The sequence below is a fragment of the Mus musculus genome, chromosome 14 (genome assembly GCF_000001635.26).
Source record: "Mus musculus strain C57BL/6J chromosome 14, GRCm38.p6 C57BL/6J".
Taxonomy (NCBI): domain Eukaryota; kingdom Metazoa; phylum Chordata; class Mammalia; order Rodentia; family Muridae; genus Mus; species Mus musculus.
Window position 1 is genome coordinate 49,873,477 of NC_000080.6, and position 72,089 is coordinate 49,945,565.

General features: G+C 37.8%; 2 protein-coding genes across 2 annotated transcripts; both read right to left on the reverse strand.

Moving 5' to 3' along the window:
• Positions 1–20,781: 20,781 nt before the first annotated feature.
• Olfr722 (olfactory receptor 722) lies at positions 20,782–28,465 on the reverse strand. The gene is made up of 2 exons (NM_146494.2): positions 28,433–28,465; positions 20,782–22,330 (listed from the first exon to the last, which is right to left on the reverse strand). The coding sequence occupies exon 2, from the start codon at positions 22,322–22,324 to the stop codon at positions 21,398–21,400; it is 927 nt and encodes a 308-aa protein (NP_666705.1). The 5' UTR covers positions 22,325–22,330; positions 28,433–28,465; the 3' UTR covers positions 20,782–21,397.
• Positions 28,466–55,086: 26,621 nt separating this feature from the next.
• On the reverse strand, positions 55,087–56,092 carry Olfr723 (olfactory receptor 723). The gene has a single exon (NM_001011530.2). The coding sequence runs from the start codon at positions 56,064–56,066 to the stop codon at positions 55,137–55,139; it is 930 nt and encodes a 309-aa protein (NP_001011530.2). The 5' UTR covers positions 56,067–56,092; the 3' UTR covers positions 55,087–55,136.
• Between the last annotated feature and the right edge of the window lie 15,997 nt (positions 56,093–72,089).

Sequence of the window (72,089 nt, forward strand, 5' to 3'; positions counted from 1 at the left end):
CACCATCAGATCCTTCTACAAAAGGCTATACTCAAAAAAACTGGAAAACCTGGATGAAATGAACAAATTTCTAGAGAGATAACAGGTACCAAAGTTAAATCAGGATGAAGTTAACTATCTAAACAGTCCCATATCCCCTAAAGAAATAGAAGCAGTCATTTATGGTCTCCCAAGCAAAAAAAGCCCAGGACCAGATGGGTTTAGTGCAGACTTCTATCAGACCTTCAAAGAAGATCTAATTCCAGTTCTGCACAAACTATTACACAAAATAGAAGTAGAAGGTACTCTACCCAACTCATTCTATGAAGCCACAATTCCTCTGATACCTAAACCACAGAAAGATCCAACAAAGATAGAGAACTTCAGACCAATTTCCCTTATGAATATCAATGCAAAAATATTCAATACAATTCTTGCTATCCGAATCCAAGAACACATTAAAACAATCATCCATCCTGACCAAGTAGGTTTTATTCCAGGGATGCAGGGATGGTTTAATATATGGAAATCCCTCAACTTAATTCATTATATAAACAAACTCAAAGCCAAATACCACATGGTCATCTCCTTAGATGTGGAGGAAAGCATTTGACAAAATCCAACACCCATTCATGATAAAGGTTTTGGAAAGATCAGGAATTCAAGGCCCATATCTAAACATGATAAAAGCAATCTACAGCAAGCCAGTAGCCAACATCAAAGTAAATGGTGAGAAGCTGGAAGCAATCCCACTAAAATCAGGGACTAGACAAGGCTGCCCACTTTCTCCCTACCTATTCAACATTGTACTTGAATTCCTAGCCAGAGCAATTTGACAACAAAAGGAGATCAAGGGGATACAAATTGGAAAAGAAGAAATCAAAATATCACTTTTTGCAGATGATATGATAGTATATATAAGTGACCCTAAAAATTCCACCAGAGAACTCCTAAATCTGATAAACAGTTTCGGTGAAGTAGCTGGATATAAAATTAACTCAAACAAGTCAATGGCCTTTCTCTACACAAAGAATAAACAGGCTGAGAAAGAAATTAGGGAAACAACACCCTTCTCAATAGTCACAAATAATATAAAATACCATTCCGTGACTCTAACTAAGGAATTGAAAGATCTGTATGATAAGAACCTCAAGTCTCTGATGATAGAAATTAAAGAAAATCTCAGAAAATGGAAAGACCTCCCATGCTCAAGGATTGACAGGATTAACATTGTAAAAATGTCTATATTGCCAAAAGCAATCTACAGATTCAATGCAATCCCCATCAAAATTCCAACTCAATTCTTCAAGGAATTAGAAAGGACAATCTGCAAATTCATCTGGAATAACAAAAAACCTAGGATAGCAAAAACTCTTCTCAAGGATAAAAGAACCTCTGGTGGAATCACCATGCCTTACATAAAGCTTTACTACAGAGCAATTGTGATAAAAACGGCATGGTACTCGTATAACGACAGAAAAGTAGACCAATGGAATAGAATTGAAGACCCAGAAATGATCCCACACACCTATGGTCACTTGATCTTTGACAAGAGTGTTAAATCCATCCAGTGGAAAAAAGACAGCATTTTCAACAAATGGTGCTTGCACAACTGGTGGTTATCATGTAGAAGAATGTGAATTGATCCATTTCTATCAACTTGTACTAAGGTCAAATCTAAGTGGATTGAGGATCTCCACATAAAACCAGAGACACTGGAACTTATAGAGGAGAAAGTGGGGAGAAGCCTCGAAGATATGGGTACAGGGGAAAAATTCCTGAATAGAACAGCAATGGCTTGTGCTGTAAGATCGAGAATTGACAAATGGGACCTCATGAAACTCCAAAGCTTCTGTAAGGCAAAAGACACAGTCAATAAGACAAAAAGGCCACCAAAGATTTGGAAAGGATCTTTACCTATCCTAAATCAGATAGGGGACTAATATCCAATATATATAAAGAACTCAAGAAGGTTGACTCCAGAAAATCAAATAACCCCATTAAAAATGAGGCTGAGAGCTAAACAAAGAATTCTCACCTGACGAATACCGAATGGCTGAGAAACACCTGTAAAATTGTTCAGCACCTTAGTCATCAGGGAAATGCAAATCAAAACAACCCTGAGATTCCATCTCACACCAGTCAGAATGGCTAAGATCAAAAATTCAGGTGACAGTAGATGTTGGTGAGGATGTGGAGAAAGAGGAACACTCCTCCACTGTTGGTGGGATTGCAAGCTTGTACAACCACTCTCGAAATCAATCTGGTGGTTTCTCAGAAAATTGGACATGGTACTACCTGAGGATCCTGCAATACCTCTCCTGGACATATATCCAGAAGATGTTCCAACTAGTAAGAAAGAAACATGCTCCACTATGTTCATAGCAGCCTCATTTATAATAGCCAGAAGCTGGAAAGAACCCAGGTGCCCCTCAACAGAGGAATGGATACAAAAAATGTGGTACATTTACACATTGGACTATTACTCAGCTATTAAAAAAGAATGAATTTATGAGATTCCTAGGCAAATGGTTGGACCTAGAGGACATTATCCTGAGTGAGGTAACCCAATCACAAAAGAACTCAAAGGATATGTACTCAATGATAAGTGGATATTAGCCCAGAAACTTAGAATACCCAAGATATTTTATAATTTGCAAAACACATTAATCTCAAGAAGAACGAAGACCAAAGTGTGGACACTTTGCCCCTTCTTAGAATTGGGAACAAAACACCCATGGAAGGAGTTACAGAGACAAAGTTTGGAGCTGAGACAAAGGATGGACCATGTAGAGACTGCCATATCCAGGGATCCATCCCATAATCAGCCTCCAAATGCTGACATCATTACATACACTAGGAAGATTGTGCTGATAGGACCCTGATATAGCTTTCTCTAGTGAGACTATGCCAGGGCCTAGCAAACACATAAGTGGATGCTCACAGTCAGCTATTGGATGGATCACAGGGCCCCCAATGGAGGAGCTAGAGAAAGTACCCAAGGAGCTAAAGGGATCTGCAACCCTATAGGTGGAACAATATTATAAACTAACCAATACCCCGGAGCTCTTGACTCTAGCTGCATATGTATCAAAAGATGGCCTAGTCAGCCATCTCTGGAAAGAGAGGCCCATTGGACATACAAACTTTATATGTCCCAGTATAGGGGAATGCCAGGGCCAAAAAGTGGGAGCAGGTGGGTAGGGGAGTGTGTGTGTGGGAGAGTATGGGGGCCTTTTGGGATAGCATTGGAAATGTAAATGAGGAAAATACCTAATAAAAAAAGTCATCTTATAGCCGGGCATGGTGGCACACACCTTTAATTCCAGCACTTGGGAGGCAGAAGCAGGCCGATTTCTGAGTTCGAGGCCAGCCTGGCCTACAAAGTGAGTTCCTGGATAGCTAGAGCTACACAGAGAAACCCTGTTCGAAAAACCAAAAAAAAAAAAAGTCATCTTATTTGTTTGTTTTTTAACAATAATTTTTATGCAAAGCTCTAACAATTTAATCGATTGATAATGTCCACTTTTCTGACGACCTAAATATATTCCATAATCCGTGAAACATATCTACAAAATGGATCTAGTATGTGAATTGACAGCACAAGAATATTCTAGATAGTCTATGTAGAAACTAACTCCAATGACAGTGATTTTTGGAAGAGACTCCTGGAAGAGAAATCAGGGATAAGAATATTTTAGTCTCAAGTCCAGAAATGCTGATACTTACAGGAAGATGAAAGGATTCCCACCACATTCTCCAAAAAGAACTCAGCCCTGATAGAAATATATTTTACTGACTTTTGACTTCCACAAAATTGGAAGAATAAATTACTATTGTTTTAAGCCATTAAATTATAGCAGAAATTATTCTTTTAGTATTGTAAAAATACATAATATTAAACATAATCAATATGTTTATGTCATATTAATTCTAAGAATCTCCAAGTCCGTCAATTTTCAATTTTTATAAAAAGAAACTTGGACCAAGAGTGATTTAATACATTACATAGACTGAGGGGTAAAGTAAGATCCATCCATTACTTTGCACAGAATTTAATCTTACACTTTGTAGCACTATCACTTCTCATGCCCCGTACAACTCTCTTTCTCTGTGTTATGTCAAAACTTCCACAGAATTCTAACTTGGAAATCATTTTGAGGCAGGACCTATGCTCCATTGTGTTTATTTCACTGTTGCTCTGAAGATAATGGAAATTCTAGTAATAACTAGAGAGAATAATAATACATTATTTTTCTAGTGAAAGTGTCAGAAGCTGAACATGCCATTATCATCTTTAGTCAGAGTAAGCACATCTGCAATGGAGTAAGAAGAGCTTGCCGAACTGTCTTAAAGAGGAGAGTCAGGGAGGTGAGTTGGCTTACCAATGTTTTCTTTCATAGACATGATTCTTTTCTATTCTTTCTCGGTGTGCATTGGATGCATATACTCCATTGAAGTCCTTTTCCTTAGCCTGACACAGATTTCTGACCTGTAAGAGTCTCATGGGTTCAATTTTCCTGCCCTGTGTTAGAGCAGAACAGAGCATAGAATTAATTTTCCTTGGGAATCTCATGGGAACATGTTGAGAATATTCCAATTGTTTCACATTCCACAATTCAGACTAGAGAAGAAAACAAAACCTCATTTAAATCAAGCTGACCTTAAAAATTACTGGTTTTGAAAAAGTAGTTTTTATCTGAAAATAAATACTTAGGATACAGATTCTTCAATTTTGATTTTTACTTGACCACAATGTACAAATCAATTGACTTAGTTGGTATTTTAATTGTGAGTACAAAACAGATTATATCATATTTTTTATGAAATGTAATTATCACAATATAATCTTGATATGGGCAGGATGCTTTTATGCATGTATGCTTGGTCTGCTTCCTTCCTATATTAAACAGGATTAATAGATTTCTTGAAGGAAAGTTTTTTTTTTTTTTGATTTTTTTTCCATTTTTTATTAGGTATTTAGCTCATTTACAGTTCCAATGCTATACCAAAAGTCCCCCATACCCACCCACCCCCACTCCCCTACCCGCCCACTCCCCCTTTTTGGCCCTGGCGTTCCCCTGTTCTGGGGCATATAAAGTTTGTGTGTCCAATGGGCCTCTCTTTCCAGTGATGGCCGACTAGGCCATCTTTTGATACATATGCAGCTAGAGTCAAGAGCTCCGGGGTACTGGTTAGTTCATAATGTTGATCCACCTATAGGGTTGCAGATCCCTTTAGCTCCTTGGGTACTTTCTCTAGCTCCTCCATTGGGAGCCCTGTGATCCATCCATTAGCTGACTGTGGGCATCCACTTCTGTGTTTGCTAGGCCCCGGCATAGTCTCACAAGAGACAGCTACATCTGGGTCCTTTCGATAAAATCTTGCTAGTGTATGCAATGGTGTCAGCGTTTGGATGCTGATTATGGGGTGGATCCCTGGATAAGGCAGTCTCTACATGGTCCACCTTTTAATCTCAGCTCCAAACTTTGTCTCTGTAACTCCTTCCAAGGGTGTTTTGTTCCCACTTCTAAGGAGGGGCATAGTGTCCACACTTCAGTCTTCATTTTTCTTGAGTTTCATGTGTTTAGGAAATTGTATCTTATATCTTGGGTATCCTAGGTTTTGGGCTAATATCCACTTATCAGTGAGTACATATTGTGTGAGTTCCTTTGTGAATGTGTTACCTCACTCAGGATGATGCCCTCCAGGTCCATCCATTTGGCTAGGAATTTCATAAATTCATTCTTTTTAATAGCTGAGTAGTACTCCATTGTGTAGATGTACCACATTTTCTGTATCCATTCCTCTGTTGAGGGGCATCTGGGTTCTTTCCAGCTTCTGGCTATTATAAATAATGCTGCTATGAACATAGTGGAGCATGTGTCCTTCTTACCAGTTGGGGCATCTTCTGGATATATGCCCAGGAGAGGTATTGCTGGATCCTCTGGTAGTACTATGTCCAATTTTCTGAGGAACCGCCAGACGGATTTCCAGAGTGGTTGTACAAGCCTGCAATCCCACCAACAATGGAGGAGTGTTCCTCTTTCTCCACATCCTCGCCAGCATCTGCTGTCACCTGAATTTTTGATCTTAGACATTCTGACTGGTGTGAGGTGGAATCTTAGGGTTGTTTTGATTTGCATTTCCCTGATGATTAAGGATGTTGAACATTTTTTCAGGTGCTTCTCTGCCATTCGGTATTCCTCAGGTGAGAATTCTTTGTTCAGTTCTGAGCCCCATTTTTTAATGGGGTTGTTTGATTTTCTGAAGTCCACCTTCTTGAGTTCTTTATATATGTTGGATATTAGTCCCCTATCTGATTTAGGATAGGTAAAGATCCTTTCCCAATCTGTTGGTGGTCTCTTTGTCTTATTGACGGTGTCTTTTGCCTTGCAGAAACTTTGGAGTTTCATTAGGTCCCATTTGTCAATTCTCGATCTTACAGCACAAGCCATTGCTGTTCTGTTTAGGAATTTTTCCCCTGTGCCCATATCTTCAAGGCTTTTCCCCACTTTCTCCTCTATAAGTTTCAGTGTCTCTGGTTTTATGTGAAGTTCTTTGATCCATTTAGATTTGACCTTAGTACAAGGAGATAAGTATGGATTGATTCGCATTCTTCTACATGATAACAACCAGTTGTGCCAGCACCATTTGTTGAAAATGCTGTCTTTCTTCCACTGGATGGTTTTAGCTCCCTTGTCGAAGATCAAGTGACCATAGGTGTGTGGGTTCATTTCTGGGTCTTCAATTCTATTCCATTGGTCTACTTGTCTGTCTCTATACCAGTACCATGCAGTTTTTACCACAATTGCTCTGTAGTAAAGCTTTAGGTCCGGCATGGTGATTCCACCAGAGGTTCTTTTATCCTTGAGAAGAGTTTTTGCTATCCTAGGTTTTTTGTTATTCCAGATGAATTTGCAAATTGCTCCTTCTAATTCATTGAAGAATTGAGTTGGAATTTTGATGGGGATTGCATTGAATCTGTAGATTGCTTTTGGCAAGATAGCCATTTTTACAATATTGATCCTGCCAATCCATGAGCATGGGAGATCTTTCCATCTTCTGAGATCTTCTTTAATTTCTTTCTTCAGAGACTTGAAGTTTTTATCATACAGATCTTTCACTTCCTTAGTTAGAGTCACGCCGAGATATTTTATATTATTTGTGACTATTGAGAAGGGTGTTGTTTCCCTAATTTCTTTCTCAGCCTGTTTATTCTTTGTGTAGAGAAAGGCCATTGACTTGTTTGAGTTAATTTTATATCCAGCTACTTCACCGAAGCTGTTTATCAGGTTTAGGAGTTCTCTGGTGGAATTTTTAGGGTCACTTATATATACTATCATATCATCTGCAAAAAGTGATAGTTTGACTTCCTCCTTTCCAATTTGTATCCCCTTGATCTCCTTTTGTTGTCGAATTGCTCTGGCTAATACTTCAAGTACTATGTTGAAAAGGTAGGGAGAAAGTGGGCAGCCTTGTCTAGTCCCTGATTTTAGTGGGATTGCTTCCAGTTTCTCTCCATTTACTTTGATGTTGGCTACTGGTTTGCTGTAGATTGCTTTTATCATGTTTAGGTATGGGCCTTGAATTCCTGATCTTTCCAGAACTTTTATCATGAATGGGTGTTGGATCTTGTCAAATGCTTTTTCTGCATCCAACGAGATGATCATGTGGTTTTTGTCTTTGAGTTTGTTTATATAGTGGATTACATTGATGGATTTTCGTATATTAAACCATCCCTGCATTCCTGGAATAAAACCTACTTGGTCAGGATGGATGATTGCTTTAATGTGATCTTGGATTCGGTTAGCGAGAATTTTATTGAGGATTTTTGCATCGATATTCATAAGAGAAATTGGTCTGAAGTTCTCTATCTTTGTTGGATCTTTCTGTGGTTTAGGTATCAGAGTAATAGTGGCTTCATAAAATGAGTTGGGTAGAGTACTTTCTACTTCTATCTTGTGAAAAAGTTTGTGCAGAACTGGAATTAGATCTTCTTTGAAGGTCTGATAGAACTCTGCACTAAACCCGTCTGGTCCTGGGCTTTTTTTGGCTGGGAGACTATTTATAACTGCTTCTATTTCTTTAGGGGATATGGGACTGTTTAGAAGGTCAACTTGATCCTGATTCAACTTTGGTACCTGGTATCTGTCCAGAAATTTGTCCATTTCGTCCAGGTTTTCCAGTTTTGTTGAGTATAGCCTTTTGTAGAAGGATCTGATGGTGTTTTGGATTTCTTCAGGATCTGTTGTTATGTCTCCCTTTTCAGTTCTGATTTTGTTAATTAGGATTTTGTCTCTGTGCCCTCTAGTGAGTCTAGCTAAGGGTTTATCTATCTTGTTGATTTTCTCAAAGAACCAACTCCTCGTTTGGTTAATTCTTTGAATAGTTCTTCTTGTTTCCACTTGGTTGATTTCACCCCTGAGTTTGATTATTTCCTGCCGTCTACTCCTCTTGGGTGAATTTGCTTCCTTTTTTTCTAGAGCTTTTAGATGTGTTGTCAAGCTGCTAGTATGTGCTCTCTCCCGTTTCTTCATGGAGGCACTCAGAGCTATGAGTTTCCCTCTTAGAAATGCTTTCATTGTGTCCCAAAGGTTTGGGTACGTTGTGGCTTCATTTTCATTAAACTCTAAAAAGTCTTTAATTTCTTTCTTTATTCCTTCCTTGACCAAGGTATCATTGAGAAGAGTGTTGTTCAGTTTCCACGTGAGTGTTGGCTTTCTGTTATTTTTTTTGTTATTGAAGATCAGCCTTAGTGCATGGTGATCTGATAGGATACATGGGACAATTTCAATATTTTTGTATCTATTGAGGCCTGTTTTGTGACCTATTATGTGGTCAATTTTGGAGAAGGTACCATGAGGTGCTGAGAAGAAGGTATATCCTTTTGTTTTAGGATAAAATGTTCTGTAGATATCTGTCAGATCCATTTGTTTCATCACTTCTGTTAGTTTCAGTGTGTCCCTGTTTAGTTTCTGTTTCCATGATCTGTCCATTGGTGAAAGTGGTGTGTTGAAGTCTCCCACTATTATTGTGTGAGGTGCAATGTGTGCTTTGAGCTTTACTAAAGTTTCTTTAATGAATGTGGCTGCCCTTGTATTTGGCGCATAGATATTCAGAATTGAGAGTTCCTCCTGGAGGATTTTACCTTTGATGAGAACAAAGTGCCCCTCCTTGTCTTTTTTGATGACTTTGGGTTGGAAGTCAATCTTATCAGATATTAGGATGGCTACTCCAGCTTGTTTCTTCATACCATTTGCTTGGAAAATTGTTTTCCAGCCTTTTATTCTGAGGTAGTGTCTATCTTTTTCTCTGAGATGTGTCTCCTGTATACAGCAAAATGTTGGGTCTTGTTTGTGTAGCCAGTTTGTTAGTCTATGTCTTTTTATTGGGGAGTTGAGACCATTGATGTTAAGAGATATTAAGGAAAAGTAATTGTTGCTTCCTGTTATTTTTGTTGTTAAAGTTGGCATTCTGTTCTTGTGGCTGTCTTCTTTTAGGTTTGTTGGGGGATTACCTTCTTGTTTTTTCTAGGGCATTGTTCCCGTTCTTGTATTGGTTTTTTTCTGTTATTACCCTTTGAAGGGCTGGATTCGTGGAGAGATAATGTGAGAATTTGGTTTTGTCGTGGAATACTTTGGTTTCTCCATCTATGGTAATTGAGAGTTTGGCTGGGTATAGTAGCCTGGGCTGGAATTTGTGTTCTTTTAGTGTCTGTATAACATCTGTCCAGGCTCTTCTGGCTTTCATAGTCTCTGGTGAAAAATCTGGTGTAATTCTGATAGGCTTGCCTTTGTATGTTACTTGACCTTTTTCCCTTACCGCTTTTAGTATTCTATCTTTATTTAGTGCATTTGTTGTTCTGATTATTATGTGTCGGGAGGAATTTCTTTTCTGGTCCAGTCTATTTGGAGTTCTGTAGGCTTCTTGTATGTTCATAGGTATCTCTTTCTTTATATTTGGGAAGTTTTCTTCAATAATTTTGTTGAAGATGTTTGCTGGTCCTTTGAGTTGAAAATCTTCATTCTCATCCACTCCTATTATCCGTAGGTTTGGTCTTCTCATTGTGTCCTGGATTTCCTGGATGTTTTGAGTTAGGATCTTTTTGCATTTTCCATTTTCTTTGATTGTTGTGCCGATGTTCTCTATGGAATCTTCTGCACCTGAGATTCTCTCTTCCATCTCTTGTATTCTGTTGCTGATGCTCAAATCTATGGTTCCAGATTTCTTTCCTAGGGTTTCTATCTCCAGTGTTGCCTCACTTTGAGTTTTCTTTATTGTTTCTACTTCCCTTTTTAGGTCTAGTATGGTTTTGTTCATTTCCATCACCTGTTTGTATGTTTTTTCCTCTTTTTCTGTAAGGACTTCTACCTGTTTGATTGTGTTTTCCTGTTTTTCTTTAAGGACTTGTAACTCTTTAGCAGTGTTCTCCTGTATTTCTTTAAGTGATTTATTAAAGTCCTTCTTGATGTCCTCTACCATCATCATGAGATATGCTTTTAAATCTAGGTCTAGGTTTTCGGGTGTGTTGGGGTGCCCTGGACTGGGCGAAGTGGGAGTACTGGGTTCTGATGATGGTGAGTGGTCTTGGTTCCTGTTAGTAGGATTCCTACGTTTACCTTTCGCCATCTGGTAATCTCTGGAGTTAGTAGTTATAGTTGACTCTGTTTAGAGATTGTTCTTCTGGTGATTCTGTTACCGTCTCTCAGCAGACCTGGGAGACAGATTCTCTCCTCTGAGTTTCAGTGCTCAGAGCACTCTCTGCTGGCAAGCTCTCTTACAGGGAAGGTGCGCAGATATCTTGTTTTTGGACCTCCTCCTGGTGGAAGAAGAAGGCCCAAAACAGGGCCTCTCTCAGAAGCTGTGTTGCTTTGGCAGTTCCCAGAAGCTGTCAGCTTCTGTGGTGCAGACTCTCACCTGTGCAGACTAAAATCCTAAGTTCCAGGGAGTCCTGGAACCCAGATGGTGACCGCTGCTCCTGAGGCTGAGGCCGTCTCCCGAGCCAGGCGGACACCTGTCCTCTGGTCCGGATGGTGGCCGGTTGTCTGCGGCCCGCCCAGGCTGCTGCCTCAGCGGCTCTGTGCTTCTGCCCGTCCCAGAAGCTGTTCGGTTCTCTGGCGCACCCTCTAACCTGTTCAGACTAATTTCCTAAATTCTGCTGAGTCCCGGAACCAAGATGGCGACCGCTGCTGCTGAGGCTGAGGTCGCCTCCCAAGCCAGGCGGACACCTGTCCTCTGGTCTGGATGGTGGCCGGTTATTTGCGGCCCGCCCAGGCTGCTGCCTCAGCGGCTCTGTGCTTCCGCCCGTCCCAGAAGCTGTCCGGTTCTCTGGTGCACCCTCTAACCTGTTCAGACTAATTTCCTAGGTCCCGCGGAGTCCCGGAACCCAGATGGCGACCGCTGCTGCTGAGGCTGAGGCTGCCTCCCAAGCCAGGCGGACACCTGTCCTCTGGTCCGGATGGTGGCCGGTTGTCTGCGGCCCGCCCAGGCTGCTGCCTCAGCGGCTCTGTGCTTCCGCCCGTCCCAGAAGCTGTCCGGTTCTCTGGTGCACCCTCTAACCTGTTCAGACTAATTTCCTAGGTCCCGCGGAGTCCCGGAACCCAGATGGCGACCGCTGCTGCTGAGGCTGAGGTCGCCTCCCAAGCCAGGCGGACACCTGTCCTCTCTAAAGTTTTATTTTTAAATAATGTGATTAATGATAGTTTGAACATTTTTGATATCTTAGGTTTTAATATAGATGTTAATAATTGACATTAAGTTACTCATACTTGAGTAAACATGTTTTATAATTATATGTACTTATATAGACATGGAAAAGTTATCATATTAAAGATAGGTTATGTGGCTATCCCACAATTCACTTGCCCCCCTGAAATGACTCTCTTCCTTTATATATTTACCCTTCCCGGTTGACTAATAACCTTTACCATTTGTTAGCTTCCATTTGCTGTTTTGAACAACCAAAATAAAATCTTATGCATTCTATTTTCTGACATAATTTATTTCATCCACCATATGCCATTCCTTTATCATATGGTTGAATTACACTATTTTTATCACCGACTATTATTTCATTGTGTATGTACCAATTGACCTCTTTTTGGGAATAGGGCTATTTTCAGTATCTAATTACGAAAAATAAAGAAGAGGTTCTCAACTAAGACCTTTGCCAGCGTAATAGGTTGTTCTCCACAATTTACAGAAAGACCATCTTTGCTGAAGACAAGATTCACACAAAGAAAGCATTGAACATTGAGAGGAGCTTCACCCTCATGTCCTATTGTCTATGCACAGAAAGGTACTCTGCAGACTGGCAAAAGAAAAACACATACACAAAAACATCCACAAAACCTTTGATTTACAACCTGTCCTGCCTGCAAAATATACTAGGGCAACAGCAGCACAAACCCTGTGAGAGCAGCCAATCAATGTCTCATTTGATGTAAGGCTGGAAACTCATGCCTGATACTGTTTGGGAAACCAATAACCAGAGTGCAGATAGTCCATAGATCTATGGTAAAGCCAAATGCTACTCACTGATCTTAAAAACAAAAATGATTGAAATGACTCCTAATGTCATTCTGCTATACTCATAGAGCAGTGCTTTGTTCAGCCATCATTAGAGAATCTTCCACATGTACCAGATGGGAACAAATACGGAGACGCACAGACATATCACACACACACACACACACACACACACACACACACACACACACACACACAGAGAGAGAGAGAGAGAGAGAGAGACAGACAGACAGACAGACAGATACACACACACATCTTAGAACATACAGCTCAAAAAGAGATGTCTCTATCAAATTCCTCCCCCTCAGATCTCAGGAAACCCACAGAAGAGGAGACAGAGGGAGTGAGCGAGCCAGAGGGGATGGAGGATAGAAGAACAAGGGACTCTAAAACAATGGAGCAAACCTCATATGAACTCACAGAAATTGAAGCAGTAAGCATGGGACCTACACAGGTCTGTATCATGTCTTCTTCATACCTACTATAGCTTTCAGTTTAATACTTTTATAAGATTCTTGGATGTGTAAACAAGTGGGTCTCTGATTCTTGTGTTTTCCCTTGTGACTACTTTTCTGTTGGTTTAGCTTGTTCAACTTTGATATGATGGCTTTTTTTTATGTTTTGTTGTTATTAGAAAAAAAATTCTAAGAGACAGAAAGGGAGTGAATCCAGATGAAAGAGGATCTGGGAGGAGTAAAAGGAGGGGAAATTGTATTCAGATTATAGTGTAAGTAAAAAGAATATGTGCTTAATAAATGGGGAAATATAAAGAAGCTAGCAGGAGCTTAAATGGTAAGTCATGTTGTATTTGAAGTTCAAAGAAGGCGTTAAGATGCAATTCTCAAAAAGATAAAAATAAAAGGAATCCCCTCTTCTTAAAAGAAATAAGGATTGAATATATATTTATATAAAAATCTCATATGGCTTAAAAACTTTTCAACACTTTAATATTGCTCTATGGATCATGTTATGGACTAACTTAATAAATGTATATTGAGCATAAAATGGAATAATTTGATGGTTTGGGTCTAATTTTTCTATAATTGTCAATTTTGTCATATTGATTCATATTTTCTTTTGGATCTGGCTTTTGCATGTATCTACCAAATATTAATAGTTGATAAAAAGACTTTTTTTAAAATTAAAAACCAGTTTTCCTTGTAAAGATCACATTTTGTAACTAAGGAAGAAATTTGCAGGAAAATGAAGAATATGGAAAAAATTACAGTGAGTGAGATAACTCAGGTACAGAAAAAAAACCATTCATGGTCAATCTTTTATGTGTATTCTAGTTTTAAATATTTTATTTTGCATGTTTAATTTGGACTATATGTGGAAACCAATACACTTGAAAGAGAATATTCTTTTAAGTGATACATACAGGGAGTGAGGAAAGCAGAATATATATAAGATAATACAGTCATAAGTGTTTAAGAAAGAAGGAGGTGAGGGATGTAAATGAGGCGACAGAAGAGAAAGGGCAACCAAAATGAGCAAAAAAGAAAACATCTCTATATGAAAACTTACTACTTAATCAAACTGAAGGTATAATTGGAAGAGGGTGAAAATTCCGAGGGTTAAATTTTAAGCATGGATGGATGTAAAAGGGTTGTGGGAGATACAAGCATCAGGGAGGGTTGTAAGAAAAACTAAAGATGTATTAAAAGCCTTGTGGAAATTCACCAGTTTATGAGTTAATCACAATAGAGAAAGTATGGCAATATCTTCCAAACATGGATAATTTAAATCTCTTGTTGTCTTTTGTTTTTGTGTGTTATTTAGAATTCACATTTTGGAATACCAGTTCAAGTTATTTTCCTACAAACTGTTAGCCAGAGTGTCCTGGGGGCTCTCAAGACCTTATAAACTATCATTGTAGTTGATTGCTCATAAGTAGTGAGACCCCATTGCTGAAAACACTACTTTGGTTATAGAATATAGATAAGTCAGTGCTGAACTGGCTATGCTTTATGATACCAGAGGGCATGAAGGCTAATGCAAAACAAAACAAAACAAAACAAACACCACACACATCAGGGTTAACACCTGAGTCATGCCAAAACTGTGTAAAAAAGACAGAAATAAAGTAAAAGCAAGAAACTGTAGGGCATTGCTGTAAAATGTTGCCTTTTGGACAGTAACATGGACCTTGTATGATATGATACTGACCTGTTAGGTAATTTGTGGCCACTGGTGTGCTAGAGGCATCACTGTTTTGGGAAGTACCAACTGCTTTCTGCCCAAATTTGAGACCTTATCTATAGGAGGGAATTCTTGGTTGGGCTTATAATCTTAGTCAAAAGCTTATGATTGGGTCAGTTATAGGCTCTGTGGGGAATTATTTTTTTCTGAATGGCTATTTTTCTAAGTCTTTTTTATATTAACATACTTCATCTTTTTTTATTAGTTATAACTGAATTACAAAATGGAAAGAATTCTTGTAATATACAAACTTACCAGAGACTAAGTAGACATGGGACATAGAAAAGTCTTTTTTCCCTAAATTTTGGTAGCAAACCTTCACCAAATTTTGTAACTCAAGGTTATCAGTTGTGATATCCATGTTTTACACATTCCTTTTTTTTATTAGATGTTTTCTTCATTTACATTTCAAATGTTATCCCTTTTCCTAGTTTTCTCTCTGAAAATCCCCTATACCCTCCCCTCCCCCTACTCCCCAACTGACCCATTCCCCCTTCCTGGCCCTGGCATTCCCCTATCCTGGGTCATAGAATCTTCATAAGACCAAGGGCCTCTCCTCCCATTGATGGCCTACTAGGTCATCATTTGCTACATATGCAGCTAGAGACACAAGCTCTGGGGGTATTGGTTAGTTCATATTGTTGTTCCTCTTATAGTTCTGCAGACCCCTTCAGTACCTTGGGTACTTTCCCTAGCTCTTTCATTGTGGTCCCTCTGTTCCATCCAATAGATGACTATGACCATCCACTTCTGTATTTTCCAGGCACTGACATAGCCTCACGGAAGACAGCTAAATCAGGGTCCTGTCAGCAAAATCATGTCTTTTCACTCCCCTATTGTTGTAAAGAGACCAAGGCAACTTATCTAAAATAAAGTATTGAATTGGGGGGCTTGCTTATAGCTTCAAAGGGTTAACTTATTGTCATCAACAGGTAGGCAGTCATAGTGGTGGTGAAGTAGCTGAAGACTACATCCAGATCCACAGGCAGCAGGGAGAGAGGGAAGAAGGGAGGGAGGGAGGGAGGGAGGGTGGGAGGGAGGGAGGGAGGGAGAGAGGGGAGAGAGAGAGAGAGAGAGAGAGAGAGAGAGAGAGAGAGAGAGAGAGAGAGAGAGAGAGAGAGAGAGAGAGAGAGAGAGAGACTGGACATGACATGAGCTTTTGAAAACCTCAAAACACCTCCCTACCATGACACACTACTTGACCAAGACCACAACTCTTAACCCTTCCTGAAATATAAACTGTTCACCAGCTGGGGACTAAGCATGCAAATTTATGAGTCTACGGAAGGGGACATCCCTTTTCAAACTACTTCCCTGTACAAGACCACAAGATCAAGCAAGTGAGAAATTCCAGAATAAATAGAGGAATGGCCCATACAGCATCACACTTAAATGAATTGCTAATGGTAATTGTTGGAGAGTTTTTGTTGTTGTTGTTGAGAGTATGACCATAGGTAGGTTTTAATATCTTAGTGGATGGTCTCACACCATGTTCATAGATATATACAGTGCTAATTAGATAGTGATATGCATATATGATATATGATAGGAATATGTTGGAGGACTCACAGGGTCCTATAGGAGAAAAAAATGAAGAGGTAGATTTTATCAAAATACTTTTTGTACATTTATGAAATCTTTTATTACTTCATATAAAATTAGTTCTCTTGAAAATGTCTGATAAAGACTGAAGAGAAGTATGTTTAGAATTTTATTAGTCAGAAATAAATAACTCTGGCATAAGGCAATAAAAGAGGAAAAGATATATTAAAGATATATTAAATACATATGTATAAGAAATAAAAGCTCAAATTATATTCCTAAAATTAAAGACTCAATAGCATGGATAGCCACTAGATTAGATTTTATATACATATAATCCTAAGTAATCAATTATTAGATTCAGAAAAGTTCTTTGACAAAATCCAATACACTGTCACAATAAAAGTCCTGAGAGTTTAGGGACCTCAGTTTACAGCAATCCCAGAGACAACATCAACTTAAGTGGAGAGAAAGTTAGAGAAATTCCACTAAAATCAGGGACAAGACAGGTTTTCTACTCCCTGTATTCAATATCATACTGAAAGTCTTAGCTAGAACAATAGGGAAATTGAGGGAAAACAAGTTGAAAAGGAGTCAAAACTGTTTGCTGATGATTTGATAGTAAACATAAGTGACCCTAAAAATTCTACTGGGAAACTTTTACATCTGATCAATACTTTCAACAAAGTAGCTGGATAAAAAATTAACTTATAAACTCTGTGGCCTTCTTATATCCAACTGATAAATGAACTGAGAAAGAAATAAGGGAAATAACCCATTTGACAACAGTACCATATAATGTAAAATATCTTGGAGTGTTTCTTAAGAAGCAAGTGAAAGATTTATATGATAAGAACTTCAAGTCTTTGAAGAAAGAAACTGAAGAAGATAACAGAGGATGGAAAACTCTCATGAATCAATAGAAGTAACATAGGAAAGGTGGACATTCTACCAAAAAAGTCGACAGACTCAATGCAATTCCAACATAGCTCTTCATACATCTTGAAAGGACAATTTTCAACTATTTGTATAAACAAAAAACTCAGGAGAGCTAATATACTGGGTGTCTCACTATTCCTGATTTCAGGTTTTACTACAAAGCTATAGTAATAAAAATAGCATGGTGTTGACATTAAAGTAGTTATGTTGATCAATGGGTTAAAACCTCATACATAAATCCATATACTTATGGACATTCAATTTTTGATAAAAAAATCCAAAAGTACATGCTGGAAAAAAGACAGCATTTTTAACATATGGTGCTAGCATAATTAGATGTCTGCATATGTGAAAATGTGAATAGACCAATATTTATCATCCTGCACAAAACTTAAGTTAAAATGCATCAAAGATCTTAACATAAAGCCAGGTACACTGAACCTGATAGAAGTTCAGCAATAGTTAAGAACTCATTGGCACAGGAAAAGTGCTGTCCTGGACACCATTGGCGTGCTGGTTCCTGCACGTGTTGCAGCTGGCAAGAAACAACCCACAAAGAGGTGCAAATGAAAAGTCAGTTCAGCCTGACATAGTTAGTCTGGATGAAGTTTCAGTAGTTTGATGCCAGGATATTTAAACCAAGTGCAATTTGAGAAAAACAGTTTCAGGCTGGGAGAAGGTATGAGATGTGGAACAGTCAGAGGGTGGAACAGGAGGGGAATAAAATCTGGAGTGTAAAAAAAAAAGAAATAATAATAATAAAATAAATAATAATAATAATAATAATAATAATAATAATAATAATAATAATAATAAAGTTTTCTGGTGTAATAAAATTCCTGGTGAACAAGGAAGCATAATTACTTTGAAATCCAACTAAAGGTACATATCTTTCTTTTTAGAGATGGATTCTGAAGATAGGCTACCTGTATTCACTCAAAGGCCCAAAAAAGAATCTAGATTGGTTTCAGTTATATAAAGAGTGTAGAGGTCATTACAGGTGTTAGTCACCTCTGGTCCTTGTTAGGCAAGCCTCTGACTATCCAGACAGATAATGTAAGGGTCATTTAGACTGTTTGGTATCTCTGGTCCTAGTTTTGGGAGCCCTGGCTATATAGGTAATGTGATGGTCATCTAGATTACTAGTCATTTCCTGTCCTGGCTATGAGAGCTTGCTATGGCCTGGCCCAACAGATAACACAGGTCACTAGGCTATTAAACACCTCCAATCCCCCAGGTTTTGGTGGGAAAATAGGTTACACACCGTTTCCCTCAAGAAGACAGCTCTGCATGTGTAATATTTCTGGTGGAGATTAAGGCTTAAGAACCTTCATGCTCCCAACATCCCCTCACTTCAATTTTATTCTAAATTGAGTTCTTTATTTTCTTTTTTTCCCTTTTACTTTATTCTTCTGTCAAACAATAAATCATGGAGGGAGCTTCCCTTCCCTCCCCTCTGTCCAGTTCCCCACATCTCTCACAGATCCACCACTCCTCCATTTCCCTTCAGAAAGCAGCAGGCCTCCCAGGGTTAGCAACCAAACATGGCATAACAAGATGCAAGAAGCCTAGACACAAAACAGCATATCAAGGCTGGGCAAGGCAATCTAGTAGTAGGAAAGGGATCCCAGAAGCAGGTAAAAGTGCCAGAGACCTCCCCAACTCCATGGTTAGAAATCCCACAAAACTCCTAAGCTAACACAACTGCACATATGCAGAGGACCTAGTACAGACCCATGTGGGATCCATGGTTGCCACGTTGGTCTCTTTGAGCCCCAAAAGCCCTGCTTACTTGATTCTGTAGACTCTGTTCTCCCGGTATCCTCAAACCTTCTGGTTTCTACACTGCTTTCTCCTCTTTTGAGGTGCTCTCCGAACTACCCCTAATATTTGGCCATGGCTCTCTATACCTGCTCCCATCAGCTTCTGGAGGAAACTTCCCTGGTGACTACTGGGCTAGGCATCTTTTTTGTTGTTATTTTTTCTTTTCTTTTTTTTTTTTAATTAGGTGTTTTCTTCATTTACATTTCAAATGTTATCCCCTTTCCTAGTTTCCTCTCAGAAAATCCCCTATACCCTCCACTCTCCCCCTGCTCCCCAACCTACCCACTCCCACTTCCTGGCCTTGGCATTCCCCTATACTGGGGCATAAAATCTTCACAAGACCAAGGGCCTCTCCTTCCAATGATGGCCAACTAGGCCATCCTCTGCTACATAGGCAGCTAGAGACACGAGCTCTAGGGGTACTGGTTAGTTCATGTTGTTCTTTCTCCTATAGGGCTGCAGACCGCTTCAGCTCCTTAGGTACTTTCTCTAGCTTCTTCATTGGGGACCCTGTGTTCCATCAAATAGATTACTGTGAGCATCCACTTCTGTATTTGCCAGGCACTGACATAGCCTCACAGGAGATAGCTAAATCAGGGTCTTATCAGCAAAATTTTGTTTGTATATGCAATATTGTCTGAGTTTGGTGGTGGTTTATGGGATAGATCCCCTGGTGGGATAAAACATAAATACATACACACACACACACACACACACACACTCATGTATATACATATACATGTATATAGATACATGTGTATATGTATATATATGTATATACACAGGTAGATAGATAGATAGATAGATAGATAGATAACATTTTCTTCTACTACCTATATGTTTCTGCATATCTATGTGTTTTTTACGTGCTTGCTATTTTAAGAATTACTATAAAAAGGAGGAGACAACAGTTAACTGGGGTGTCTAAATTTCATTTCCAACAAATGTGTGCTTGGTACTAAGTTTTCTGGATGACATAGTAAGTAGATGACATTTTATGTAGTTTTAAAAGAAATTCTCTATTGTTCTATATAATGGTGGTATAAATCTCTATTTCCCCCTGGGAATTAGTATAATAATAATAATAATAATAATATATATATATATATATATATATATATTATTTCTGAGACAAGGTTTCTTTGTATAGCCCCTGGCTGTCCTGGAACTCACTTTGTAGACCAGGCTGGCCTCGAACTCAGAAATCTGCCTGCCTCTGCCTCCCAAGTGCTGCAATTAAAGGCGTGTGCCACCACCACCCGGCCTAGTATAGTATTTTTAATAACTGTTACTTATACTAGAATGAAACATCTGTGAATGAGAGAACTCTGTGAAGAGATTTATAAAATATAAATGAAAAAACTTATGATCCATGAGCTGGTAATATTTCTTAGCAAGTAAAGGCACATACTGCCAAGCCTGATAATCTAGGATCGATTCCAAGATTTTACACATGAGAAAAAAGTAATAATATCCTTAGTTCATGAATTGGAAGGATCATTATTGCTAAGATGTCTGTTTTGTTGAAAATTGTAGTGAGATTCAAAATAATTGCAAACATATCAATTAATTATTCAAGTAACAGAAAAATCCCATTTTACTATGATACATTTACTACCAAAATATAGTAGAAATAAAACTGAAGGCTTACGATAAATAAACTGTTTTATGATACAGTCTGGTAAATGTTCCCACGACTCCATTGTCCTCTATGAAAACTAAGTCTTTATCGTGTTCAGGGGGAAAAAAAGCCCACATACCAGGTTACATTCCATTTAATTTTATTTTGTTAATCATATATTTTTCTTTTATACAGAATTTTTAGTATTTGTCTTAAATCAAATAGAAAACACTGGATAATCATTATAAATTTCAGTTGTATGATTTTAGGATTTCAATAACTAAAGCTACCTAAAAAATGCTCTAAAATCTTTATCCAGGTCACATTCTGCTGCTTCTACATCCCTTAACTCTATTGTAACTATTCTCTTCCTTTTATGTCCTTCAATTGTACTCAAAGCTTCAAATCTTTGAGTTCCAGTGCTTTCTATGATGCTTGTTTCATAACTGTTATTTGTTTCTGCTAAATACTCTTGATTTCAGTTAAAGTCTACTCAAGTGTCTTACTCAATAGCTAAGGTCTAAAAATACCAGAGCATTGATTCTAGTGAATTTTTCGAGTTCGAAGGTTTGGCTTGGTTTCATTCACTGGAATACAACCCTGTCTCATTTGTGTTCTTAGAATAAAGTCGGAAAACTGGAAGTACCTAACACAGCATTTGCTAAAGAACTGATTCAATGCATGAATAATTGCATAGTTTAATTAATTCAAACTGTATTCTCACTCTCTTTCTCTTTGCTTTCTCTTTCTTTTATCCACTCAGCAAATCACATACTGACTTAACAACTTCCTCATAGAAGTTTTCACTTCCTGGTTGCGAAGTGTATAGATCACAGGATTCATCAAAGGAAAGATGACCGTGTGGAAAAGGGAAACAACTTTGTCAGCTTGGAGAGCCTGGAAGGGGCGGGTATAGATAAAAATGGCAGGCCCAAACATGAGAAACACAATTATAATATGGGTGGTGCATGTAGAGATGGCTTTGCTCTTCCCTTCAGAAGAATGTCCTTTTACGTGGTAGAGAATGACAGCATAGGAGGCCAGAAGTCCCAAGAAGCATAAGAGGGTAAGTAGACCACTGTTAGAAACCATCAGGAGCTCCACAGCAAAGGTATCAGTGCAGGCTAGCTTTACAACCTGTGGAACATCACAGAAAAAGTTATCCAGCTGGTTTGGCCCACAAAAGGGCAAGTTTAGGATAAGAGCCACTTGTACAATGGAATGAGCAAAACCCCCAAGCCACAGAGCCAACAATAAGGCATAACAGACTCTAGGGTTCATGAGAGTGGAGTAGTATAAAGGACGGCATATAGCGATATAACGATCAACGGCCATCACAACAAGAAGAAACATTTCTCCTGCTCCAAGAAAGTGCAGAAAGAATAGCTGAGTGATGCAGGCTTTATAAGAAATGACTTTTTTCTCACAGAAGAAATCCACAAGCATTCTAGGAGCTACAATGAAAGAGTAGGAGGCATCCAGGAATGCCAAGTTTCCCAGAAAGAAGTAAAGTGGGGCTGTGAGTCCAGAGTCTGATCTAATGGTGAAAATGATAAGAAAATTTCCAGGGAGAATTATTAGGTAGAAAACTGAAATCAGTGCGAAGACCAGGAGTTGAGCTTCTTGAGACTGGGTCAGGCCAAGTAGGATGAATTCTGTTACTACTGAGCTGTTCTTGATCTCCATCACTTCCTAATCCGTAGAATAAAACATGTTATTATACGTGACTTTTCTTCTGTTTCACAACTCAAATCCATATGAGAGCAGTGCTTGCCATAACCAGTGCACCACAGTTTAAACCACCTCTACTAACCCATTTTCCTAATCCTCACTAAGATACTGTTCTTTTATGGATACTTACATTCCCACTTAACTTCATGCTTCTACATACCTGTAATTTTAGAATTATGCACTAAATTTCATAGCTACATCAACCAATCTTTTATTATTTTTCCTTCTGTTAGTCATGACTCATTTTTTTTTTTTGGCTAGAATATTTGCTTTTTTTTTGCCTTCTTTGTATAATCACAAAGAAAACTGCATTTTAAATAGTTTTTCTACCTCACTTTCTATGACATGCATCATTTATGGTTCTTATTTCCTTTCTGGAATTTTAAATTGCTGTTTTCCCTGACATTGCTGTTTTATTGCCTATTGAAGGTCAGCTTCAATACAACAGGTTTAACTGAGGAGTGTGGCTTTGATGACTGGGGTTGGTGCTAATAGCCGCAGATGGAGATCAGCACTAGTAGAGCTGACAGGGGTTGGGGGGGGGGAGACTCAGTTCAGGTAGCAACTGACAGGGACTGCTCATGGTAGCCAGTGACTAGAGAAATAAAGAGGGAAAATAATCACACACACACACACACACACACACACACACACACACACACACACACACACACACAGTGGATGATGCAAGACAAGCTCCAGTGAGCAGGCTCCAACAAGTGAGTTCCTTCAACTTCACACATACATACATACATACATACATACATACATACATACATACATACATACATACATACACATTCATGCACTGTGTGGTGGAGCAAAGCTTAAACCATTTTACATACATACAACTTACACACATTTTTGGTGGATGGACCAAACGCCAATGAGTTGACTTCAACCACTTTACTTACACAACCATCCATGTTTGATGGATGGAAGCAAAGCTTCAACAAGCACACTCCAACCATTTTTACACACACACACATATACACGCATATATATTACAAACTCTAATAAGTCGGCTCCAACAACTTTATTTTCTTCTTCCATAGATTTTATATCCCAGAAAAATCTTTCAAGCAACATAGAATTGTACTGTGATTAAGTTCTATTTTTCTTTTTGAGAATTTTTATGAAAAAACCCAATATATTTCCAAATACCTTTACATGAAAAAAAACATTGCATAGAACATATAAAGAAAACAAATAATTTCCAAAAATCCATGTACAGCTAAGCAACTTGTTATAGACTAACAAAGAATGAGCAAGCAAGGTAATTTTCTCAGCCAGTTTTTCTTACTGGCAGACAGCAACTTGCAGATCAATTATTTTATCATTCATCATTAAAGGAATCTTTCCAAAATCTTAAAAGATCACACATTTACACTTTTATATAAGAAACAATCAGCCATTTATATTTTAAATCCTCAGAATGAACATCTACTCATCAGCAAATTTTATTAAATCACATCAGGAAGCTGGGGGCAAAAAATGTGTACAAGATATTCATCATCTTGATCCTGAGCTCAGCTTCAGGAAGAGAATTGTGTCAGTCTGTCCTACCATTCTTCTTGTTCCCTGACCTAAAAATCAAAACAAAACAGAGCAAAAACCCAAAAACCAACCAAACAAAACTCTAGGTTAACTATCAGGACTGTACCTTTCTGAACTCAATTGCCTCTAAGATTTTCTACATTAGAATCACTAGCAAAACCATCTTAACCCATTTTGCCTAACACCTTATTTTTCCAAATGCTTTCTAAGGATGGTGGTCATAGCTGACAATCTTCGTTTCTAAGTTATTTACTAGTTATTTATTTAGTGATTGAATCATTAATCTGCTCCAGCAGCAATGCCTAAGAAAGATCAGGCACTATAATTGTGATTGCCAGAGATACTGCCCAATAAAGTACTGGCAGCCCCTTTAGAGTTTTTATACAGCCTTTAGATTAGTAGTGATGTGACTCCACAACAGTAATAAGTTCTCAGGACACTTAGAGTTGTGGCCTCTTTGAGGGACATCCATGTTGGTTGTACTAATGGGTGGACCACATTCTATGAGTTCCAAAGCTGCTTGTTGTTCTTCTTGAATGGCCTACAATAGTTGATTATGTGCATTCTGACCTCTAATCTTGTTGTCAGGATCTCAAAAAAAAAAAAAATCAATACCTTCGCTTCACTTATAGGTGTCCTCCTAATTACATATCTGACTAACTAAACCTACATGTACATTCTATGCCTAAATTCTTGTCATTACCTTTTAGGAGGATTTACTTTTGATTTATTGATAATATATCTATTTCTATATCTAAGAATGGTACCAAATGATATATTTCCCACAATTTTTGGCATATTGTACCTCTTATCAGTACATGTAAAAAATTTGATGATCTCAACTGATAAAACAGAGCAGGAAATGGACATGAAGAAGTTATATTCAAATGTGGTCCTTTAATAATTTAGAAAATGGAAAAAAATATCATTAATTTTAAATATGTAATGAGTTAATCTGTTATCATTGCCAAGTAATAGGGAAATGTGTATTTATTGTTTAAGGATTAGAAAATTATAGTTTTATTAATTATTGAAATTTCATTTAGCCACAACAAATTATGGCACTGCTTATTAAAACATTCCTCCTCTGTGTCTGTAAATTTTGCATTAGTAAGAGTTATATTTATGCTACAAAAATCTATGATTCATTTTTATCTGAATGTTATTTTTCAGAGTAGAGTGTAGCCAATCCAGAAATGTGCACATGAAGATCCATTTGAGCACATAAAATAATGGAACTTCTCTATATATACTTAAGAAAATCTTATATTGTGCCATAATTCTATGATGCCATACTTCTAAGAAAAAAAAAACATTGGGACAAGTAGTTATATTTTTTGAGCCTGTGCATGCTCTATTTTTAAAATATATGCCTTAAAACACAAGCTAATATTTATTAGAACAAATCACCATAATGTGGCATACAAAATCATGTCCTCAAACAAAAACAATATAATGCAACAGTTTCAGATGCAAGCAAATTGGAAATAAAAAAAAAATCAATGAATTACTGAAGGATGTTAAAACATAAGTCATCTGAAATAGTATGTGTCTGAGGGGAGATAGTCACAAATATAATTTATGTGAACTCTCCAAAATGGAAGCAGAAACTTGATGAGGTATTGATTAGGTTCTGAACTGAAATGGAGGTTCACAATGTACATGAGAGTTTTAATATTATGAAAGTAACTTAGCAATGTGCATATTTCTTAAATATATTTATGATCAACAAATAATACACTTAAATGGTGAATACTTATCAAATGATGTTTATGTCATTATGTTTAATATTGATGGTTAATTTTGAGGGTTAATTTCAAACAGGGTAGATTTTTTTATTAAATTTGGCAGAAATCATTAATAATCTTTCCATGTTAATAGAGAGAAGGAGAAAGAAAAATTAAAAGTCAACTTGGAAAGTCCCTAAAGAGAATTTGTGAGAATTTTTGGCACCATTGTGTACTACTGCACACACACACACACACACACACACACACACACACACACACACACACACACACACACACACACACACAGACTTATAGGTGAGTAGTAACATTGTAATTATTGTGCCTAAATGTTATGGAACAAGTATGTAACATGCATGGGCACATATTTAGACACACCCATACATATGGAAAAGTATAAAGTCACATAAGTTTAAATGTAATCAAACTGAATGAGGAAAAATATTTTCTTTGATCTCTTTGAACTCATTGCAGAGTTTCTTTGTCATTTATTTATCTGTACGTCTGCTCACCATCACATGCATGCCACACTGAGAGTAAAAATCTTTCAGAAAAATAAGCTGAGTCCTCTTTCCTATTTATACATTGTGACATTACAACACTGATACACAGTTAATTTTTGACACTTCCCTACATTTATAATCCGAAGACTTAAGCATTACTGAGAGGAGCCATCTTTTCTTCTTTGCTATTTTCTGCATTTACCTTAAATCCCGCTGCCTATCATACAGAAATCTGTGTTATTGAATATCTTTAGCCAACCTCTTCTCCTCTTTTGTTCCCATTGGTTTCAGTGTTTGTTTCAGTAATTCTCAAATTGTGTTCCCTGTAATTGGGAATAGGGATGGAACAACTGGGCATTTATCCGTACAAATTAACTTCTAAGGAGAGAAGTTTGAAACAATGTACTGCAGAAGAATGAGTGTTTTATTCCAGTCAACTAAGATGATAAAGGGTTGATTGTTAGTGTAGGCTAAAATAGAAGCCTCAATTCTTTGCAGTTTTGAAATTTGCTAATTTCAATGGATTAAACAACAACAAATGCAATTTACATTGAAAATACATATGCAGAAGATACAACTTTCTCCCCTTTTTCTCAGGGTTCATTCACATAGGCACTGTTAAGGGCAACACAGCATGCAATCATTCCCAAAGCCAAAATCTCAGGAACAAGCCTTCTATGCTAACCGTGCACTTCCTCTCCTTCCTTGCCTTCTCTATCATCTTTATGGTTTTTCTCATGATCTTTCTTTTTTATTTGATTTCTGACATCTCAGATTTCAGATCATGTACTCTTCTACATGTGTTTTTGGTTTCATTGTTTATTTTTCTTGCAATGCATATCTCCAATTTTTCTGTCCCTTTGCTATTTTCTCAGTACCTCTCAATCCCCATACTCTTTGAGTTAGTAGTTTTTGCTTTGTTCTTTAAACTTACCAGCTAGTTATGTTCAATCAAGAATTAGTTATAAAAGAGGTTGTCAATGTGAAAAAAGAGCAAGAGAAGTTTGGAGAAAGGAAAGTGAGTGGGGGAAATGATGTAGTTATATTATACTGTCAAAAATAAAGTAATTAAAAATGTACACACAGACACACACAGACACGCAGACACACAGACACACAAACACACAGACACACACACACACACACAATCTTTCACTGGGTTTAAGGTCTGGATCACTGTAACTATTGCACAGTAAAGACTTCCCAAGTGTCTATTTTGATGGGTTCATTAATAATTGGCAATGTTTCTCTCACTCGTCAATGCTGAGCCTTTTCTTCTGAATTTTATCTTCTTTGAAATGTTTTCATCTAAATTACTCACGAATCACTTGCCATTCTCTTTCATGGTTTTCCTCTTTCTAACTCATCTTGGAACAAATGATGTTCTTTTTCTTTTTCAAAATACATCTCTAATAAATATACCTGCTAAATAACATGTTATATCTGTAATTCATTCACTATATAATTTTAAAATAGATGTGGATGTCTTTAAAGTATGCAGTTGCATCTAAGGAGGAGAATAAACTTTTCTGCTTTGCTTAAAAGTAGACAGTACTTTTAAAATAACTTGATTAATAGTCAGTGTCTGAGCTGACCTAAGAAAGAATTCAGTGATTAGATAAATTATGCTACAATATGATGAATTGCTATATTGGTGGAATTTTTCTGATTTCCTTTGTGTTGGCCTCAGGGTCTCAGACAGATTTGTGCAAACAAATTACTAAATTACTCTTTCTGAATTTCAGTTCCTCAAGTTTGATTCTTGTATCGCTCTATGCTAGGATCACTGTACAAAACAAAAACCAGTTCACATAAGCAGGGTTACAAGGTGATTTGCAAACCCATTAAGTTTGTTGTAACATTAAGCTTACTTACTTTTTCTGATATAAAGTGGTGCTAATCTCTTTATTCACTTTATTTTAGTTCAGTATTGGGGAAGATCCATAGTTTACATTAGATTCAAATTGAAATTAAGTTTGGGAATACCAAAGTTTGGGAATACCAAATACTGTTATTTCCACTTGTTTTAAATAAAATATTAACCTCTTCAATTTTGGGCATTAGACATGCAGGAGTATTATTAAATGAGGGTAGGAAATAGTACACAGCTGAATTTAGTGCTCAGTCTTACTCTGTTTCAACAGCATTGATCTGCATTCATGATTTCATTCCAACTGTAGTCCCATAAAAATATAGCTGCTTTTCTACTTATTTGTATATATTTTATAAATACAGATAATGACAAATCATTTCACCTTAGTAGCAGTCCAATATTTTCAAAAAAGTAGCTGTTCCTTTCCATTCATGGGAAAAAATGAACTGATCATGTAAAAGTTTTCTTTAAATATGTTTTCTCATATTGGTGAATCTTTAGATTATGAAATCTCCTCTTCAGATTTGAGATGCAAAACAAAATGTGCTTGGGGATTTTATTAGCACTTGTTTAATACAAAAGGGAATTAATTGAACAACAATCCAAACAGGTAAAAAAAAATTTCCCATGTACTTTTTAAGTACTATATGGTCAAGAAAGATGGCATCTCAGACATCACTGTTCATGACACAGTTTTAAATTTTCCAATTATCAAAAACAGCTACAATGGTATAACAATTAAGTTTACAAGGGAAAAGAAACAAAATATCCATGTGCCTAACAACAGTCAATTCATGTTTATGAAGAAATTAATTAGTAAGCCTCAGTCAGTAATAAGTATACAAGAATACAAATATATTAAGTGACAAGACAATATTACATGTACTATGTATCATTTCTTTGAAAGAATAATGTTCTTCCTTTTGGTGATTGCAGTCTAGTTCCTCTTTGAATGTCATCTTAAAAAAGAATAAATTATTTGTTTTAATATTTGTATTACATATGTTAATTTTGTTTATAATATATTTCTATTATCTTTGGGCTGTATGATTCATATGGTTCTCTTTCTCAGTTAAATATTAGTGAATATTTTGTTTTGTCTTGCTTGATTTTGGTAATTTTTTGTTCCATTGGTTCTTTGTTTGTTTAGATTTTTGTGTTTTTTTCTTGGCTTTAAAGTTTTTGATTCTTGTCTCTTGGTCTGAGAGAGAGAGGGAGAGGGAGAGGGAGAGGGAGAGGGAGAGGGAGAGGGAGAGGGAGAGGGAGAGGGAGAGGGAGAGGGAGAGGGAGAGGGAGAGGGAGGAGAGGGAGAGGGAGAGGGAGAGGGAGAGGGAGAGGGAGAGGGAGAGAGAGTTAGGTGGTTAGGGATAGAGGGAGGATCTGAGATGGGTTGTGGGAGAGAAAACATGATCAAAACATATGTGAAGGATAATGTATTTAAAAGATTTAAAGGATAGCACATAAAAGTAAAATATTTATTAATAATAATAATTTCTGTGTTTTCATTAATTTAAATGAATTTGAATTTTGGTGTTTTGAATGTAAATAAATCTAAATTTAACTTTACACAATTAATTCAATGCATTTACATATACCTTTATTTAAACTTTTGTCCAGTTTAGCCACAAGTATAGTAATATTTAAAAGTGAATTAAAAACTTAAGTACAGCAGGACCATTTTATCATATTTTCTTTTTCCTTATGGAGATTGTGTTGAAACATATAATATTTCTCTGCTGAAAATAAATAACATTATACATACATCACCAGTTTTATATGAAAATACATAAAATGAATATTCAGAAATACAGTAACTTATAAACACAGGAAAACTGGAGTAAAAGAGCAAAAGAAACACATGTAAGAAACAAATACTTAGAGCCACCACCCTGGGGGCCTGTACTGGGAACATGTGTTCCTGTTGCTTCCCTACACTACCTCCAGAACACTGTCCTTGTGAGGAGAACCACAGCTTATACTGTGAACCCCATCCTCTCACTTCAAGAACTCTTGTTCCTCTCTAACTCCATCTGGGGACCTTAAACTCCTACTCCATTTCATGAACTTCATGCTGCATGTGTGTGTGTGTGTGTGTGTGTGTGTGTGTGTGTGTGTGTGTGTGTGTGTATGTATGCATCAGTCTACTTTCCAGGCCCTTTCCCTAAGTTCCAGTTTGTGTTGCACTCACTCACCACACTAAGGGACCTGGGCTACTCCACTCTTTCTAACCACCTCCACTGTCTTTGCTTTTCTGTATTCTTCTTGTATCTGTACGAGTACTTTTTTTTTCTTCTTCTTAATTTGGCAAAGTTTTCTTCTACATGCTTATTAAAGATCTAGTTTATGCCATTGATCTGGTATTATTCTCTTTCTTATCTATGCCTACAATGTGAAGGTTTAGTATTTTCATGGTATATATCATTTCCTGTATATTTCTTCCCCATGTTTAACTATTTTTTATTTTATTTACTTATTTTATCTAGATCTTATGTTATCATTGTTTTTTTTGTTTGTTTGTTTTAATATCCTCTCTTCTGTTAGAGTCATTCCCCTTGCAAAACAAATCCCTTGAGTTTTATGGCCGATTTATTGGGGGTTTCAGCTCCATTTCCTTTCAACTTGAGTTTTCTTCAATGTTTCTGTCTCTTCACTGTATTCAGTTTTCAAATTCTATATTGTCTTTGTCATTTCCATCAGGCCTATGTTTGTGTGGTCTTAGAACCACTCTGGCATTCATTTTCCTTAATTTTTTTGTCCTTAATTTTATTGATCAGTTTTCTTGTGTCTTCTTTAATCTCCTTGAATTTTTTGATGAATTTAATGACTGTTCTTTTAAATTCTGTGGCCTAGGTTTACCTGGATGACTTAACTTGACAAACATTTTATGGTTTTGTGAGTTTGGCAGGTTAAAAAAAAACCCAACCGTCAATTTTTACATTGTTTATTGTTTTGCAATAAGATCTGGGCATGTAGACATCATATATATCTGATATGGATAGATCATTTTTTTTGAAAGAACACGGTATGTGGACCAAATTTAGTGTAAATGTCAGATATGACTTACATGAAATAAATTTACATGGACATGGGGAACTGTGCTTATATGCAGATGTGTAACCTAGTCTAATCCTGGAGATTGGGGGTATATCTCAGGGCTGAGGTGGGTGCATTGAGGCACAATGAGGCAGACATACCCATCCAGACCGTCAATGTGCAGGATATGACAGTAAAGATTTAAATATGGCAGAGGAGGGCCCTGTAAATTTTGTTCAGGTATGGAGGATCTTTGAAGAAGGCTAGAGTTTTGGGCAGCATAGGCAGTAGTGACTAGACTATTCAAGGGATTGGATGAGTGAACCAGGTTCCTCCTATTGGACTAGGGAAGGTTTGTGGAGGGAACATCAGGTGTCCTTACTGGGACAAATCAGGATGAAAGACATTCAGTTCACTACTTTTTAAATTTAGCCAAAACTACATTCATTGGATAAAAACAGGAAGTATGACTTTATCTTTTCTCTGTTTTTGCCAAAATATCCTAAGAACAATCTCTATCCAGTTACTAATATTCTTTCTGAAAACTCTTGAGCTGGGACTTAACAGTTCACATAGCTCTTAACACTACTGTCTTCCAAACTTCTACTAGGATAGCCAATTAAATACTACTTACAGTGTTCAATTTATCTATCTATCTATCTATCTATCTATCTATCTATCTATCTATCTATCTATCAATTAATTAATTAATTAATTAATTTTGATACAGGGTTTCTCTGTATAGCCGTGGCTGTCCTGGAACTCACTTTGTAGACCAGGCTGGCCTCGAACTCAGAAATCTGCCTGCCTCTGCCTCCCAAGTACTGGGATTAAAGGCATGCACCACCACTCCAGGCAATTTACTTATTCTTTAAATGTATATTTGGTGTTTTGCCTACATGTACATGTGGGAGGGTGTTGGATCCTCTGGAACTGGAACTGGAGTTATAAACAGTTATGAGCTGCCATGCAGATGCTAAGAATTAGACTTGGGACCTCTGTAAGAGGTGCTGGGCCATCTCTCCAGAACCAATTTCTATTTGATGTCATAGCCTTTCACATTCTTACAACAACAACAACAACAACAATAACAACAACAACAACACCCACATGTGCAGGTCTCACATAGAAATCCCTTATATTTCTGGTACAACCTGTATATTTGATACTATTCTATTGCTATGATACAACACCATGGCCAAGGAAACTTAAGTAGGAATATTTTATTTGTCTCTTTGCCTATTTGTCTTATGATTTTATAAGGATAAGGGTCTATTAGAGTGGAGAAATGTGGCAGCCAATAGCAGATATGATGACTGGAGCAGAAGCTGAAGGCTCACATCTCTATTCATATGCAGAAAAACAGAGAGAGCAGGCTAGGAATCGCACGTCTTTATACTACCAAAGCATGTATCACATGACATACTACCTCCAGCAAGGCTACGCTTCCTAACCCTCTGCAAATAACATCATGAACTAGGTACAAAGTACTCATATGCACAAGAATATAGGGGCATCTCCTTCAGTCCACCATGCCACATGTTTATTTTGTGGCTAATGTGAATGGGCTTGTTTTACTCACTTCTTTTTCACTTGTCCAATTTAGTGGAAAATAAGTTTTCATGATATGTCCTCATGATATTCTGTGGAACCCTAATAGGTAGCATGGCCCCCAGTTGAGCTAAGGCTAAGAGCCCTGGAGATCCTGAAGACCTTGAAGGGATGGTAGGAGCTTTGCCTGCTCCCAGGCACCAGGTACCTGTCATTAGCTGTAGCCTCCCATAGATTTGTGGCCATCAATCACATAAGGGCAATGCCCCAAGTCCCTCCACATGTAGATAACATGACCATTGGTCAGGTAGGCTCAAGACAGATCTCCATTTTAATGAGCTACCTAAAGGCCTGGAGGGCTTAGCCAATAAGCTTTCCTTCCCAGACATTCATCCCCTCAATAGGTATTTAATCTCAGGCCCACCCTGAGAAGTGGGGTATGGTTTTACACATCCACTTTCCGCCATGACAGTAAATGCCTTAAAACTATGGACTGCTTCTTTTCATCGGGATGCTTGCCTATAAAGCCACTATCTAGTCTCCTGTTCTCTTCCCCTCCACCCTCTGACCCAGCTCACTTCTTTCTCAGCTCTTCCAGTTTTGCTTGGATGTCCAAAAGCCTGCGATAAGCACAGTCAACTCCCATGTCCTGCCTCCCTGAGCAACCTTGCCCTGTGGCAGAGCAGAAGCTAGATCTATAACCCTACAATATTCTGGGTTTAATTTTAATATCTTTTAATGTCTCTAATTTCATAAATGTGTGTTCTCTCTCTCTCTCCTTTTTCCTATTTTGGCTGAGGGTTTGCCAATTGTATTTATCCTTTCAAAGAACTAATTCAATATTTTATGTGTCCATTTGTGTTTGCTTATATCTGTTTCAATAGCTTCTGCCACAGTTTTGATTATTACTTCCTGTCTGCTAGTTTTGAGTTGAGTTGAGCTTTGAGTTGAATTTAGTTTTTCTGAGTCTTAAGATATATTATTTATGTATTTATCATCTCTCAAATATTTGATGTAGACACTTATACTACTTCATTTTAGGATTTCCTTCCTGTTTCCTACAGATTTTGGTAAGTTGTGCCATCTATTTTATTCAGTTACAGGTATTTAAAATGTTTTATTGAATCTTTGTGAGTTTCACATCATGCACCCCAGTTCCACTCATCTCCCATGTCCTTGGCCCTTGAATCGCCCGCAATAAAACACAATCAAACGACAAAGCATAGAAAACATCTCATCCTGGAAACTGTAGTATGTCTCAGTGTGTCCCACAATGTATCCCCCTGTCCACAGAGTTTCACTTGCAAATGTTCATTGTAATCACCCTAACACTTATGCAACCTAACTCCAGATGGTAGGGGCAGCTCTCTTAAAGAGGCTAGGCAGCCTGCCTCTGTGCTTTCTCACTGCTTGGGGAGTTTTCCCTCTACCCCTTCCTTACCCTCCCGCGGAGCTCATCTCCCCTTCCTGGCCTTTCAGAGAGGGCCTGGTCTGGCACCGAAATATTGCTATCCTCGGTTTTTATAGTGGCACTCCCTAATGAAACGCCCCCGGGAGTGACAGATGATGGTTTGAGACTAGACAAGTGGCATCCCTCAGTCCCCTTGTCGCCCCAGGCTGGCACTTTCTGATAGATGGTAAGCACTTCCCAGTGTAGGTGGAGCTTGTCCTTGGGAAAAGTGAAGACCAAACATTCTTGGAGATCAGTGCCCCATGTTTGAGCCATGAGAGGAGGGCAATTAAGAATTCTCAGACAGCTGCGACCAGTTTGTCAAAACACATAAGTTCCTTATAGCACCATAAAGTTACTTCCCAGGTCAGAAGAGTCCCACCAACCCCACCCCCACTTAAACAATTCTGCCCCGCTGCCTAAACAAATGATATCAATATCGGGTTTGACATCTTCCCCTGTCACCTCCCCCTGTCATCCTGAAGTCGGAGAATCCATTTATGCCTCTATAAAAACGCCAAGCCCCTAAACGGGGGGGGGGGGGGAGGGGGGGGAAGGGTTCTCCACTCCCATCCTGCTCAGTGGGAAGGTTTATGATACAAGTCTGACTAGAATAAAAAGGCTCTTTTGTTTCATTATATCGGGTCAGCCGTTCTTAGAGTTCTGGAAATCCCTCGACCTGGGCATAACACTCCCACCCTCTCACCCTTTGGGCCTGGCTCACCTGTGCTTTCCCAACTAGGGCCAACTTTACTATGCTGCCTAGGAAAGATGCAGTGCCTATTTTCTGAAGTGCTGCCGTTGGCTAGGGGCAGGGCCAGCTCATTTACTCTCATGATCATGGGGTCAGCTCTCCTGACTGCAGCAGGCGCTGTAGATACCATTGGAGTTACCCCACCACCTACGCTGCCTCATGTCAAATGAGTGACCAGGCCAGCTCTCCTATGCTCTCACCCTTGAGGTTGGCTCACCTCTGCCATGAGGTCAGCTTTGCTGTGTTGTCCAAGTGAAGTGCAGGACATGCTCTTCTGAGTGTTGCAGTTGGTGATAGGCAGGGATAGCTTCTCTGAGCTCATGACCCCATGCGACTCAGACACAGTCTTCAGTGGGCTGGCCACTCACAACATGTTACACCTCTCCATCCACTAGTCTATCTTCATAGATACTCCCTCTATCTTCATAATGCTCAAGCTGCTCCACTTCCTTTCTTGTTCTGACCACCACATAGGCACACATTGTGGTAGCTCTGTTGTAGGGTAGCCACATAGCTGGTGGCTGATGGGCTCCTGATTGACATTCTCCATCCATGCTGTATAACATAGTGACAAGCAGGTATCTATGGACCATCTATACAATGTACTGGAGCTCAGTTCTTTCTGTCTCTTCCTGAACTGCACTACCTGGATTAAATTTGATTTGATCTGATATTTATGAGTTCTATGCATAAATCAACTTTGGTCATCAAGCTAGGCATCAAGCAAGGTTGAACAAAGGACTGCCATCTATCTGCTTTGACCCTGATTGATAGATGAACAATATCACCAACAAGGTGCCTCTTTGCCTACTGTGGGATGGGGAGCAATTATAGTTTTATATTTGCTTCCTGATTTCTTAAATGACAAACACAAAAGTTTAATCTCCATGAGTTCTTCCTGTAGATTCTATTGTTCCTGGTATCTAACCTTAGTCCATTGTTGTAAGATAGGATGTTATTTCAATTTTCCTATATATGTTGAAACTTGCTTTGTGCCCTAATATGTGTGTAGAAAGTTTTATAGCTGCAGAGAAGAGCCTGTATGGTTTCATATTTGAAGGGACTGTTCCCTAGTTGTATGTTAATCGCATTGGATTTATAATTATCATTTAAATTCAGTGTTTCTTTGTCAAATTCTTATTTGCTTAAGATATCTATTAGTACTTTGGTTATGATTTCTATTGGTGTGCTGAAACACCATGATAAAAAACAGGTTGGGGAGGAAAATATTTATTTGGCTTATACTTCTATATTGCAGTTTATTATTGAAGGAATCCATGACAAAAAACGAAATAGGACAGGGCCCTGGAGGCATGAGCTGATGTAGAGACCATAATAGGGTTGTGCTTACTGTCTTACTCTTCACAATTTCCCCAGTCTGCTTCCTTATGGAACCCAGGACCATAATTCAGGGATGGCACCACCCACAAGGAGCTGGGCCCTCCTTCAATAATCACCAAATAAGAAAATGTTTAACAGGCTTGCCTATAGCCCTACTTTATGTAGGTATTTTTTGATTGATATTTCCTTCTCTCAGATGATTTTAGCTTGTGTCAAGTGGGCATAAAACTATTCAGCATAGTGAGTGCCATCCATGATCACTCTATTGGGGCTAATTAATAGAGTCTATTTTCTGACTTCACAGCTAGTATTACTTGTTTTATAAAATAAGGTGTGTATATTTTGGAATTATGATGTCTTCTTGAGAGATTATTCTCTTTATAAGTATGAAATACCTTCTCATTGTTTTTGTATTTAAGTATGTTTGGTCAGATATCGAAATGAGTACTTGCTATTTCTCAGCTCCATTTGCTTGCCTGTGATACTTTTTTCTAGTCTTCTTAATGTGTATGTCTTTGGTCTGTTTTTCTCAGAGGTAGAAAACTATCGTGTATTTAAATTCAATCTACTCGTTTGTGATTTTCTTGTAGAATTGTTTCTATTAATAATATTCAGTTATAAAAAATGTGGATTAATTGACATCATTTTGTGTTTTCTTAGAATCCATTTGATTCATTAACCTGGAATTATTATTTATGCCCAGTTTTATTTTTAGCTTGGATATCTTTCTATTTGGACCAAAGTACTCCTTCTAGTATTCTCTGTAGAACTGGTTTAGTTTTTACAAATTCCTTTAGTGTACGAGTTTTCACTTCTTTAGTTTTAATAGTTTATTTTTTCCCTTTGGTTCTGGAGTTTAGAAGGTGTGGTCACATACAGAATGAAATGCATCTTTTCAGGACCTTTAGATGTTTCTATCAGATAATCAGGTATTGTTCTGCTGGGACTGTCTTTATGAATGACTTTACCCTTCTCTCTTGCAGCCTTGAATGCTCTTTATTTTTACTTTGTTTCAGTTTTTAAAATATCCTATGTCATGGGAAGTTTCTTTTCTTTGTTTATATTTTCCTGTTTTTAAATTTTTACTTTGTTTTAAATATGTATATTTTGGGAGGCAGGATATGTGTACATTAATGTAGCTGACTAAGGAGTTCCAAAGTGATATCAGATCATCTGGAGCTGAAGTAACTGGTGGTTGTGTTCTAAGTGGGTACTAGGAACTAAAGTCCATTCCTACTGAAGGGTGATACATGACTTCAACTACTGAGCCGTCTCTCCTGACTTAGGAAAATTTCTTTTCTTGCTGCAGTTAGTATTTTATATGCTTCTTGTACCAAGTTGTGCATCTTTTTCTCTAGATTTAGAAATTCTTTTCTGATCTTGGTTCCGGGACTCTGCAGAAAGTAGTCTGCACAGGTGAGAGTGTGGACTACAGAAGCTAACAGCTTCTGGGACAGGAGAGAGCCACAGAGCTTCTGAGGCAGCGCTGTTCTTGGGCTCCAGACATCCGGCCCCCTTCCTGGACAGAGGACAGGTGTCTGCCTGGCCTGGGAAGCTTTTGCCTCAGGATCTGCGGGAGCCATCTTGGTTCCAGGACTCCACAGAAAGTAGTCTGCACAGGTGAGAGTGTGAACTACTGAAGCTAACAGCTTCTGTGACAGTCCAAAGCAACACAGCTTCTGGGAAAGGTCCTGTTTTGGGCCTTCATCTTCAGCCAGGAGGAGGTCCAAATGCCAGATAACTGTGTACCTTGCCTGTAAGAGGAGAGCTTGCCTGCAGAGACTGCTCTGACCACTGAAACTCAGAGGAGAGAACTAGTCTCCCAGGTCTGCTGATAGAGGGTAACAGAATCACCAGAAGAACAATCTCTAAACAGAGACAACGATAACAACTAACTCCAGAGATTACCAGATGGTGAAAGGTAAATGTAAGAATCTTACTAACAAACACCAAGACCACTCACCATCATCAGAACCCAGCACAGCCACTTCGACCAGTCCAGGGCACCCAAACACACACGAATAGCTAGACCTGGATTTAAAAGCATATCTCATGATGATGGTAGAGGACATAAAGAAGGACTTTAATAACTCACTTAAAGAAATACAGGAGAACACTGCTAAACAGGTAGAAGACAATAAAGGGGAAGCACAAATATGCCGTAAAAATTGCAGGAAAACCCAACCAAACAGGTGATGGAATTGAATAAAACCATCCAAGACCTAAAAAGGGAAGTAGAGACAATAAAGAAAAACCAAAGTGAGGCAAGGCTGGAGATAGAAACCCTAGGAAAGAAATCTGGAACCATAGATGCGAGCATCAGAAACAGAATACAAGAGATGGAAGAGAGAATCTCAGGTGCAGAAGATTCCATAGAGAACATCGGCACAACAATCAAAGAAAATGTAAAATGCAAAAAAGATCCTAGCTCAAAACATCCAGGAAATCCAGAACACAATGAGAAGACCAAACTTACGGATAATAGGAGTGGATGAGAATGAAGATTTTCAACTCAAAGGACCAGCAAATATCTTCAACAAAATTATAGAATAAAACTTCCCAAATCTAAAGAAAGAGATGCCCATGAACATACAAGAAGCATACAGAACTCTAATAGACTGGACCAGAAAAGAAATTCCTCCCGACACATAATAATCAGAACAACAAATGCACTAAATATAGATTACTAAAAGCAATAAGGGAAAAATATCAAGTAACATATTAAGGCAAGCCTATCAGAATTACACCAGATTTTTCACCAGAGACTATGAAAGCCAGAAGATCCTGGACAGATGTTATACAGACACTAAGAGAACACAAATTCCAGCCCAGGCTACTATACCCAGCCAAACTCTCAACTACCATAGATAGAGAAAACAAAGTTTTCCACGACAAAACTAAATTCACACATTATCTTTCCACGAATCCAGCCCTTCAAAGGATAATAACAGAAAAAAAAAACAATACAAGGACGGAAACCACACCTAGAAAAAGCAAGAAGGTAATCCCTTAACAAACCTAAAAGACGACAGCCACAGGAACAGAATGCCAAGTATAACAAAAAAGAAAAAATGGGAACAAACAATTACTTTTCCTTAATATCTCTTAATGTCAATGGCCTCAACTCCCCAATAAAAAGACATAGACTAACAAACTGGCTACACAAACAAGACCCAACATTTTGCTGCTTACAGGAAACTCATCTCAGAGAAAAAGATAGAGACTACCTCAGAATGAAAGGCTGGAAAACAATTTTGCAAGCAAATGGTTTGAAGAAACAAGCTGGAGTAGTCATGTTAATATCTAATAAAATCGACTTCCATCCCAAATCCATCAAAAAAGACAAGGAGGGGCACTTCATACTCATCAAAGGTAAAATCCTCCAAGAGGAACTATCAATTCTGAATATCTACGCTCTAAATGCAAGGGCAGCCACATTCATTAAAGACACTTTAGTAAAGATCAAAGCACACATTGCACCTCACACAATAATAGTGGGAGACTTCAACATAGCACTTTCACCAATGGACAGATCATGGAAACAGAAACTAAACAGGGACACACTGAAACTAACAGAAGTTCTGAAACAAATGCATCTTTCAGATATCTACAGAACATTTTATCTTCAAACAAAAGAATATACCTTCTTCTCAGCATCTCATGGTACCTTCTCTAAAACTGACCACATAATTGGTCACAAAACAAGCCTCAACATATACAAAATTATTGAAAATTTTCCATGCATCCTATCAGATCACCATAGACTAAGACTGATCTTCAATAACAAAATAAATAATAGAAAGCCAACATTCACGTGGAAACTGAACAACACTCTTCTCAATGATACCTTGGTCAAGGAAGGAATAAAGAAAGAAATTAAGGACTTTTTGGAGTTTAATGAAAATGAAGCCACAACATACCCAAACTTATGGGACACAATGAACACATTTCTAAGAGGAAAACACATAACGCTGAGTGCCTCCACAAAGAAACTAGAGAGAGCACACATTAGCAGCTTGACAACACACCTAAAAGCTCTAGAACAAAAGGAAGCAAATTCACCCAAGAGGAGTAGATGGCAGGAAATAATCAAACTCAGGGGCGAAACAACCAAGTGGAAACAAGAAGAACTATTCAAAGAATCAACCAATCAAGGAGTTGGTTCTTTGAGAAAATCAACAAGATAGATAAACCTTTAGACAGACTCATTAGAGGGCACAGGGAAAGCATTGTAATTAACAAAATCAGAAAAGAAAAGGTGACATAACAACAGATCCTGAAGAAATCCAAAACACCATCAGATCCTTCTACAAAAGGGTATCCTCAACAAAACTGGAGAACCTGGATGAAATGGACAAGTTTCTAGACAGATACCAGGTACCAATGTTAAAACAGGATCAGGTTAATGATCTAAACAGTCCCATATCCCCTAAAGAAATAGAAGCAGTCATTAATAGTCTCCCAACCAAAACAAGCCCAGGACCAGATGGATTTAGTGCAGAGTTCTATCAGACTTTCAAAGAAGATCTAATCCCAGTTCTTCACAAACTATTCTACAAAATAGAAACAGAAGGTACTCTGCCCAACTCATTCTATGAAGCCACAGTTATTCTGATACCTAAACCACAAAAAGACCCAACAAAGATAGAGAACTTCAGACCAATTTCCCTTATGAATATCGATGCAAAAATCCTCAATAAAGTTCTCGCTAACTGAATCCAAGAACACATCAAAACAATCATCCATCCTTACCAAGTAGGTTTCATCTCAGGGATGCAGGGATGGTTCAATATGAGGAAATCAATCAGCGTAATCCAGTATATAAACAAACTCAAAGACAAAAACCACATGATCATCTCATTAGATGCTGAGAAAGCATTTGACAAAATCCAACACACATTCATGGTAAAAGTCTTGGAAAGATCAGGAATTCAAGGCCCATACCTAACCATGATAAAGCAATCTACAGCAAACCAGTAGCCAACATCAAAGTAAATGGTGAGAAGCTGGAAGCAATCCCACTAAAATCAGGGACTGGACAAGGCTGTCCACTCTCTCCCTACCTATTCAACATTATACTTGAAGTCATACCTAGAGAAATTAGACAACAAAAGGAGATCAAGTGGATACAAATTTGAAAGGAAAAAGTAAAAATATCACTTTTTGCAGATGATATGATAGTATATATAAGGGACCCTAAAAATTCCACCAGAGAACTCCTCAGCCAGGTAACAGCTTAAATGAAGTAGCTGGATATAAAATTATCTCAAACAAGTCCATGGTCTTTCTCTACACAAAGGATAAACAGGCTGCAAAAGAAATTAGGGAAACAACACCCTTCTCAATAGTCACAAATAATATAAAATATCTTAGCGTGACTCTAACTAAGGAAGTGAAAGATCTGTATGATAATAACTTCAAGTCTCTGAAGAAAGAATTTAAAGAAGATCTCAGAAGAAGGAAAGATCTCCCATGCTCATGGATTGGCAACATCAATATAGTAAAAATGGCTATCTTGCCAAAAGCAATCTACAGATTCAATGCAATCCCCATCAAAATTCCAACTCAATTCTTCAACAAATTGGAAAGGGCAATGGTCAGATTCATCTGGAATAACAAAAAACCTAGGATAGCAAAAACTCTTCTCAAGGATAAAAGAACCTCTGGTGGAATCACCATGCCTGACCTAAAGCTGTACTACAGAACAATTGTGATGAAAACTGCATGGTACTGGTATAGTGACAGACAAGTAGACCAATCGAACAGAATTGAAGACGGAGAGATGAACCCACACACCTATGGTCACTTGATCTTTGACAAGGGAGCTAAAACCATCCAGTGGAAAAAAGACAGCATTTTCAACAAATGGTGCTGGCACAACTGGCGGTTATCATGTAGAAGAATGTGAATTGATCCATTTCTATCTCCTTGTACTAAGGTCAAATCTAAGCGGATTAAGGAACTCCACATAAAACCAGAGACACTGAAACTTATAGAGGAGAAAGTAGGGAAAAGCCTCGAAGATATGAGTACAGGGAAATAATTCCTGAATAGAACAGCAATGGCTAGTGCTGTAAGATTGAGAATCAATAAATGGGACGTAATAAAGTTGCAAAGCTTCTGCAAGGCAAAACACACCGTCAATAAGACAAAAAGACCATCAACAGATTGGGAAAGGATCTTTACCTATCCTAAATCAGATAGTGGACTAATATCCAATATATATAAAGACTCAAGAAGGTGGACTCAAGAAAAATCAAATAACCCATTAAAAAAATGGGGCTCAGAGCTGAACAAAGAATTCTCACCTGAGGAATATCAAATGGCAGAGAAGCACCTGAAAAAATGGTCAACATCCTCAATCATCAGGGAAATGCAAATCAAAACAACCCTGAGATTCCACCTCACTCCAGTCAGAATGGCTAAGATCAAAAATTCAGGTGACAGCAGATGCTGGCGAGAATGTGGACAAAGAGGAACACTCCTCCATTTTTGGTGGGATTGTAACCTTGTACAACCACTCTGGAAATCAGTCTGGCGGTTCCTCAGAAAATTGGACATAGTACTACCGGAGGATCCAGCAATACCTCTCCTGGGCATATATCCAGAAGATGTCTCAACCAGTAAGAAGGACACATGCTCCACTATGTTCATAGCAGCCTTATTTATAATAGCCAGAAGCTGGAAAGAACCCAGATGCCCCTCAACAGAGGAATGGATACAGAAAATGCGGTACATTTACACACTGGAGTACTACTAATCTATTAAAAAGAATGAATTTATGAAATTCTTAAGCAAATGGATGGACCTGGAGGGCATCATCCTGAGTGAGGCAACCCAGTCACAAAGGAACTCACACAATATGTACTCACTGGTAAGTGGATATTAGCCCAGACACTTAGGATACCCAAGATATAAGATACAATTTGCTAAACCCATGAAACTCAAGAAGAACAAAGACCAATGTGTGGATACTTTGCCCCTTCTTAGAATTGGGAACAAAACACCCATGGAAGAAGTTACAGAGACAAAATTTGGAGCAGTGACGAAAGGATGGACCATCTAGTGATTGCCATATCTAGGGATCCATCCCATAATCAGCATCCAAACGCTGACAGCATTGCATACACTAGCAAGATTTGGATGAAAGGACCCAGATAGAGCTGTCTCTTGTGATTCTATGCCGGGGCCTAGCAAACACAGAAGTGGATGCTCACAGTCAGCTATTGGATGGATCACAGGGCCCCCAATGGAGGAGCTAGAGAAGGTACCCAAGGAGTTAAAGGGATCTGCAACCCTATAGGTGGAACAACAATATGAACTAACCAGTACCCCAGAGCTCTTGTCTCTAGCTGCATATGTATTAAAAGATGGCCTAGTCGGCCATTACTGGAAAGAGGCCCATTGGACTTGCAAACTTTATATGCCCCAATACAGAGGAATGCCAGGGCCACAATAGAGGAGTGGTTGGGTAGGGTAGTGGGGGTGGGTGGGTATGGGGGACTTTTCGGATAGAATTGGAAATGTAAATGAGGACGATAACTAATAAAAAAGTAAACAAACAAACAAACAAACAAAAGAAATTCTTTTCCTCTGTAATGAAAATATTTTCAATGGCTTTTATGTTGTAGGTTTTTATGTCTTGTGCCCACAATTCATGTGTTTTGTCTTTTGTGATATTGTGCATGTCTCTATGTTCTACTAGAATTCTTTTAATATATTACTGATCTTTATTGAATGACCCAATTCATCTACCTTTTGTCCCAACCCTGATATTGTTTTCTACTTGATCCAGTCTATTGGTCATGCTTTCCACAGACCATTATACACTATAATCATTTTTTAAAATTATTAGTGTGATAGTTCTTTAAAGTTGTTTCTGTGTCCTCTATTACTGGGAGATTAGTAAGTTCGGGTAAATATATGTTATCTTATTTTCTCTCTCTCTCTCTCTCTCTCTGTTTCTCAATGTGTGTATGTGTTTATGTGTTTGTGTATGTGTATGTATTTGTATGTGTTTGTGTTTCGATGAAGGATTTTTTTACATCTACATCTATAATTAGTTTGTTGGTTGAGGGTTTTTTTATTTGAATTTTTTTTAAATTCAAGTTTTCTTCTTCCAATGTTGGTTGCTTACAAGGTTTCTGATAAGATTAACTTGTAGATGTAGTGTGGTATGATTTTCTGTGTGGGATTAGTATTTAGAGTCAAAGGAAAAAACAACTGTCTTCAGAAACTAAAATACCATGCTGGTCCTTCTCTGGTCTCTTCCTTGAAAATGCATCTTTTGCCATGTGTTGTATTTTCCATGAGCCTGTGTCAGATCAGATCCTCACATGGGTCTATGGTTTCTGTTGCCATGAGTTGTAGAACTGCTAGCACCTGTGAACCTTATGGAACATGCTTGGTCTAAAAAAAATAGAGTGTAACATAGAGATTGTGGAAATGAGTGTAAAGCCAGAATTATTAAAACACAAAAAAGCACTGATAACATAAACCACAACACCAACATCAATACAATGAATAAAATAATAGACACCTTTCAATAATAACTTTCAAAAATAATATTTGTTCATCAATAATAATAACTTTATTAATGGCTTTGATTATCCATTCAAAGAACAAAGACTGACAGAATGAGTGAAGAAAAAATATTTATTTATTTGTTTTTTACAAAAAATATACTTCCATTTAAATGTAGACGTTGATTAGAGTAAAAGGAAAGACAAAAGTACTCTAATCAAATGGTATCAGGAAGTAAGCAAGCCTCACTATCTAAAACTAATCAGAAGAGATAAAGAGAAACACCTCATTCTAATCAAGGGGACAGTTCACAAAGAAGACATTAATTACTATGTTACAACAAACAAACCCTGTGGTTGAATTTAAAGAAACAGATTAGCATCAATCTATTAATAGTAGATAAATTTTGTACCCCCTTTCTCCAGTACACTGTAAACTGAACAAAAACTGAACAGAGAAACAGAATTAATTGATAACATAGATTATATGGACATAACAGGTATCTATGGCATATTCTTCCCAAATACCAACCAAAGAATATAAGTTTTACTCAGCAGCACATGGAAGCTTATAAAAGGAGACCATGTCCTGGAATTTAAGTGTTTAAAAATAGAAAAGGACTGGTAGTGTTCCTTGAATGCTATCTAACCACAAAACAGTACAACTAAAAATTAACAACAAAACCTTCTCTAGTACATACTCATAAATTTATGGAAATTAAAGCACTAACCCTCTGGGACAGATAGAACTCTATAAGAGAAATTTCTGACTCTAAAAAATGAGAAAGAGAAAAAAAATGACTGAATGATGTGACTCAAAATTTGGAAAATGCGCACAAATTAAATTGAAACCCAGTTGACAGCAATAAATGTTAAAAAATAGAAAAAAAATGCAAAGCATCCATAATTATGATTGGGTTTAGAGTATAAACAAAATTGACAGACCCTTGGCCAAGAGAAAGGGAGAGGGTTTGGGAGAGGGAGAGGGAGAAAGAAGATAAGATTAAAATTAATGAAATCCAAAATTAGCAAGGACACATTATAAGAGATATCAACAAATTTAGAGTAGTATAAGGAAATATGTTTATATTTGCACTGTATTAAGCTAGAAAAAAATGAAATGAAATGGATGAATTTGAGATTCAACCAAACTTTGAACCAGGAAGTCAACAATTCAAAGAGCTTAAAAATATCTGGAATGCAGTGCATTCACAGCAAATTCTGAGTCATTAAATAGAGGTCTAAATTTGGTCCCTCTTAAAAATTAAAAGAAAAAAACAAGAAGCAGAAGGAACACTTCCCAGCTCCTTCTATGAAGCCAGTGTCATCATAATATTCAAAAATAGTAAAGATACAACAAAACAGGAAAATTACAGGCCAATATCCCTGCTAAACAAAGACTCAAAAATACTCATCAAAGTACTTACAAACAGAATACAAACATATATAAAAAGAATATGAATAACAATCAACATATATTTATCACTGAATTGCAAGGGTGGTTCAGAATATGCAAGGATGATTCAATATATGCAAGATAATAAATGTAATAAACCATATAAATGAGCTTAAAGACAGTAATTCCATAATCATCTCAATATGTCCAAAAAACACCTTTGATAAAATCCAACATGACTACATCATAGAAATCTCAGAGGTTATATGGCTAGATGAAACATAATATAATACAAATCGTATACTCATATGAGAAACACAAAGACACCATGTTCGTCCTAAATGGAGAAAAGCTTGAAGTAATCTCATTGAAGTCAGGAATGAGACATGCATGTACACTATCCCTTTCGTTTTCAGCAATTTTCTTGAAGCACTAGCTGAGGCAGGAAGGTGGGAGAAAAAATTAAAAGGCTACAAACAAGAAAAAAAAAAGGTAAAGCTAGCTCTGTTGGCAGATGCTATAATAATATGTATTACAGAGTTCAAAAATTCTATTAGAAACTTCTAGAAGCAACAAACAATTTTACCAAATGGAATATATAGAGTCAACTTGCACAAGCAAATAGGTTTTCTATATTCTACAAGCAGCCACGCTGAGAATGAGATATATGGACATACTCCCATTCACAATAGCCTCAAAAATCTAGAAATAAACAAAAACAAAGAAGTGAAGAACCTCTACAATGATACCTTTAAACCTCTGAAGAAAGACATAGAGAAAGACAATAGAAATAAAAAGTCATCCTATGATCATGGATAGAACAAGTATGGTAAAATGACCATTTTTACCAAGAGTTAGTTATATATTGATTAGACTCTCAATAAAACCCATCATTTCATTCTACACAGAAATATAAAAATCTATCCTAAATTCACAAAAAGACATAAAAGACCATGGATAGCCCAAACCTAAACAAAAGAAAAACACCCCAGGGAATACAATCCCAGAGCTTAAGGTATATTCCAGATCCATAGTAACAAAAACAATGTGGTATGGACACAAACACAGACATAAAGACCAGTGGAACAAAACTGAAGACTCAGAAGTTAGCCAGTGTAACTTCAGCCACTTAATATTCGACAATGATACCAAAAATATTAGTTGGGAGAAAGACAACCTCTTAATAAACAGGGCAGGGAAAACTGGATATTCACATGTAGAATAATGAAATTAGATCCATACTCATCATGGTACACAAAACTAACTCCAAATAGACCACAGGCCTCAATGTGAAACCTGGAGCACTGGAAGTGCTAGAAGAAAACATGGGCAGTACCCTACATGGTCCAGGCATAGGAAAGGACTTCCTGATAGGACTCCATTTACCCTAGAATTAAGCCAATAACTGTCAAGAGGGGCTTCATAAAACTAAAGCCCTCTTCACAAAAGATGAAAGAAGAGACACAACAATGATGATAAAAAAAAAAACGAAGAAGAAGGGAACAACCACACAATGGGAGAGAATATTTGACAGCTAGACATCTGACAGACAATTAATATGCAGAACGTTCAGTGAATGAAAAAAAAACATAGCAAACAAAACAAAGCAAATAAAACCGACAAATGGCCCACTTCAAAACTGGGCCTCTGCAACCTGAAATGAGAGTTCTCAGAAGGAAAAGAGAAAGCCAATTCATAGCTCAAAACCTTTTCATCATCTCTAGAAATCAGAGAAACACAAATCAAAACAACTTTGAAATTTCAATTTACCCTTGTCAGAATGGCACGGGGACAACAAATGCTAGAGGACATGCAGAGAAAAATGAGTCCTCAATTCACCATAGGTAGGATTACAAATGTGCGCAGATATTAAGGATATCAGTATAGAGATTTCTCAAAAAGACAAAAATTATCTACCATAAGACTTAGCTATACCACTCCTTGACATATGCCCAAAGGATACAGCTCCATACTCCACAGATACTCATCTATATTCTTTCCTAATCAATTAACGATATTTAGGAAATGTAAACAACCTAAATGCCCTTAGACAATGACTGGATAGTGAAAATGTGGCACATCTACTCTATTGGTTACTGCTCAAGTGTAAGGAAGTTGAAATGATCACATTTGCAAGTAAATGGTTTGAACTAGAGAAGATCATACTCAGTGACATAACTCAGACTGAGAAGACAAATGTCACATTTTCTATAGTTTAGAGCTTATACCTTCAAATATTCAGATGCCTGTACATAAACTATAGTAACTAAAGAAGGCAAGTAAAATAGGACGAAGCCAGAATGGAGGCTTGGGGAAGCAATAGAGAGGAAAATGGAAAAAGGGGTTCTTTAGGGAGGTAAATACAGAACAAGGGAGGAGTAGGGTAGGAGGAAGAGTAGAACACAAATGCCCTTATAGAGGAAATTGTAACTGGGTGGTGGCAAGGAGAGGGGGAGCTTCATGGAGTGGAAGGAAATGAATATAGTAGTGGATGGCAGGAGGGTAAAGAGGAGTAGCAGGATACAAGTGATCAGGATACAGGAGATCTACTGGGTGAAATCAGAAAAGGGTATTCTTTATGGATGGTGCAGGAGGTGAATATAGGAGAATGTAGGAATTATGTAAATTTACAATAACGATGCTTTTAAAAGCCACAAGGGAATCATATATAGTAGGAATCATATAGTAGTATACATATTGTATCTGGGCTGACAGTGTTTCCTCCAAGAGCTGGAGATCACCTAAAATTTCAATATTTACAGAAGAATCTCTTGTGAGTTGTTGACCAAGACTGTCCAAGAGATGTCTAAAACATGCACCCAAATCTAGTCCTAGATGGATTTACAGCAAAGTTCAACCAGGCCTTCATAAATTATGTATATAGAGAATGCAACCAAAAAGTGTTCAACAATGCCTTCATTACTTCAATAACAAAAGCAGTTTGGGACAAAAACAAAGACAGTTAAAAAACAATAAGTTTGATGAGCATAAACAGAAACATTCTCAATAAAATACAGGCAAACTGAATGCTAGTAAGTAGTGTTCATCCATGCTCTAGTTCCTGTCTCTAGGCTTCTGTCTTGTCTTCCTTCAGGTAAAGAGTGTGCACTTAAGAGGTGTAAGACAAACTGAAGCCTTTTCTCCTGAATTTGCTGTTGGTCAGTGTTTTATCAAAGCACCAAAGACCTAAGACATAACTCCATTGTAGAGATATGTGAGTGAACCTGAAGGAGCAAGCATGAAAAATTAGTTAAGCAAGAGTACAAAGGTCAGCCTTGCTGTTGAATGAATGCTATGGAGCCATATGGTTGACCAAGGCACAAACAATAACCCCTAATGTGACTGGGGAACATTGAAACAGAACAGCATAGGCTTTTAAATGTTAAATAATATACAAAAATTAAGAAGAAAACATGCTCCTAGAAGCCATAATGTGGTTATTAATAGAGTAACATAATGTGGAAATCTCAGTGGTAGGAGTTAGTCAAATTTCCAGACATTGTTAACCATGGAGGTTCTAGAGGCTTTTAAATACTAAAGGCTGTGGGTTATAAGTGGTGTCCTGTATCTGGCCCACCACAGGGCTAGGGCTGCTCATGGAGGAAGAAGCTTGACTGATATATCAGGGTCCTTTCAGCAAAATCTTGCTAGTGTATGCAATGATATAGCTGTCTCTTGTGAGGCTAAGCCGGGGCCTAGCAAGCACAGAAGTGGATGCTCACAGTCAGCTACTGGATGGATCACAGGGCCCCCAATGGAGGAGATAAAGTAACCAAGGAGCTAAAGGGATCTGCAATCCTATAGGTGGAACAACAATATGAACTAACAGGTACCCCCTGGAGCTCTTGACTCTAGCGGCATATGTATCAGAAGATGGCCTAGTAGGCCATCATTGGAAAGAGAGGCCCATTGGCAGTACAAACTTTATCTGCCTCAGTAGAGGGGAATGCCAGGGCCAAGAAGTGGGAGTGGGTGGGTAGGGGAGTGGGTGGGGGAGGGTATGGGGGACTTTTGAGATAGCATTGGAAATGTAAATGAAGAAAATACCTAATAAATAAATAAATAAATAAATAAATAAATAATAAATAAATAAATAAATAAATAAATAAATAAATAAATAAATAAATAAAAGAAGCTTGACTGCACTTACATCATGTGCCACCACTGCTGCCATGGCTGCTGCTACCTCTGGGCTGGTATCTAGCTGTGAGAAACCTCAGGGCCACTGCCCCAGGGGTGGGGAAGTGCAGTCTGAGGTCCGTGTGGACCTACCAGTGTTGGCTCTGACTCTCAGACACCACAGAAGCACCTAGGGATGCCTCAGAAAAGCTGAGAATGGAGTGTTTTCACAGGGCTGTCTCTGGCCTGTTGCTGAGGGGAAAAGGACAGGAGGGGAGGAGAGTGTCTTTGGTTTGCTAATAGGGCAGCTTGACTGAGGCTTGACTGTGGCTGAGAACAGAGAGAGGCCTCTTGCATGAAATTAGACTCTTTAGAGGAAGACCTTCTCCATTGCTCCAGCATGGCAGGACCTGAGAAGAAGTAGTCCATTGTTTTAAGGCGTTTATTGTCATGTTGGAGAGTTGTGATGAGTGAAACCATACCCCACTTCCTCAGGGTGGGCCTGAGGTTAAATATCTTTTGTAGGAAGGAGTGTCAGGGAAGGGGCAATAAGAGTATAGTAGAGGCAGAGAATGGCAGAGAGTGGGAGAGAGAAGTAGAGACCAGCCATGGGGAGAAGGGAAGGAGAGAGGGGGAGCAAGAGGGCAAGAGAGAGAGGTAATTTCAACTTGAAAGTGCAAGACAAGCTGTGCAGCTAAAGCAGTAGTGGGTGGCATACATGGTTAAGATGGAACCAAATTTATGATTGCACCTAAGACCCACTTCACAAGGAAAAGTTTCTGTCAGATACTGCAGACTTAGAAAAACGACTCTGTGCTGAAGGAATCCACAACTATCAGAGGATGGGGGAGTAATCCCTGTCACTAATTAAATGATGTGCCAGCTAATGTGCTTCTTCTTCTTCTTCTTCTTCTTCTTCTTCTTCTTCTTCTTCTTCTTCTTCTTCTTCTTCTTCTTCTTCTTCTTCTTCTTCTTCTTCTTCTTCTTCTTCTTCCTCTTCCTCTTCCTCTTCCTCTTCCTCTTCCTCTTCCTCTTCCTCTTCCTCTTCCTCTTCCTCTTCCTCTTCCTCTTCCTCTTCCTCTTCCTCTTCCTCTTCCTCTTCTTCTTCTTCTTCTTCTTCTTCTTCTTCTTCTTCTTCTTCTTCTTCTTCTTCTTCTTCTTCTTCTTCTTCTTCTTCTTCTTCTTTTTAACACAGATATATTTATTGGCCTGCTTAGATTTGATCATTACAAAAATTTTGTGTATGTAATCAGCATTTCATAGTTCTGGTGGTCTGAATGAAAATTGCCACCATAGGTCCATAGAAAGTGGAACTATTAGGAGGTGTGTTATTTTTTATTAGGTATTTAATTCATTTATATTTCCAATGCTATTCCAAAAGTCCCCCCTGATCCCCCACACACTCCCCCACCCACCCACTCCCACTTCTTTTCCCTGGCGTTCCCCTGTACTTAGACAGATAAAGTTTGCACGACCAATGGGCCTCTCTTTCCAATGTGCTTCTTCATACTGTTAACAATCATATGCTATTTCTACAGTCAAAGTCCATTGGGATAATTTTCCACTTCTTCTTTATTTTTATGCTTTTTTTCCACTTGTTTTATGTAGTAGAAGAAATATCTCCGAGTCTTACTAGCTAACAGCAATGTTCCAGAGACAGAGGGATTAATGAAAGTTCAGTACGTTTTAGGAGTTGAAACGCTATGTTACTCCATCCAATGCTGAGGCACTCTTCTACCAGTAAATATTCAAGATTTGTTTAATGTTTTATTGTTATCAGCTCACACTTACTTTGTACCAGATTGCTGTGAAGCCATTAAAATGTAGTTGCTTAATAATTTACAGAACATAAAGGTCAATATTTTCATTTCATCTTTATTATAAGTGGAGTATGTACATAATATTATGATTCAGCTAGATACCAACCCTCCATTGGCTTTCTCCTTCACACTTCCTGTACAGTTTCAATCAGGGTGCTTTTGAATTTACTGACTGAGTGTGTGTCTCCTTGGTTTAAGATATGAGAATTGCATTTTGCCCTTTATAAATATAATATCAATCATTATCTATTCATGTGCCTAACTAAAATTCATTTACAGTTATAAATGCGATTCATTATATTTATTGAAATTGTTGCTAAAAATAGCCATACATTCTATTATAACATCTCTTCACAAATACATGTGTAATAAATGTCAAAAGGAGAAATGCTCAATAATTTCACTTTTATTTTTCCTGAAAATTTCATTACCTTAGTTAGAGATGTTATGATAGCCATAAATGTGAAAGATATGTCTATATGCATATATATACTGCATACATAAATACATATGTGCATTTTTGCTTCTTTATATATATAACATATGTGCATTTTTACATATACATATATATATAACACAAAGTAAAAAGAAGCCATGAATTTGAGAGGTGGAAGACATTAGAGGGACTAGAATGAGGAATGGGAGGAGAAAAATTGTATAGTTGTATTTTATCTAAAAATGAAGTCCTGAGATTGGCCCACAAGAAGACAGCACCAGTGGACTGCAGTCTGTCAAAGGCTAAGGAGGGTGGATGATCTGTGGCATGGGGTTCAAGTCCAGGGTCCGGCCTTCCTCAGTTGATCACTTACCTGCCAGGCCCTTAAGCATGTGTCTGACCTACTTGCAGTTTCCCTCAGTTTTCCTTACCAGTCCTGTCCAGCGGTGGAACAAAGAAAGAACAGGTCCCACTGCCTGGGATATCTTAGATCTTGGTCAGTCAGTTTTAGAATTGATTTTAGCCATTTGTAACTTCCATACTTCCATATCTGCCTGCCTTGCTGGACTTTGGGAGGAAATAACCATTTAAGATGGAGAGAGAGAGAGAGAGAGCACTAAAGTAAAGAACAAGAACTCGCTAGGCAATGATTGGCTGTGATATAAGACAAGCAAAGATCTTGGACAGGAATGTAGTTCCTATGTCTGCCCCTGAGATTCTGGACCCCCACTGCTTCACCTACCCTGGGGCTTCTGGCTAGTTTCTAAGGTGTCCTGGATCCCAGGCTGTTAGTGGGTTGTGCTGTGGCTGTCCTGGTATTACATAGACTAAATATTTCTTCAATAATTGCAATGACTTCTGCAAGGGAGTTGACCTCACATGGGTTACAACCGAACTCTGGAAAACTGGATCTCAGAGTTCCAGGATGTTGTTGCATTTAGAGTCTTCCACTGAGCACTGGGCTGTGAAGTTTGTCTGTACTACCTTTCCACTCAGAAACAGAAACTCTTGCCTCTCACCTGCTTTAGAGCCATGTCTGTCTCTTTTTTATTTTATACTCAGGTAGAATTGGATTCAAGTAAATGGCTCTAGGAAATTTCATCGTTCTTATCATTTTTGCCTGCTAGCTGTCATGCTTACTTATATCATCCAAGTGGCCATCTTCCTTCTAGTCTTCACTGTACCCCTGGTAGTTCTCATGGAGGCCATCATTCTCTCCATTGAAACACAAGGGATGTGGAGTTCAACTGGGAGGCTGTCATCTTCATACTGGTCATTTTTATTGGGCCTTACCTTCTGTGTGTTCTACAACAAGCTGCTTTATTTTCCCCAATCTAATTTTCATCATCCTGGGTACATGCTCCAGCATTAGTGTAGACCTGACCTACTTGCAGACCTGTCCAATTTAAGTGTAGCCAAAAACTAAGAATGCAATGCTAGTGGCTAGGGTAGATGAGTTAGCTCTATGTGGGCATTAAACTCCTGCTCTTCTGCGTTGAGATTATCTTTTTAAAGATAGGCCCTGGCAATGAAGGAACTTTGGTGCCAAAGAAAGAGTAAGAATATAGACCCACCTCTCCTTATGTTTCTTTTGATTTGTTCTGACAGTGAGGGACTTAAGTGAGGACACACAATGGAACAGCTGAGGGGGATTTCATTTCTGCTTCAGCTTTTTAAGTGTAATGTTTGTAAAGAGTCATTCACTTGTACTGGTCTGAGACCGAAACATATATTGTACATATTGAACTGCACAGTCTATATTTTACTTTTAGATCTACTGTTCTGGTAGGTAGCAGAGTTTTTGCCTGAATGAAATTACAGAAGAATATGTTCACAGTCCTGATTCAGTTCCTTGAGAAAGCAGTGGGTCACTTCCCAAGAAAACACATACCTTGAAAATTGTTCAGAGTCCATCCTCAGGCAAGGTTGTTTGTGTATGAAAGAGCTGGGTCTTTGAGTTTTAATCAGAGTCCAGGAACTTAGGAAAGGAGGGAAGGTCACTTTTTCTGAACTTCTGGCCATGTCTCAAGCTAGGTCTGTGCATTTGGTTCTCGAAAAGGCCCTATCTTTGAAGAAGCTATTGGGTCTTTCTTGGAGCAGGCCACTGCCACCCAGTGTCTGGAGGACCAATGGTTCTTACTACTTGGCCTGAACCTAGCTTAACACCATCAGAACTGTGTCAGATGAATCCATATATACTGTCTTTGAGAAATATACATAATATATAATTATTATATACCAATATATTAATTATATAAATTATATTATTTACATTTATATAATATACTATTATATAGCATTACATTGATATACAACATTATATAATTATTATGTATTATATATTCATCAAGTGCCATATATCATGCCAGGTTTTAAATGGTCATTGTAGTTTGTATTATGTTCCTTGTTGGTTCAATGAAAGTTTTTCTTCGATATGACAATTAAAATAAGAGGAAATTTTCATTATTGGAAAACTTTCTAAATAAAAATGCAAAAAATTAAACCATTACTACTAATTAAACAGTAATAGATTAGTACTAAAGTCTCTTTATTAGTATATGATTCAAACATAAAATTAAAACAACACATTACCCACAATCTTTAGTTTATCTAGCCATGATTTTCAAAGGCTGTGGTAATTATGAACCACTCAATCTGTAAGCTCTATGTGCAGCTGACTTGTTGGATCCATAATTTTCTCATGGCTTTCTTCATTTCCTGATTTCTCAGTGTGTAAATAATAGGATTCAGTAAAGGTGTGATAACAGTGTAAAATACAGCAAGAGTTGTATTGCTTGCAAAACTCCCAAATGGCCAGGCATAGATAAAAATACAGGGTCCAAAGAACAGAGTGACCACAATTATGTGAGCAGACAATGTGGACAGCGCCTTGGAGAGACTGCCAGGTGATTTGTGCTTTACAATGAGCAGAATGACAGTATAGGAAACAAGCAAGAGGAAGAAAGAGATAAAGGAGAGCAGCCCACTGTCAGCAATCACAAACAACTCTAGAGTGTATGTTTCAATACAAGCAAGCTTGATTACCAGGGGAAGGTCGCAAAATATATTATTTATAATATTGTGTCCACAGAAAGGCAAATTCACTGTCAATGCCATCTGGCTCATTGTGTGTATGAAACCAATTGTCCAGGAAAGGATAATAAACCTGTTCAGCAACTTGTGACTCATGATTATCCTGTAGTGCAAAGGTTTGCATATGGCCACATACCTGTCGAAGGCCATGACTATCAAAAGGGTCATTTCAGCACCCCCAAAGAAATGCATGAAGAACATCTGGGCCATGCAGCCCTGAAAAGAGATGCTCTTGTGTGCTGCAAGCAAGTCTGAGATCATCTTGGGTGTCGTGACAGTGGAAAGACACATGTCCAGGAAGGAGAGGTTTCCAAGAAGAAAGTACATGGGAGAATGAAGGGCAGAATTAGCTGCCACTGTGACTATAATAAGGATGTTGCCCACCACAGTAGCACCATAGATCAAAGTAAATGTCACAAAGAAGAAAATTTGAAGTTGCCAGTTTCCGGAAAATCCCACTAAAATAAATTCTGTCACAGCTGATCCATTTTCATAATCCATTTATTCAATTCAGAAAGGTTCTGGAAGTTCTTTAAATACAAAGGTAAAAGACAAAAGCAAGTTACAGTAAGTATCAGTATGTTTGTAGTTTTATTATTTGTTGATAATGCTAAGTAATGATTTGAAAGCAAGCAATGTTTAATATATCAACATATCAGAGCATAGCTTGAAATCATTTTAAGCATCATATCACATCCAGCATATAAGGTTATATGAAATAGAAAACATTTGAAAGGGTAAAAATTTTTATCCTTTTATCTTTTCAAATAATATATTTCAGCAGATCCTTTTTTCCATTATTCTGTTTACATAGAAATAAAGATGAAGATTAAATGGCTGTAACTATTTTGCCTCTAATTTATTATAGCACCCTGTTCCTTTGATTACTTGTAGTTATGTTTTCAAATATACAAGCAAAATAGAATCATAACAGTAAATACATTGCTCTGTATTTATGAAGATATTATCAAAGATCATCCAATGTTTTTTAAAACAGACACGTCAGAATTTAATTTGTACATGGAAGGCAATCTACAGTCATTAAATATTCTTTCTCTTTAATCTTTTTTATGTATTCTAAAAACTTCAAGAAACATGGACTCAGACTCAAATATTTTTGAGCCTCTGTCCTCAGAGGCTAAATTGCCAATTCAAAAGAATGCCTGTTGTGATAAATGCATGTTTGCATTGCTGGTTTATGAGCAAATAGTATGGTATCTCAATTTTTATGTAAAGGATTTTCTTGTGTTACAATCTTTAATGCTAAACTATCTTAACTGGGCTTTTTATATACAATTCACAGTTTCTGAAGTAAGGAAAACATTTTAATTATAGTCAAGATATTATTAAATGTAAGACTTCACTCTGAACTATTTAATATATGATAAATGTGTTTAGTGATCATAGCAAACATATATATTATAAGAGTATTATTGTTGGCATGTGCATATAAAAAAGCGATAATGTAATATCTGTTGACTTTTAACAATTATCTAGCTAACAAGAATGAATGTCACTGCTTAAAACAATTCAACCTGACACCAGAATCTGAATTTATAACAACATACCAGATGCCTCCAAAATGGAAACAATGTATATTTCATAACAAAATAATTAAACATTCTTTGAACTCGTGTGTCTCATATGAATTTCTTAGAAGATAAGATGCAACAACAAAGAGATAATTTAAAGATACAACTCACTACAACTGTTTTTCCTATGTAAGCAATGTCTGTTACACAAAGACCTCATAATCTAGAATTATGTTATTATAAAGAAAACAAGCTATGTGAGAAAACCTTTAATATTGCGTAGGACTTAAGCAAAACAGATTCAAGATCAATTCTATGTGAGATACTCAAGAGTGAAATAAACTTAAGGGCAACAAGCAAAAAAGGATCTGATATGAATATATGAAAATGTATGAAATTAAATGTGTTAAGTACATCTTTATAGGACTATCGTGTTGTTGTATATTCCCTCTGAGATAGTAATAGCATGTTATAGCTCAATCACAACACATTTTTCCATTTATTACAGACTTTTGTTGGGATATATACTTTTTACATCTTGTTTATTTTGTTTTTCCTACTATGGAGAAGTCTCATGATAAAATTCTTAAATTATTTATATATTTTTTTTATTTTAACATAAAAAATGTAATATCTCTCCCCTTTACCTAATGATAACCTTTTTTTTTATGGTCTAAGAATTATTTTGACAGAGGCTTTCAAAATATCTAATTTATATTACAAAGGAATCTTCCAGTTCCTTTTCAAACTATAAATATATACATATAATTATATATATTTCAACTGCCTCAATACTGAAAAAAATAGCCCCTATTCTGTAAAATATTATAGGACACTAGAATTTCTGTTATTGTCAACTGTATTATGAGCTTTCTGACTGATCATCTAAACTTTCTTATATTTCTTAACTTCATTGTAATTGGTCATTGTCACTTTTTTTTCTGGAGCATAATCTTGAGAGTGCATTTTCTCCAAAATTTACAGGAATTGTTAATTCTAGATTACTATTAAGTGAAATTAGCTCTAAGTTGGAGGATTTGATGTTTTAATGGATAAAACCTTCTTTTGGCTAACCCAGTTTATTAAAATATCATCTTCACCACAATAAGTTTAATGAATTTTTTTGCTATAATACTTTAACTTACCTTTTGTAACATACAGTATGGGGATCATTATGTTCAATGTAGGATTTAAAATTGAAAATAGGCCTTTTATTTTCTTTAATGGCTGCTATGCCATTCTAAAGAGTACCTTTCACTCCCTTTAAAGATGTGGACCAATTACTGGAGAAAGATTTTTTTTTTGAGTACTGGGAATCCAAACCTCAGTGGGAGTTGTTAAAAAATGAAACTATTGCCCACTTTGGCATAACCAAGAGAGATGATTGCATTTAATTCTTGGCCATGTAATGAGCTATGTTCCTGCCTGGGTGATAACCTTGCCTATAACAGCCATGAAATGTTCACCATACTTGTGGTGATATCATAAGTTTAGAAAGATTTTATTGAAAGGAAATTATCTCTTCTCACATTAATTCAAATCATTCTTGTTAGCTTCATTTTTGTGGCTATTTTTATAGAATAATTCATGAACAAATTTTGAGTATCTCCTCAATATATGATCTATATACAAATTAACTTGTCGAACATAAATAGAATATTTGAAAAATGTATGATACTCAATCCCAAATTATATTACAAAGCTATACTAATGGAATTAGTATGGTACTGCCACAAAAACAGACACAGATCAGTGGAAAATAATACAAGATGCAGACTAGAGTTCGTTGATTTACAGCCATTTATTTTTTTATGACGAAGCTCCAAGAAACCAAACATTGGAGGAAGAACATTGTGTTTAACAAATAGTGTTAGAAAAACTAGATGTATTCATGTATAAGAGTAAAACTATACTCTTATCAATTACTCTACACATGCCATTCTAAAACAGATGAATAACCTCAATAAAAGGCCATACATTTTAAAACTGATAGAAGGAAAGTTAGTTACTCCATGCTACCATATTGGTAGAGGTAAGGACAGTCTGTACTCTAGGTGGAATACTTTGGGAAGATTTAGGAGAAACAGCCTTGCTGAAGAAAGCACCTTACTGGGCTTTGAAGTAATAAAAGTGGTTTCAAATGAAATATAAAATATAATTAGTTCAGTTGTGGAGAAAGCTGGTAAGTAGAATTTGTAGGCTAACTAGTATGGAAACATAAAGTTTTTGTTACGTATTTTTTTCTTTTTTTAAAGGATTTTTGGCTGGCTATCATTATTAGTAGTAGTAATCAATTCATTGTGCTACACCCAGTTCCCTCTGCTTCATACTTATCTTTGGAAATGTAATCTCTTGGATTCTTACTTGGACACATTGTCTTCTGCTTTGTATCATTCCTTCACTTGATGATGGACTCTTATTCTTCTAAAGTCCTTATCCCAAATTAACTTTTCTATAGGTTGCCTTGATCAGGTTATTTTATCTCAGCAGCAAAAAATGACCTAATACAATGTGTTTCTGCAGGTAGAAAAAAAATGGACCCTCCTTCCTAAGCAAATTTCACTATTAAGAGTTGTCTATTACTCTCACTTTTTTTTTTTATTTTTGTGGTACATTTTCAGGTCTTTTATTTAACTATTCTGGCATGATTTTTTTTCTCTGTGATATCTTGGCTGATTTTACTATTCTCAACATATTGATGTATTCTGTCTAATATCCTCTGGAGATCCTGTTCAGTAGCCACTTATTCCATTCATCTGTTTTTACCTCAGAAAAATACTATTAAATATTTTGCTGGGTAGTGTCTGGTTTGACAGTGCCTTTACAACTTAAAGTACATCTTTGAAAGCCCTTCTGATTTTAAATGCTTCTGTGAAATAACCCTTTTTTATTCTTTTTTAAAAATAAATATATTGGTTTATTAAATTTAATTCTTTATTCATTTTACAACCCAATACCTTGTTGAAGACCATATGGTCAACCCAGCTCTTTCCTACCATTCCTGTCAGCCTTTCTACCAGTAACCTCTGGTGGCTACTCTAGGTTGGAATACATGCACACAATTTTCAAAATCCTTCCTGTCCTCTATACTGCTCTCGTCTGGATGGATCATAGTCCTGGTGCAGCCAGAAAATTGGAGCACTATGAAAAGACCAAATAATTAATAACACTAATACTAATAATAATATAGAAGAAGAAGAAGAAGAAGAAGAAGAAGAAGAAGAAGAAGAGGAGGAGGAGGAGGAGGAGGAGGAGGAGGAGGAGGAGGAGGAGGAGGAGGAGGAGGAGAGAAGAGAGAGAAGGAGGAGGAGAAGAATGAGAAGAATGAGAAGAAGAAGAAGAAGAAGAAGAAGAAAAGGAAGAAGAAGAAGAAAAGAAGGACAAGGAGGAGGAGGAGAAAAAGAATGAGAAGAAGAAAAAGAAGAAGAAGAAGAAGAAGAAGAAGAAGAAGAAGAAGAAGAAGAAGAAGAAGAAGAAGAAGAAGAAGAAGAAGAAGTAGGAGGAGGAGGAGGAGGAGGAGGAGGAGGAGGAGAAGAAGAGAAGAGAGAGAAGGAGGAGGAGAAGAAGAAGAAGAGGAGGAGGAGGAGAAGAAGAAGAGAAGAGAGAGAAGGAGGAGAAGAATGAGAAGAATGAGAAGAAGAAGAAGAAGAAGAAAGAAGAAGAAGAAGAAGGAGGAGGAGGAGGAGGAGGAGGAGGAGGAGGAGGAGAAGAAGAAGAAGAAGAGAAGAGAGAGAAGGAGGAGGAGAAGAGGAAGAAGAGGAGGAGGAGGAGGAGGAGGAGGAGAAGAAGAGAAGAGAGAGAAGGAGGAGGAGAAGAAGAAGAGGAGGAGGAGGAGGAGGAGGAGAAGAGAAGAGAGAGAAGGAGGAGGAGAAGAATGAGAAGAATGAGAAGAAGAAGAAGAAGAAGAAGAAGAAGAAGAAGAAGAAGAAGAAGAAGAAGAAGAAGAAGAAGAAGAAGAAGAAAAGAAGGACAAGGAGGAGGAGGAGAAAAAGAATGAGAAGAAGAAGAAGAAGAAGTAGAAGGAGGAGGAGGAGGAGGAGGAGGAGGAGAAGAAGAGAAGAGAGAGAAGGAGGAGGAGAAGAAGAAGAGGAGGAGGAGGAGGAGGGGGAGGGGGAGGGGAAGGGGACAGATGGGGAGGGGGAGGGGGAGGGGACAGAAGGGGAGGGGACCGAGGGGGAGGGGGAGGGGGAGGGGAGGGGACAGATGGGGAGGGGGAGACGAGAAGGAGGAGGAGGAGAAGAAGAAGAAGGAGAAGAAGGAGGAGGAGGAGGAGAAGAATGAGAAGAATAAGAATAAGAATAAGAATAAAAGAATAAGAATAAGAGGAGGAGGAGGACGAAGAGGAGGACAAAAGCTAAAAGGCACAGAATATATAAATTTTGGGGGGTATTTTCTTCATTTACATTTCCAGTGTTATCCCAAAAGTTCCACATCCCCCCCCCCTACTTCTACCCACCCACTCCCACTTCTTGGCCCTGGCGTTCCCCTGTACTGAGGCATATAAAGTTTGCACGACCAGTGGGCCTCCCTTTTCACTGATGGCCAACTAAGTCATCTTCTGATACATATGCAGCTAGAGACATGAGCTCCGGGGGTTGGGGGGGTTGACGGGTGGACAGGTACTGGTTAGTACATATTGTGGTTCCACCTATAGGGTTGCAGATCCCTTTAGCTCCTCGAATACTTTCTCTAGCTCCTCCATTGGGGGTCCTGTGATCCATCCAATAGCTGACTGTGAGCATCCACTTTTGTGTTTGCAAGGTCTGGCATAGTCTCATAAGAGACAGCTATATCAGGGTCCTTTCAGCAAAATCTTGCTAGTGTATTCAATGGTGCGAGCGTTTGGAAGCTGATTATGGGATGGATCCCCGGATATGGCAGTCTATAGATGGTCCATCCTTTTGTCTCAGCTCCAAACTTTATCTCTGTAAGTTTTATTCCTTCCACTCAGTACTTTATGAAGTTTCTCCTCATAAAAAAGTCTCATATATTGATGCTAAGCTTTTTCATACACAGCCAGTAGTGTTAATAATGACAGAAATTACACACACACACACACACACACACACACACACACACACACTGAAAGAGAGAGACAGAGAGAGTCAGAGACAGAGAGACTAATTTGAAGAATCTCAAAAATATTCAAGGTTTAAATGAGTAATTGTGTACTCTAGGAATTTATACTGTGAGAATGATCTTTGTCCCTACAGAGTTAATATGTTATATTTTATGTCAACTTATTACTTCTTCTATAGCTTGCAGCCATATATAGAAATGAGAAAATTAGAAAGCAATCTACAAAGGAATATTAGACTATCTCAATTTGCAAACACTTTATATTTAAATCATGTCTTAAAAGATGTCTTTTTATTATTTCTAGCAACTATAAATATCAGTGTCTCCTTAGATCATAACTCCTCACTTCTTCATCTCTGCTTGAGTTTCACTGGGTAGTTTGCACATAGGACAGTAAATGATGAATAAACTTAATTACCTTTCAGAAAAAAAATTCAAAGAATAGTTTTGAATTTCATGTCTCCAACTTGTCAGAATTGAGCAATGAACTAATTTGGATTTTTATTGTGTAATCCACCGAAACTAATGCATGAAGATATTCAGAAAGGTTTAAGAAGTATAGAGTTTTGAAGAAGAAAATATTCTGTGAAAAACACATATTAGAAAAGCTTTCATTTGAGAAAATACCACATTTTTTTTCTGAACTTTTCAATTTTATCTTAATTTTTAGGATTCACAGCTCTTAGACTCCTGTCACACAGGATCTTTACAGGCAGGAAAGACAGGTAATACAGGTAGAAGCACTTTGCTGGGATTTTATATGTACCACATAAGGAACAGTAAGATGGAAAGAAGCAGCAGCAGCTTCTTGGGGCGATCTGACAGAACTATCTGCGAGGAGAGAATTCCAAATAGAACACGCAACCTAATCATGTTAATTGATAAAGCAGAAACTGGCCCCTAATAACTCCTCGGGGTCTCCTGTAAGACTGATTTCTTCCCTTGTCAGTGGCTTCTGGGACTTTTGAAAAGAGTGAAAAACTTTCGGAAAACCTACAACCACATTTCTTATTGTCTGAAATTAAAGCTGAAGGAATATGAATTCTAACTATATTTACCATATAAGCCTGTTCTAATTTCCCTACTCTAAATACACAAAGCACTAACTCTTTCAAGGACCAGTTCTTGTCACTGTTATACAGCACTTTGATTAATATATGCTTCCAAAAAGATTATAGACCTGTATTGCTTATCTTTTGATCATGCAGAGGCATTGGTAAGTCAATTATCTTCTTTGTCTTTCTCACCATATTGGATGAAAAGTGTTTACACTTTATCGGCATTAAATTAACACTGTATGGATGGAATGATGTGTCAGAATTATAGCTTTGTCATTGGACATCTGTGGGATACTGCCTGGGTGTTTTCAACCTGTTAGAGATCATCATCCTTACATATTAAATAGTTATTAGATTATCCTAAAATGAGCAAAAATGCCTCACATATTAAATAGGTATAAAAAGAAAAAATTAAAAATAAAAACCACCAAAATGCCACTCAGTTGATTATTTAGATGAGAACTCCTTGATTTCTTAGAATTTACTTCTCATAAGATACAGTGTATATATTAGAGTAGATTTATTTTAACTTAATGTGATATTTATTATTTAATAATTTCACATTTTCTGGCATAGCTCATACTAAAATCAGTTTCCAATTAGATGTGCTTATACAAAACTGATTTTAGTTCTTACAATATTTAAATGAAGATCCATCTCTCTGGATGTGGATGGGCACAGTGATCTTCAGGTCCCTAATATTTGAAAATTTAATATATACTCTCTCTAATACTTCTTATTCAGCTATTATTTCTGATAAATGAAGTGAAGCAGAATATTTAGTCTATAAGACCCATGATTCCTTCTGTTTCATAGATGCATTTTTCTCCAACTTTTTGACATTTCTGACTCTTTATTTTTCAATTCAATAGATATCAGGTTCATCATATCATGTTACTGGACACATATTGATACATTATCTTTGAATATATAAAAAAACAAAATATTTTGTTTTCCTAACACTAAATGGAATACGTAGTTACACTATAATCTGCTATAGATATTAATAATGGGAAATAATTTAGTTATTATATATTACTGTAGAGATAACATAAACTTTACTTTAAAAAAATAACAACCAAGAAATAGGGTTAGTGTCTATAACTAAAAGGGATTGCTTTCAAGTAGATGAAATATACCTGCATGTGGTGTGCTAAGGAGCTGGGGGATAACTTGGATAGTCAAGAATCTGAAATAGGGGAAAAGATAATTATAAAAAAGTCTAAAAATAAATTTTCTGTAATGGAAATAGCAAGAAAGTTAGTGTAACTGTAGCTATTTGTTTCTTCAGTTAAAAAATCATTAATTATATGACGACAAATAACTGTAAGAATCCTCCAGAAATTTAAACCTATGTTATTAAGATACACATTTCAGGTAATAATTCTTGGTCTAATTGAAATTGTTTTTCTTTTTTAATATTTTTATTAGGTATTTTCCTCATTTACATTTCCAATGCTAGCGCAAAAGTCCCCCATACCACCCCCACTCCCACTTTTTGGCCCTTGTGTTCCCCTGTACTGGGGCATATAAAGTTTGCATGACCAATGGGCCTATCGTTCCAGTGATGGCCGACTAGGCCATCTTTTGATACATATGCAGCTAGAGACAAGAGCTCCGGGGTACTGGTTAGTTCACATTGTTGTTCCACCTATAGGGTTACAGATCCATTTAGCTGCTTGGATACTTCTCTAGCTCTTCCATTGGGGGTCCTGTGATCCATCCAATAGCTGACTATGAGCATCCACTTCTGTGTTTGCTAGGCTCTGGCATAGTCTCACAAGAGACAGCTATATCAGGGTCCTTTCAGCAAAATCTTGCTAGTGTATGCAATGGTGTCAGGGTTTGGAGGCTGATTATGGGATGGATCCCTGGATATGGCAGTCTCCAGATGGTCCATCCTTTTGTCTCAGGCCAAACTTTGCCTCTAAAATCCCTCCATGGGTGTTTTATCCCCAACTCTAAGACGAGGCAAAATATCCACACTTTGGTCTTCGTTCTTCTTGAGTTTCATGTGTTTCGGGAATTGTATCTTATATCTTGGGTATTCTAAGTATCTGGGCTAATATCCACTTATCAATGAGTAGATATCATTTGAGTTCTTTTGTGATTGGGTTATCTCACTCAGGATGATGCCCTCCAGGTCCAACCATTTGCCTAGGAATTTCATAAATTCATTCTTTTTAATAGCTGAGTAGTACTCCATTGTGTAAATGTACCACATTTTCTGTATCCATTCCTCTGTTGAGGGGCATCTGGGTTCCTTACAGCTTCTGGCTATTATAAATAAGGCTGTTAAGAACAAAGAGGAGCATGTGTCTTTCTTACCAGTTGGAACATCTTCAGGATATATGCCCAGAAGAGGTATTGCAGGATCCTCTGTTAGTACTATGTCCAATTTTCTGAGGAACCTCCAGACTGAATTCCAGAGTGGTTGTATAAGCTTGCAATCCCACCAACAATAGAGGAGTGTCCCTCTTTCTCCACATCCTCACCAGCATCTGCTGTCACCTGAATTTTTGATCTTAGCCATTCTGACTGATGTAAGATGGAATCTCAGGGTTGTTTTCATTTGCATTTTCCTGATGATTAAGGATGCTGAACATTTTTTCAGGTGCTTCTCAGCCATTCGGTATTCCTCAGGTGAGAATTCTTTGTTTAGCTCTGAGCCCCATATTTAATGGGGTTATTTGACTTTCTGGAGTCCACCTTCTTGAGTTCTTTATATATATTGGATATTAGTCCCCTATCTGATTTAGGATAGGTAAAGATACTTTCCCAATCTGTTGGTGGCCTTTTTGTCTTATTGACAGTGTCTTTTGCCTTACAGAAGCTTTGCAATTTTATGAGGTCCCCTCTGTCAATTCTAAATCTTATAGCACAAGCCATTGCTGTTCTATTCATGAACTTTCCTCCTGTGCCCATATCTTTGAGGCTTTTCCCCACTTTCTCCTCTATAAGTTTTAGTGTCTCTGGTTTTATGTGGAGTTCCTTGATCCACTTAGATTTGACCTTAGTATAAGGAGATAGGAATGGATCAATTCTCATTCTTCTACATGATAACCACCAGTTATGCCAGCACCATTTGTTGAAAATGCTGTCTTTCTTCCACTGGATGGTTTTAGCTCCCTTGTCAAAGATCAAGTGACCATAGGTGTGTGGGTTCATTTCTGGGTCTTCAACACTATTCCATTGGTCTACTTGTCTGTCAGTATACCAGTTCCATGCATTTTTTTTTTATCACATTTGCTCTGTAGTACAGCTTTAGGTCAGGGATGGTGATTGCACCAGAGGTTCTTTTATCCTTGAGAAGAGTTTTTGCTATCCTAGGTTTTTTGTTATTCCAGATGAATTTGCAGATTGGTCTTTCTAAATCACTGAAGAATAGAGTTGGAATTTTCATGGGGATTGCATTGAATCTGTAGATTATTTGGCAAGATAGCCATTTTCACAATTTTGATCCTGCCAATCCATGAGCATGGGAGATCTTTCCATCTTCTGAGATCTTCTTTAATTTCTTTCTTCAGAGACTTGAAGTTCTTATCATACAGATCTTTCACTTCCTTAGTTAGAGTTACACTAAGGTATTTTATATTATTTGTGACTATTGAGAAGACTGTTGTTTCACTAATTTCTTTCTCAGCCTGTTTATCCTTTGTGTAGAGAAAGGCCATTGACTTGTGTGAGATAATTTTATGTCCAGCTACTTCACCGAAGCTGTTTATCAGGTTTAGGCGTTCTCTGTTGGAATTTTTAGGGTCACTTATACATACTATCATATCATCTGCAAAAAGTGATAATTTGACTTCTTCCTTTCCAATTTGTATTCCCTTGAACTCCTTTTGTTGTCTAATTGCTCTGGCTAGGGCTTTAAGTACAATGTTGAATAGGTAGGGAGAGAGTGGACAGCCTTGTCTAGTCCCTGATTTTAGTGGGATTGCTTCCAGCTTCTCACCATTTACTTTGATGTTGGCTACTGGTTTGCTGTAGATTGCTTTTATCATGATTATTTATGGGCTTGGAATTCCTGATCTTTCCAGGCTTTTATCATGAATGGGTGTTGGATTTTGTCAAATGCTTTCTCCGTATCTAACGAGATGATCATGTGGTTTTTGTCTTTGAGTTTGTTTATGTACTGGATTACTTTGCTAGATTTGCGTATATTGAACCATCCCTGCATCCCTGGGATGAAACCTACTTGGTCAGGATGGATCATTCTTTTGATGTGTTCTTGGATTTGGTTAGAGAGAACTTTATTGAGGATTTTTGCATAGATATTCATAAGGGAAATTGGTCTGAAGTTCTCTATCTTTGTTGGGTCTTTTGTGGTTTAGGTATCAGAGTAATTGTGGCTTCATAGTATTAGTTGGGTATAGTACCTTCTGTTTCTATTTAGTGGAATAGTTTATAAAGAACTGGGATTAGATCTTTGAAGGTCAGATAGAACTCTGCACTAAACCCATCTGGTACTGGGATTTTGTGGTTAGGAGACTATTAATGACTGCTTCTATTTCTTTAGGGGATATAGGACTGTTTAGATCATTAACCTGATCTTGACTTAACTTTGTTACCTGGTATCTGTCTACAAACTTGTCCATTTCATCCAGCTTCTTCAATTTTGTTGAGTATAGCCGTTGGTAGAAAGATCTGATGGTGTTTTGGATTTCTTCAGGACCTGTTGTTATGTCTCCCTTTTCATTTCTGATTTTGTTAATTCGAATGCTTTCCATGTGTCCTCTAGTGAGTCTGGGTAAGGGTTTATCTATCTGTTGATTTTCTCAAAGAAACAGCTCCTTGATTGGTTGATTCTTTGAATAGTTCTTCTTGTTTCCACTTGGTTGATTTTGCCCCTGAGTTTGATTATTTGCTTTAGTTTATGGTGATCTGATAGGACGCATGGGAAAATTTCAATGTTTTTGTATCTGTTGAGTCCTGTTTTGTGACCATTATATGGTCAACTTTGGAGAAGGTACCATGAGGTCCTGAGAAGAAGGTATATCCTTTTGTTTTAGGATAAAATGTTCTGTAGATATCTGTTAGATCCATTTGTTTCATAACTTCTGTTAGTTTCACTGCCTCCCTGTTTAGTTTCTGTTTCCATGATCTGTCCATTGATGTAAGTGGTGTGTTGAAATGTCCCACTATTATTTGTGAGGTACAATTTATGCGTTGAGCTTTACTAAAGATTTTTTAATGAATGTGGCTGCCCTTGCATTTGGAGCATAGATATTCAGAATTGAGAGTTCCTCTTGGCACATTTTTGTTGTGCGCCATACAGCGCCTCCTGAGGAATGGGGTATGGCTGAAGTGGCAGACTTGAGCTGTAAGAAAGGGAACTAGACGGACAAGAGAAAGAAAGGAACTAAGACAACGAGGCTCTGATCAAAGCTCAATTTTACTAGTAGGTGCACTGGGTTATGAAGAAGGGGGAAGGGGTCCATTCCCACCAAATCATCCTTGGAGTCCAGTTGCAGGTGACCATGTGTTTGGCTCCGGAACAGCTAGGCAGCAGGTAGCAGCAGTGGGAGTGGCAGAACGATAGGGTGGCAGGCTCCACCCCCCCACCATGTTCTCTTTGTGCTAACAGTAAAACCTGATCAGCCAGGTTTCAGACTGAGGGGGGGGGTTTACATCTCCTCCCTGTTGTTAATATAAAAAAGAAAAGGCTGGCCTGAGGCATACAATTTATTTATGCTCTATAATTCTGCCTGAATTCTTAGGGCCTAAGGAAGAAACCTGTCTCAGTGGGATATCCTAAATTTTCTCATGGAAAACCCTATTTGGATAATTCTGTCCTTTCTATCCTAGTAAACATCTTGCAGACTAGCCCTGAGCTGTTAGCTTAGTCTTTTATAATGTTAATTAGTTACTGAATAGGTAACTTCCTAGTTGAATTCTTACTGAATACCAAGTAGTCAGCTACATGGTCTTTCTAGGGCATTGGAACACTGGAGAAGACTAACTGTATGATTTTTGAAAGGCACTATAGTATGATAACACTGAAGGAGAGTATGTGGATTCTCCTCAACAGCCTTAGATGACAGGTGTGGAACAGAGAGGAGGGGTGACGACCGGCTCCTGAGCACTAGGCCATTTGGCTTGTTAGGATGGGAGGCTGTGAAAGGCTTGCCCTTCTCATGGTATGGTCTCCAACCTCTCTCCCCCCTTTGAATTAAGCTTAATAAGGCCATGCTTAATTGAAGTGATAAAATGATTTCCTCATTCCTGAATGAGTGGGCCTTAACCATGGGTGGGGGAGCATTGACCCGATTCCTCCTGTGAGTGCTGTCATGACCCACAATCGTGGCTCTTGGTATCTTTTGGGGAGTGGAGGCAGGGCCTTAGAAAAATATTCTTGGTTGTAACTGGAACTAAATACCAACCTCCATCCACACTGAGTGTGTCTCTCAGGGAACTCAGAAATGATCAAGTTGGAACTTCCCCTGTAGTGCATTGCCTGCACCCACGCTGATGCCCATACTATATTCATATTATCACAAACCAGCATGCACAGTTCTGAGTATTATGCAGCTCCCAAGGGAGAATTGTCAACCTCATATTCAGTAAGACCTCTACAAAAATTATGTCACTAGTAACACAACAATTTTTGGCTCTTAAGCTATATAGGGGCTTAAGGTCACCCTCCTCATCTCTAATATTTCCACAGCCTGAGGAACCAAGGGGACCATGCAATAGTAGCAAGGGTGGAAAACCGGAGACCAGGTAAGGGACTAAGCCCGTCTTATCAAAATAAAAACCATATTCTTCTAATATTTGAAATTTCTGCTTATCTAGCCCTAGTAGCAAACCTTAATCACAAATCAGACCGAAAGCCACAATAGATGCTGGAATGCCTTTAGAATGAAAATTAGTAGCTGCCACCTGCAAGCTCTTGTGGGCAGGGATACATGCCCATCTGCAGTGAGGTTGAAGGGTGTTGCTTGTCCTGCTTGAAAAACAACATCTAGACAATGAGAAGGTAACAATACAAAACTTCTTTGGGGGAAGTCTAGGTACTTTATTAAGTTGAAAATTAGCAAAGCTCAAGCTCAGTCTCTGGACTCCCAGTGGGCTAGCTGGCTCTGGAGTTGCAAGAAAACTGCAGCTTTTCTGGGAGACTTTGTTCCCAACTGACTTCTAGGCAAAAGAGGATTTTTAGCCCTAAGAATGATACTTACAAGAAAATTCAGGCCTCAGCATCTGCAGGAGCCATTTTGGTTCCGGGACTCTGCCAAAAGTAGTCTGCACAGGTGAGAGTGTGCAGTACAGAAGCTAACAGCTTCTGGGACAGGCAGGAGCCACAGAGCTTCTGAGGCAGCGACCTTTTCAGTCTCCAGACATCTGGCCACCTTCCCGGCCAGAGGACAGGTGTCTGCCTGGCCGGGGAGAGCTTTCCCTCAGCATCGGTGGGAGCCATATTGGTTCTGGGACTCCGCTGAAAGTAGTCTGCACAGGTGAGAGTGTGCACTACAGAAGCTAACAGCTTCCGTGCAGGCCAAAGCAACACAGCATCTGGGAAAGGTTCTGTTTTGGGCCTTCATCTTCAGCCAGGAGGGAGGTCTGAAGGCCAAATATCTGTGCACCTTCCCTGTAAGAGGAGAGCTTGCCTGCAGAGAGTGCTCTGACACTGAAACTCAGACTCGAGAGCTAGTCACCCAGGTAGCTGATAGAGGGTAACAGAATCACCAGAGGAACAATCTCTAAACAGAGACAACTATAACAACTTACTCCAGAAATTACCAGATGGTGAAAGGTAAAAGTAAGAATCTTACTAAGAGAAACCAAGACCACTTGCCTCATCAGAACCCAGCACTCCCACTTTGCCCAGTCCAGGGCACCCCAACACATTCAAAAAGCTAGACCCGGATTTAAAAGCATATCTCATGATGATGGTAGAGGACATCAAGAAGGACTTTAATAACTCATTCAAAGAAATACAGGAGAACAATGCTAAACAGGTAGAAGACATTAAAGAGGAAGCACAAAAATCCCTTAAAGAATTGCAGAAAACACAACCAAACAGGTGATGGAATTGAATAAAACCATCCAACACCTAAAAATGGAAGTAGACACAATAAAGAAAATCCAATGTGAGGCAATGCTGGAGATAAAAACCCTAGGAAAGAAATCTGGAACCATAGATTCGAGCATCAGCAACAGAATACAAGAGATGGAAGAGAGAATCTCAGGTACAGAAGATACCAGAGAGAACATATGAACAACAATCAAAAAAATGGAAAATGCAAAAAGATCCTAACTCAAAACATCCAAGAAATCCAGGACACAATGAGAAGAACAAACCTACAGATAATAGGAGTAGATGAGAATGAAGATTTTCAACTCAAAGGACTGGCAAATATCTTCAACAAAATTATAGAAGAAAACTTCCCAAACCTAAATAAAGAGATGCCCATGAACATACAAGAAGCATACAGAACTCCAAATAGACTGGACCAGAAAAGAAATTTCTTCCTGATACATAATAATCAGAACAACAAATGCACTAAATAAAGATAAAATATTAAAAGCAGTAAGAGAAAAAGATCAAGTATCTTATAAAGGCAAGTCTATCAGAATGACACCAGATTATTTACCAGATACTATGAAAGCCAGAAGAGCATAGACAGATGTAATTCAGACACTAAGAGAACACAAATGCCAACCCAGGGTACTATACCCAGCCAAACTCTCAATTACCATAGATGGAGAAACCAAAGTATTCCACGACAAAACCAAATTCACACATTATCTTTACACGAATCCAGCCCTTCAGGATAATGACAGAAAAAAAAAAGAATACAAGGAGAGAAACCACGTTCTAGAAAAAGCAAGAATGTATTCCCTCAACAAACCTA

Excerpts from the sequence above, each read along its gene's own strand:
- Olfr722 (NM_146494.2), bottom strand. The coding sequence starts at position 22,324 with ATGGAGATCAAGAACAGCTCAGTAGTAACAGAATTCATCCTACTTGGC.
- Olfr723 (NM_001011530.2), bottom strand. The coding sequence starts at position 56,066 with ATGGATTATGAAAATGGATCAGCTGTGACAGAATTTATTTTAGTGGGA.